At 35.9% G+C, this 72,089-nt stretch overlaps 1 long non-coding RNA gene across 1 annotated transcript; it reads left to right on the top strand.

The window, feature by feature from the left end:
- Nucleotides 1–19,424: 19,424 nt before the first annotated feature.
- LOC131414094 (uncharacterized) lies at nt 19,425–47,585 on the top strand. The gene is made up of 3 exons (XR_009222105.1): nt 19,425–19,563; nt 44,662–44,761; nt 47,068–47,585. It is a non-coding gene; the product is annotated as an uncharacterized LOC131414094 (long non-coding RNA).
- Nucleotides 47,586–72,089: the final 24,504 nt, after the last annotated feature.

Genomic DNA, 72,089 nt, shown 5'->3' with positions numbered 1-72,089 from the left:
CTGTAAAAAAAAAAAAAACTATGTTATTTTATACCTCTCTGCTGCTATCCATTCTGTCCCCGTTGTTTGAAATGTCCCCTGCTCCCATCCATCAGGTTGGCAAGTTCTTTTATTTAAATGTCCTGCAAAACTGACTCAGGCGTTCATTTCTTCTGAGAAATTTCCTTAACCCACTCTTTTCCTCTGTACTATTTCATTGCTTTGTGGCTGTCATTGCAATTCTCCTAATGTATGGTAAACAGGCTTACTGCTTTCCATCCCTAAGGTCCAGAAAAAAGGAATAGGCTATTAACTACCTCACACACATTAGGATGGCTACCATTTAAAAAAAGCAAAAACAAAAACAAAAAAACAGAAAATAACAAGTGTTGGCAAGGTTGTAGAGGCATTGGAATCCTTGTGCACTGCTAGTAGAAATGTAAAATTGTGCAGCTGCTATGGAAAAAAGTATGGTGGTTCCGTGAAAATTAAAAATAGAACTACCATATGATACAACAATTCCACTTCTGGGTATATTTCCAAAAGAATTGAAAGCAATGAATCGAAGAGATATTTGTATCCCCAAGTTCACAGCAACATTATTTACAATTGCCAAAAAGTAGAGGAAACCCAAGTGTCCTTGGATAGATGAATGGATAAAGAAAATGTGGTATATAAATACAATGGAATATTATTCAGCCTGAAAAAGGAAGGGAATTCTGGCACATGCTAAAACATGGATGAACCTTAAGGACATTATGCTAAGTGAAATAAACCAGTCACAAAAGAAGAAATACTGTACGAATCCACTTATATGAAGTTCATAGAGGAGTCAGAATCATATGCAAACAGAAAATAGAATGGTGGTTGCCAGGGGCTGGAGGGAGGAAGGAATTGGGAGTTATCACTTAATATATACAGAGTTTCATTTTTGTAAAACGAAAAGCGTTCTGTGGACAGATTGTAGTAATGGTAGCACAACAGTGTAAATATTCTTAATGCCACTAAACTGTACACTTTAAAAATAGTTAATATGGAAAATTTAATGTAATGTATATTTTATCACAATTTAAAAAAAAGAAATAGGCTATTAAAACAGACAAAGAACATGAGTAGCTATGGTAACAAAAACCAAGTGTAATAAGTATCTAGTTATATTTCTTAAAATATATCTGTTTTCCCTGACACAATAAAGCACCACTTAACAAAACAGTGAAAGTTCATTATAAATAAGACAAAGTACAGTCTAGAAACCAGTGCCTTATTTCAAAAATACAGTAAGTAATGACTGAAGGAAATAAATGTGTATCTAAGGATAGCATGCTTCAAAATAATATTTAGAAATTTCATGAATGAGAGGTAAAATTCAGATGTTTGCCTTTCATATCTCTTGTATGATGTTATTCAAGAGTTCAGAAGCTACTGAATAGTTTTTTATGTTCAAAGGAAGTATAAAAACCCTAATATTAAAGAATAATGTTGACAGACTTCAATTTCTTTATTAAAGTGTTTTATGTGAATGCAATCTTTTTGCTAGCATAATGCCTCTCAATATATTGGAAAGGATATGCGTGAACTCTTGAGAAAAACAGAGTTGCTTTTAAATTTCACTCACCTCCTTATCAACAAAAGGAACTTAGGTATGTGGCTTATCTTCTCTGAGTCTCAAATTTTCTGCTTAAAATAGGGGTAATAAAACTGGCCTACTAGTGTTATTAGGAGTATTCAAGGCACATTTAAGTTGCACAGTGCTTGACAATAAAGATAGATACTTTTGTAAATATTCCTTAATATTAAGGAATTCCTTTATTCCTTAATATTCCTTAAAATATTCCTTAATTCCTTAAGCTAAAAACTAAAAATTGAACATCTCAGAATCATTTAAAGATTGGTAATGACCATTTAGTGGAATATTCTAAGAATCTAGCTATAGAAGACGCATGATCCAAAGGAGATTCCAACCTGCATGGCTACTGAATGAATTTTCCTATTAGCAATATAACAAGTTATTCTATTAGTACAGTAAGAAGATAATGCATATTTTTGAAAGGAGAAAAAATAGTCAAAAAAGTAACTTCCAGGGTTAAAAAAACTAATGTTCATATTTTTGATGCCTGTCTTAGCCATGTTTCCTTCAAGTGAATAGAGAGGATTGCAAGACATTTTGAGTCAAGCAAGATGGTGACAAAGGAGTCTCCTGAGTTCCTCTCCTCCTTTGGACACATTGAACGTGTAGCCACACATGGGGCAATTCCCACAGAAATAGATAAAGAAACTAGCTGAGTGACTCTTACGCATCAGATGAAGGAGAATATAGCCACATCAAAACATTTAGAAAAGGCCAAGAGGGGCAAGCCCTGTGGCATAGCAGTTAAGTTCACATGTTCCACTTCAGGGGCCCAGGGTTCACAGGTTCAGATCCTGGGCACAGACCAATGTACCACTTATCAAGCCATGCTGTGGCAGGTGTCCCACATACAAAGTAGAGGAATACGGGCACTGGTGTTAGCCCAGGGCCAACCTTCCTCAGCAAAAAGAGGAGGATTGGCAAGAGATGTTAGCTCAGGGCCAGTCTTTTTCACCAAAAAAAAAAGAAAAAAAAAAAAGGCTGAGACACACTCTTACCATGAACCTCACCTCTGACAGAGTGCTATATAACTGGGAGGAAACCTCCCAACTCTGAGCTTCTCCCTGACGAGCGAGGAGTTTGAATCCCACATGTAGCACAAAAACTTTTAAGGTTCCCACCAAAGGGATAGTATCCTAAAACACCCAGCTCTGAAAGTCAACAGAGTTTGCGTCCATGAGACCCACAGACTATAGCAAACAAAGAAGCAATTCTTAACAGTTGCCTGAGCACTCACAGCGGCTATCCCCAGGGCTCAGCATAGTGGAAGAAGGCAAAATTGCCCATCTCCCAGTCTTTCCCTGAAAGAGGTTTATCTGCATACTTTAAAAGCTTCTGCCTGAGGGCCAGGCTTCTAATTAAGCAAGCATCTAGGGGCTACCTACAATCTTCCCTAGAGACCAGGGAAGCTGGTGGGCCTCTTTCATGCCTTCTCCCTCCAGCCCACTCCAATAATAAAACCAAGTCATCAGTATCTCCATAGAAGGAGCTAGTATACACATTGGGCACCCCAGCTTTTGTGGCAGCCACCTGAGGGACGATTCCCTGGTTTGCCAGTCTCTAATAGCCAATGGGGATTGTATTCACAAGTCCCTCAGAACTATAGCAAACAAAAAAACAGTTCTTAATGGGTGCAGGAGCATCCCCTGTGGCTACAAACCTAGGACCGGCACAGAGGGAACAACCAAAAATGTCCATCTCCCAGTTCCTCACAAAGAAGAGACTACATGTGTTCCCAGCTGCTGCCTGAGGGTCCAGCTTTTAATCAGCATGCACTTAGGTTCTGACTGCAATCCTATTCTTCGGTACACTGACAAGTTTTGCACACCCTCAACTACTGGGAGCCACTAAGAACAAAGAAGTCAGCTTGGACAATCATAAAAGTTTGAGAGACAACTAGGAGCACGGACTGGGCTGAGTGATGAAGTTTATCTCCTACACAAGACCACTCTATCAAAACTGGGAGAGATGGCTGTTTTATCTAGCATGCAGAAACCAATACAGAGAGTTAAAGAAAGTAAAGAAACAGAGAAATGTATTCCAAACAAAAGAACAAGATGAAACTCCAGAAACAGATCTTAATGAAACAGAGATAAGTGATTTATCTTATAGAGAGTTCAAAATGAGGATCACAAAGATGCTCACCAAGGTCAGGAGAGCAATGCAAGAACAAAGTGAGAATAGAAAATATAAAAAAGTACCAAACAAAAATGACAGGGATGAAGAATACAATAACTGAACTAAAAATTTCAATAGAGGACTCAACAGGAGACTAGATCAAATGAAGAAAGTATCAGAGAACTCAAAGACAGACCAGTGGAATTCATTCAATCAGAGAAGCAAAAAGAAAAAAGAATAAAAAAGAGTGAAGATAGCTTAAAGGACCTATGCGACACCATCAAACAGATCAATACACGCATTATAGAGGTCCCAGAATGAGAAGAAAGAGAGAAAAGGGCAGAAAGCTTATTCAAAAAATAATGGCTGAAAAATTCCTAACCTGGGGAAAGAAACAGACACCCAGATCCAGGAAGCACAAAGGACTAAATAAGAGGAATCCAAAAAGACCCACACTGAGACACATTATAATTAAATTGTCAGAAATGAAAGACAAGAAGAGAATCTTGAAAGCAGTGTGAGAAAAGCAACTTCTTATTTGAAAGGGAATCACTATAAGACTATCAGCATATTTTTCATCAGAAACCTGGCAGGCCAGAAAGGAGTGGGATGATATATTCAAAGTGCCAAAAGGAAAAAAAAAAACTGTTGAATAAGAATAATTTACCCAGCAAAGTTGTCCTTCAGAATTGAAGGAGAGTAAAGAGTTTTCCAGACAAACAAAGCTGAGGGAGTTCATCACCAGTAGAGCAGCCTTACAAGAAATGTTAAAGAAAGTTCTTTAAGCTGAAATGAAAGGATGTTAATTAGCAACAGGGAAATATATATACAAGAATAAAACTCATTGGTAAAGGTAACTACATAATTAAGTTCAGAATACTTTACTGTTGTAATGTTGGTGGGTAAATCATTCATACCTCTAGTATAAAGGTGAAAAGACAAAAGTATTACAAATAATTGTAACTATGGTAATTTGTTAATGGATACACAATGTAAAAAGATGCAAATTGTGACATCAAAGACACAAAATTTGGGAGTGGGTAAGTTTTTGTATGCATTCAAAGTTAAGTTATTATCAGCTTGAAATAGACTTTTATAAATACAAAATGTTTTATGTAAGCCTTATGGTAACCTCAAAACAAATGCCTAAAGTGGATACACAAAAGACAAAGAGAAAGGAATTAAAGCATAACACTACAAAAAATCATCAAATCTCAAAGAAAGAGAGCAGAGAGGAAGAAAGGAACAACAGAATTACAAAACAACCAAAAAACATTATGAAAATGGCGATAGTAAGTTGAAACCTACCAATAATAACTTTAAATGTAAATGGGCTAAATTCTCCAATCAAAATATATAGAGTGGCTGAATGGATTAAAAAAAAAAAAAAAGAGCCAACTGTATGTTGCTTACAAGAGAATCAGCTCAGCTTTAAGGACACACATAGACTGAAAGTGAATGGATGTAAAAAGATATTCCATGCAAAAGGAAAGCAAAAGTAGCTATCAGAAAAAATAGACTTTAAGACAAAGATTGTAACAAAAGACAAAGAAGGTCATTCAATAACAATAAAGTGGTCAATTCAAGAAGATAAAAAATTGTAAATATTTATGCACCCTACATAGGAGCATCTAAATATATAAAGCAAATATTAATAAATCTGAAGGAAAAAATAGTCAACCATACAATAATAGCAGGGAACCTCAATGTTCTACTCTCAACAATGGATAGACCATCCGGACAGAAAATCAATAAGGAAACAGTGGATTCAAACAACACCATAGACCAAATGGACCTAATAGACATATGCAGAACATTCCATCTAACAGCAACAGAATACATATTAGTCTCAAGTGCATATGGAACATTTTCTAGGACAGATCACATGTGAAGCCAGAAAAAAATGTTTTAATAAATGTAAGAAGATTGAAATCTTATCAAGCATATTTTCCAACCACAATGGGATAAAACTAGAAATAAATTATAAGAACATAACCACATACATGATAAGGGATTAATATCTAAAACATACACAACTCAATAGCAAAAAAACAAATAACCTAATTGAAAAATGGGCAGTGGATCTACAATGACATTTTTTCCAAAGAAGATAGACAAATTGTCAAAAGGTACATGAAAAGGTGCTCAACATTTCTTATCATCAGGGAAATGCAAATAAAAACCACAATGAGATATCACCTCACACCTGTTAGAATGGGTATTCTCAAAAAATATATTTATATAACATAATATTTATATTGTGTGTTTATACGTATTTATTATATGTGTGTATATATACGCACACACACAATGGAATATTATTCATCCTTAAAAAAGAAGGAAGTCCTGTCATTTGCATCAACACAGATAAACTTGGACGTCATTATTCTAAGTGAAATAAACCAGACAGAGAAAGACAAATACTACATTATATCCCTTACATGTGGAATCTAAAAAAAAAAAAAAAGTTGAGCTGGTTCCCAGGGGCTAGGGATGGAGGAAATAGAGTGATGTTGGTAAAAGGGTGCAAAGTTTCAGTTATAAGATGAATAAGATCTGAGGATCTAATGTATAACATGGTGACTATAGTTGACAACACTGTACTGTGTAATTGAAATTTGCTAAGAGGGTAGAACTTAAATGTTCTCATCCAAAAAAAAAAAGTAAATATGTGGGGTGATGGATGTGTTAATTAACTCAATCAGTGGAATCCTTTCACAATGTATATGTTTATCAAATCACCATGTTGTACACTTCAAATGTCTTCCAATTTTATTTGTCAATTATACCTCAATAAAGCTGGAAAAATAGAGATAATTGCATTGATTTCTTATTAGATATTATATACCTTACTTGGAAAAGAAGTACATGGAAGGGAACTCAAATTCTATTTATAAAATATACTGCATCTAAGTCCATAGAAAATGCTCCCTAAAATGGCTATCTTTGTATAAAATATAGAAGGCAGCACAGTAAAGTGGAAACATTTGTGAAACGGGAACAAGGATATTCGAGTTTGATCTGACAGAAGTGAAATCTCAAGAGATTAATTTAATCTCTCTGGACCTCAGTCTCTTTAGGGATAAAATAACAGCTTGAGCAAAATAATGTCTAAGCTTCTTTCCTGAGCAGGATTGAAAGTTTACCCTACCCATTTATACTGAGGTCACCTCTAATCTCTGTTTTTTCTCAGATTGACTCTCTGGATCTCTATTTCTGAAAGATTTTGCACATGAATACCAATATGATTAAAATAAAACAGTGCAAAGAAACTGGATTATAGAATACCTCTCCCCCATTAAACAATTGAACAATTCAAAACACTTAAAAAAAAAAAACTTCCAGGAATTTACTAGCTAACCTAATGAGAAAATAGTTTATAATCTCAAGCCATAAACTACAGTGGTGATGTCCATGGCTAGAAAGAGAAGATGTGTTTATAGCTAAACTCTTGTTCTCTCAATCTTGCCCCCATCCCATCTCCAATCCCAGAAGAAGTGCAGAGAAAGAATCTAAGTGGACAACACCCTTGAGTTCATAAAAATCCTACCAATGAAAGAAAGGTTGTCTGAGGCAGTGTGATTGCAACAGCTTTTGGTAAGGTTGTAGTAAAACTGCTTATAGTAGAAGTCCATTAAACCACTCCAGGACTTTAGCACAGTCAAGGGCCTCAGAGATTTTATAGAGTATGGTGCTGGCTAGAGGACCAAGTCAAAGCGCAAAGGACTTTATAGGTATATTGGGCAGTAGTGCAGTTGACTTAAAAAGTATCTAAGAATAGAGAAAATCTTTCACGTCTCCCATCAAGGGATCCTCAGAGAGATTAAAGGCAACTCAAGCAAAAATATTACCCATCTCTTAAACTGTATTTCAAAGAGGAAGATAGAATGTTCTGGCTAAGGATAAATTGACATTTATAAGTGTCACCCACACAATATCAGAGCAATTAACTCTGCTCACATCAAACATGCGTATACCAAAAAGGAAATTATATTAATTGTAAAAGGATACTATTTTGAAGTAGTAATAGTGAATATAATCATGATTAAAGTAGCATAGCATCCTACAAAGATGAAAGAATTGATATTCTTCACTAGCAAATTAATGCAAGAAACAGAAGACAAAGTCCTAGCAGTGTTTTATGCTATTGAAGAACTTAATTACAATGAAAATTCAACAAAAGTAGATTTCAATAATAAGATAAATTTTAAAAGTTATAAAATGGGAATTTTTAAGGTTATAGCTAGGAAGGTAGAACAACATTATAGAGGTAGAATATTACAGTGGTTCTCAGCACATGCTGTAGAATAACACTTTTTGGATTTAAATCCTAATTCTTTCCCTTACTAACTGTTTGACCCTGGGAAAATTACATAACCTCTAGGTAACTTCGTTTCTCATCTGTGAAATGTGAGTAAAAATACTGTCTTCTGCATTAGGTCTTATGTGCTAAGATGGCTATTGTTAAATAAATTGCAAAGAATGTGGAATAAAACAGATGCAGTTGAAAATCAACTTGGTAGAATTAAGAGAAGACTTTAGGTAATTTCAGCAGGTTTAGAGAAAAAAGAACAATTAGTAAGATTAAAATAAAACAACAGACTTTAACGGTAAGACATCAGATTGAATAAGTTCACTCCATTCTAAAAACCCACTACAACAATAATAGAGATATTCTTTTGACATAAAAGGCTAAGGAAGGTGAGAACAGAAGTGGAAATAGCAGTGACTATTAGAAACTAGAAAGCATACTGATGTGTACTAAACATCCAAGCATATTAAAAAGTCTAATTCATGCCCTAAAATCCTCAAAAGGCTCAGAAATTTAGAGAGCTCCACCGGTGTCCCACTATCCTAGTGCCAGACACTTCCCTTCTAGACAAGAGACTGGAAGAGTCCTCTTTAAGGAAGCCCATTAGCTCTATAGAAAAGATTTAAAGATTCTGACCTTAGGTTCATCAAAGAATAACCTAACAGATTACCATATAGTAAAGCTCAAGTTTGACAAGCCCCACTATACCCATAAAACTTCGAATTAGCCTTTTAACAACCCCACACACAAACACACACATACACATCTTAATCGTGAGCCTCAAAACTGAGAATTTCCAGCCTCTTAAGAAAGCTTCTCATATGTGACACAGACTCAAACAAGAAAATAGAAGAAAGAATAATTTTTAGAAAGAGGACAAAACACAAAGAGAAAAAAATTTTTTTTAATCCATTATTTATATATTGGAGAGATAAGAAGAACAATTTCATTCATGAAACAAGAACAAAATAAAATAAAACAGGAATATTAAGCAGTAAATTAAAAGCCTTAGAAATTTAAACATGTCAGTAGATATTTTAAAAATACCCTTCAACTGGGGCTGGTGCCGTGGCCTAGCGGTTAAGTTCAGTGTGCCCTACTTCGGCGGCCCGGGTTCAGCTCTCGGGCATGGACCTACACCTCTCGTCAGCAGCCATGCTGTGGCAGTGACCCACATACAAAATACAGGAAGATTGGCATAGTTGTTAGCTCAGAGTGAAATCTTCCTAAGCAGGAAAAAAATATATATATCCTTCAATTACAGAAGGGTTGGAGAGTAGGATTGAGAAACTCTTCCCAAAATAGAGCAAAAAGAAAAGAGAAGAAAAAAGTTAAGAAAACTGGATAACCAGTCCAGAAGGTCTAATATCTGAACGGTAAAATTTCCTAAGAGAGAACAACAGGAAAAAAAATGAAGAGGAATAATCATTCAAGAACTTTTCTCACCAATAGCACACCATTGTGAAATTTCAGAATTCCAGGAATAAAGGGAATTGATTTCATAAAGTTTAAAAACAAAGTCAGGATCAAATGATCAACAATCAGAATGACTGGATTTTGTTTGCACTACTGAAAGCAAGAAAATTCTACCAAAATGAGGGAGTAAACCACAAACAAGTATAAAATGGAACAACAGCAATAAAAAGAGAGAGATCCACACAAGAAAAAAGAGAATATCCAGGACAGCAAGAATGGGAGAGCCTAAGAAGACCACTGTACACTACATGAGGAGGACAACCAGTTGAAATAGAAGCAATATGACCCAAAAGTTAGGCTTCATGATGCCCTTTGCTTGTTGTATAGACGTTTTAGCCTGACAAGACTATTGCAGAATGAGCTTGGTCAATATATAGTAATAAACCAATAAAGAGGGTGATACGAGAGTCATTAATTAGGGACACCAACACAGAGTATGCTGAATGATGACAGCAAAAGAGGTCTCAAGATCTTACTAGACAGCAGTCCTGGAGAGCAACCAGCCCAAATAAAGCGATAATTGATGTTTCCAGGAAAATTATTTTCAATACAAATATAAAATTATGGTTGAGCTGATATAATTAATATTGTGGTAAATTATAGTGAGAGGCTAAGCTGTGAGAAAATATACAGCAACACTTAATATTGGAAGACAATGGTTTAATGTCTACCAAGCATTTGATACAAGAATACTCATCACTCTAAGTGTAGAAAGGCGATAGACAAATTTACTCAAATAAGAAAAATCTCAGGGAATGTAGTATATGTAAGCCCTTTGCAGACAGTTGGGAAAGGAGAGATGATGAAATCCATCCAAGCAATAGCCAAATAAAAAATAAAGAACACAGGAATTGAGAAGCTGGTGGAGAACATTAATCCTTTTAACTATATAATCAGCACCAAACAAGTATAGAAATTATGATTATAGAACAGAATGTAAATTTTACAAATACAAATAGAAAAGTGATTTTAAAATATGAAGTGTAAGAGTGCTGATGTCTCATCCTTTAATTTCCTTTCATTTCTACCAATTAAAACTGAATAATGTAGTTTAAAAAATAACATGACTTCAATTGCTTAACGTTTTTCATGATCTTTTACCTTTAGACTTTATAGAAATAATATCTCTTGCAACAAAAAGAAAAGGAAAAAAATGTCTTTTTGGAATTTGGAAATTCCAGCTCTTTTATTATAATTTATTTTTCTTCTGTTAAATGCAGGTAAACTGATACCACCTTTCATTTTTTAAAAGTATCTGTAGTATCATTTGTTTTTATAAACTTATTTCTATTTATCCATCCACCTACTTACTTAGGTAGCAAAATTCTCTTTGGTATCATGTGTTAACAGTAGTTACTTCTAGAAATTTGAGATAATTTATTGCTTTCTTTGTGTTTTTATTTATTGTTTAATACAGTGATCATGGGTCATTGTCATTAAAAGTTAAGGCATTATTTAAAAAAAATTTTTTAAGGTTCTGCATGCAGAATATAGGGTAAAAAGTAAACTGTTAAAACTGAAAGAAAACTCTCGTATACTCCATTCTTTGGAACAGTAGTAAAGTTGTGTGATGCATGACAAGAAGCAGACAGTACAGAGTTTTAATGAAACTGATCGCTTTGGAAAGGAAGTGCCTGTGATCAGGGAGGATTTGACAACAAGTATACAGCATTGGTTAGGATACTAGCATTTCTCCAAGCATGCTTCTCTGGAGTGTAGCTAGAGTGTACACCTTGAGTTATGTTTTGAAATACGCAGAGTTTGATGGAAACTAATTTAATAGGTCCCCACTGACATCAGGAGCTGTCAACACAAACCCTATTCACTTGTGAGGGAGAATATTTTTGACCTTCTCTCCAGAGAATGAAATGTTTCTGGAATGGCAAAAGGGCACCTATTCTTAGAGAAGCCCTGTCAATTAGAGTCCTCTTCTGACAGTACTGAGAATATGTGAAATTCAACAAAGTTCCTCAAGACTTCTTTCTGAGTATGTCCATATGGTGAGGTCATACCAGCCACACAGACAAGAGACACAGCTCCTCATTTCCATATGTTCTCTCAGGGAAAGAGAGAAAGTTGACCAACAGCCACTGAAATCCCTGCATGTACTTAATTTGAAACAAATTCCACTCCAGTTGATAAGTAATGGGAGTAGTTTCACAGAATCACACATCCTTAAGCAGAAATGCGTTAAGTGTGCCTCATAGGGCATTATTTCCAGTTATCGATGCGTTGTTTATATAGTTGAGATATTGCAGCTTAGCTTATTTGCCTTGCTCAGAGTCTATTATATAGAATCAGCCTCTACATTCTCTTTTCCCCCTGTAATATCATGTTGCACAGATAGTATCATTCCATTCTCCCAACACAGAATGTACTCCGCCTCCCTGCTGCCTATCTAAATCCTTTCTACCTTGAAGGCTATGCTTAAGTTCTATGCACTTATGCCATTCCTCCAATTCCAGCTTAAATCGATACCTTCCCCTCTCTGATCCCGCATTACATCAGCTGTCAGAAGACGGTATGGGTTAAATGATAGGGCTCTGCTGTCAAATGGCCTAGATTTGAATCCCAGTACCATATTTACAAACTTTGTGACCTTCATCAAGTTATTTAATGCATTCGTGTTTGTTTCCTCATCCGTAAAATGTAGCCCAGAATTATCATGATTAAATGAGATTATATATGTAAAGCATTGCTGTTGTTACCACTGTTTTTTTAATTGAGATATAAGTGACATTAACATTCTGTAAGTTTAAGGTGTACAACATGTTGATTTGATACATTTATATAATGCAATATGGTTATTACCATAGAGTTAGGTGAATAGGGTTTGTGTTGACGGCTCCTGATGTCAGTGGGGGCCTATTAAATTAGTTTCCATCAAACTCTGTGTATTTCAAAACATAACTCAAGGTGTACATCATGTCACATAATTATTGTTTCTTTTTTGTGGTGGGAACAATTAAGATCTTAGCAACTTTGAAGTTTATACTAGAGTATTGTTGACTATAACCACTATGCTGTGCATTAGATCTCCAGAATTTATTTATCTACTATTTGCAAATTTGTATAATTAAACAGCTCCCCACTTCCCCCACTCCTCCATCCCTGATAACCACCATTCTACTCTCTGTGTCTATGCGTTCAGCTTTTTCAATTCCACATATAAGTAATCATACAGCATTTGTCTTTCTCTGCCTGACTTACCTCACTCAGCATAATGTCCTCAAGGTCAATCCATGTTGTTGCAAATGGCAGGATTTCCTTCTTTCTCACGGCTGAATAATATTTCATTGTAGTATATACCACATCTTCTTTATTTATTCATCCATTGATGGACACTTAGGTTGTTTCCATATCCTGGCTATTGTTAATAATACCACAATAAACATGGAAGTGCAAATATCTTTTTGATATGCTGGGTTTTTTGGTTGGTTTTTTTGGGGGGGTGAAGAAGATCAGCCCTGAGCTAACATCTGTTGCCAATCCTCGTCTTTTTGCTGAGGAAGATTGGCCCTGGGCTAACATCCGTGCCCATCTTCCTCTACTTTATGTGGGACACCGCCACAGCATGGCTTGATAAACAGTGAGTAGGTCAACTCCCCAGGGATCTGAACCTGTGAACCCCAAGCCACCAAAGTGGAGTGCACAAAGTAAACCACTACGCTACTGGATTGGCCCTTCGATATCCTGTTTTTATTTCCTTTGGATATATATCCAGGAGTGGGATAGCTGGATCATATGGTAATTTATTTTTAATTTTTTGAAGAACCTTCATACTGTTTTCCATAGTGGCTGACCCGATTTGCGTTCCCACCAACAGTGCATGAGAGTTTCCTTTTCTCCGTGTCCTTGCCAACTCTTGTCTTCTTGACGCTAGCCATTCTAACAAATGTGCGGGGATATCGCATGGGTTTAATTTGCATTTCCCTGATGATTAGTGATGTTGAGCATAATTTCCTATGTGCTAGCTTAGTTTTCTAAAAAGGTTTGCAAACTTCCTGGTGTCAAAGCCATTTCTGATGTCTAGCACAATGATAGGCACTGAGTAGATATTAAGTAAGTATTGATTTATTTATTTCAACATGATGCTGCAAAAAACGTATTGGATGGGAAAAGAGCAAAACACGACTTATCTTTCTCCTAGATTGCCACTAAGAATCAGTGATCTTGAAAGAGTCACTATCTTTCTCAGCTTTAATGCCCTCATTGGTAAAAATAAAGCAAGTCTAAATTTTTAAGATTGTATATGTAGCAAGTCATCTATAAAAACTATATGGATGATGGCTTTTATACAGAGGGAAAATGCTGAAGAGAAGTTCTTTTGTTATCTATTTCGTCTAAATTTAAAACCAAACCTTTCTTTTTTACAGCTAAAAAAAAAAAGTAAACAGTCTTTACCTACTTAATAACAAAGGAAAACCTATCCCACAAAGTCAACTCTTTCTCATCAAGCAGAGCCGAGTGTAAAAAATTTAACATATGTCAAAACACGTCTTGGAGACTGTCCAGTGCAGTCTGTAAAATTCTGTGAGCTTTCAGACTCCAGGCAGCAGCTTCTAACGTGGTGTGTTCTGGCTCTGTGAAACTCATGCATTTTTTAAAGCTCTGCTTTAAATGCAGGTTTATCAATAAAAATGCCACCAGAAAACAGCTTTGAAATTTTAATCTCTTCCTGAAATAAAAGGTTTCCTCAAGGCAGGCCTGAAATTGGTTGTGTCTGAACGCCATCCACTTTCATTATACAAGAAATTTCTTACAGCTGCTAAATCCTAATTTTGCAAAAGTTAAAAAAAAAAAATGCAGCTCTGCATCTTTCATCATCAAAAGCAGCATAATTTAAGCCTTTATTGTGTCAGTCATGAATTGTCTCTCCTGTAAGCTCACAGTGTCATAATATTCTTTTAGATTAATGAGGATCCCTACAATTACAGAGTAGAAACCGTCTTGGTGCACGGTAGAGCCTGTGTCATGGCAGAAATTACTGTGAATGCTAATGCGTTAGCCAAGAATTACAAGAGGAATTACTGCTGTCACCAAATCCAAAGGGCCTACAACTGAAAGGTGGATGGCTTTGCCATCTCTCAAAGTTATTCTGGGTAGAAGGTGAGCTATCCCAGAGGGTCTTTTTATTCCTTTTTTACACATTGTATGTAATACCTCAGACTGCCTAGAGAATTAGCAGAGAGGCTTTTTTAAAAGGTTTAATGCTCTACAAACTGCAATGTCTTTACTAACTAGCTTGCACATACGGAATCAAAACAGGTAGCTGATTCTCTTATGTAAACTCAGCACAGTTTCTTCATCTCTCAAATTTGGATGATTTTAGTTTTTGGCACATACCGTATAGATTCTTAATGGAGAACTACAACAGGAAACTGTTCTGGGATCTCCCTGCTCCAACTCATCTTCTATTCTGCTTCCAGGCGAGGCTAGCTTTTAAAAATAAGTATGAGCTCGCTTATATGTGGAATTTAAAACGTCATACTTGGGGGCGAGCCCAGTGGCATAATGGTTAAGTTCACGTGGTCTGCTTCTCGCAGCCCTGGGTTCGAAGGTTCGGATCCCGGGAGTGGACCTATGCACCGCTCATCAAGCCATGCTGTGGCAGGCATCCCACATAAAGTAGAGGAAGATGGGCATGGATGTTAGCCCAGAGCCAATCTTCCTCAGCAAAAAAGAGGAGGATTGGCAACAGGTGATAGTTCAGGGCTAATCTTCCTTAAAAAAAAAAAAGAAAAAACGTCATAGGCATAAAAGTGGAAAGTAGAATGGTGGTTGCCAGGGCTGGGAGTACGAGAAATGAAGAGATGTTGGTCAAAGCATACACAGTTTCAGTTATACAGGTGACTAAGTTCTGGAGATCTACTGTACAGCGTGGTAGCTATAGTTAAAAATACTGTATTGAATGTTTGAAATTTGCTAAGAGAGTAGATTTTAAGCGTTCTTACCACACACACAAAAATGGTAACTATGTGAAGTGATGGGTGTGTTTATTAGGTTGATTGTGGTAGTCATTTCACATGTATATGTATATTAAATCATCATGCTATACACCTGAAACATACACCATTTTTATTAGTCAATTATACCTCAATAAAGCTGGAAAAATTCAAAATAAATATGAACATTTTACTGCCTTGTTTTACACCCACAAAGTTCAAATTCTCCAGCATGATAAATGAATTATCTATAAGCTGCCTCTGCAGCCTCACTTCTTCTGAGACCCTCCCTCTAGATATTGTATGACACTTCCTTCTTTCCTCTGTGCTTTCAAAAATGTTATTTTTTTTTTTTGAGGAAGATTGGCCTTGCGCTAACATCTGTTGCCAATCTTCCTCTTTTTTTTTTTTTTCTCTGCAAAGCCCTGGTACACAGTTGTGTATCATAGTTTTAGAGCTGTAGCTCTTCTATATGGGACGCCACCTCAGCATGGCTTGATGAATGGTGAGTGGGTCTGCAACCAGGATCCAAACCAGCGAACCCTGGGCCGCTGAAGCGGAATGTGCGAACTTAACCCCTGTGCCACCAGGCCAGGCCCTTCACAAATGTTATTTTGATAGCTGAAAACCCCTTTCCAACTGGCAAAGCCCCACTCCTATGTCATTGCTTTCGTGACTCTATCACTGACTCCACTTTCCCCCAAGTGCCCACCCTCAGAGAGCTCACCATCTGTCAACTTTTCCCTATAGAACTGCTCTGTCCAATGAAATAGCTTCCAGACACATCTAACTATTTAAATTTCAATGAAGACGAAATAAATTTAAAAATTCAGTCCCTCAGCTGCACTAGCCATATTTCAAGTACTCAATAGCCACACATGGCTGATGGCTACTGAATTGGACAGTGTAGACAGAAAATATTTCCATCATCATAGAAAGTTCTATTGGACAACGCCACTTTAGAATGTGAGAGTGGGAATCATTCTACGTCTCTTACCGTCTAAGCAGAAAAACAGAGGAAAACCTGTAGTGGGTTGAATAGTGGCTCCAAAAAGGTATGTCCAAGTCCTAACTCCCAACACCTGTGAATGTGACCTCATTGGGAAATAGGGTGCTTGCAGATGTAATTAAGTTACGAGTCTCGAGATAAGATCATCCTGGATTTACGGTAGAACCTTAATCCAATGACTACCATTCTTATAAGAGAAAGGAGAGAGAGAATTGAGATTGAGCCTCCCTCAGAGCCTCCAGAAGGACCTACCCCTACTGACACCTTAGTTTCAGACTTGTGACAGCCTGGACTGTCAGAGAATAAATGTTTGTTGTTTTAAACCACCCAGTTTGTGGCAATTTATTACAGCAGCCCTAGAAAATGAGTCCATCCACCCTACCTCCCTCATAACAAAGGAGCATTTTAAGGACACTGCGGTTGCAACACAGGGAATCAAATGTAGAAAATCAATTACACAGATGATAAAAGTCACTAAGACTCGTACAGGGAGCTGCGAGATAACTGTAGATTAGCCATAGCAGGAAGCCACCACTACATAAGGATGGAAAGGTGAAGGGGAGAGAAAATTACGGAGAGGTTTCTGGAGCCCAGGGGCTATGGGCATCTGCCTTGAGTAGGCACACAGCAAGCCTGAAGCCATGGAGGAGACACGATGACTTTATTAAATAAGACAAACGCTAGAGAAACTTACGTAGTTACATATTATTTCAGTTGACTTGATATAGAATAGATTATCGTAATAAAAATTTACAAATACATTTGTTTTTTCTTTGTCTTTCCTTCTTAACTCCAGCAATTGAGGATAAAATATCTTCTTCTTTCCTCTGATTTCTCCAGGTACTTCCCTAAGTTCAAATCTGAGTACATCCCCCACCACCTTAGAAAATTCAGAGTGTGGCGTTCACAGCGTGATATACTTCTGATATTCTTTTCAAAAAATTACTCTAAAAGCAAATAAACAAACATATTTTATTTTCCTGTACACCCAGTCCCTGGCCTGATCTCATGGTTTTGGAACTTGATGTCCATTGACCATCATTGCCTGTCTACAGTCCCTCCAGCCTGTGTCAAATCACCTTACTTTTTCCACTAATGTGATCCCCTTTAGTTTCCTTTGTTTTACCATTTTCACACATGAAAAATGCTTTTTATGCTTTTCTGGCAGGAATCTTTGCCTCTTCTCTGAGGTAATTTTCTAATTATTCACCTCTCCTTGCAACTTTAAATTCCCCAAAGCTCTTATTTCCATTGAAAATGGCTTTTGTGGCTTTGGACCAGGGCTTATTATGTAAGCACGTGTTTAGGGGAGAGAATGTTTTTCTTCCATCCCAATCTATTTCCGTTGTCTAACTTTGAGGATCATTTGTATGTGTAAATAAGCTTTAAACTCATGGGATGTTGTGAGATCCTTGAATTATCTCAGTCTAATGACCACAGAAGTAAGGGATGAACACAGTTATGGAGAATATGGGGTCTGCAGATAGATTACTCTAGATTCCAATCCAGCTCTCACATTTACCTGCCATAGAGTTGTGGGCAACTCATTAAGCTCTCTATGTCCTAGTGTTCTCACCACTAAATATGGATAATTAAAGTACCTATTCAATAGATTGCTTAGATTAAACCAGATAATATTTGCACAATATATAGAACATAATAAGTAAGTTTAATTAATGGCATCTATGGTACTATTCTTCCTATTCTTGTTAGGAATTAGGACAAGAACCATGGGTGGTGATGGGAAGAGGTACACTGTAGAAACATGATCAGGGCTGCAATTTGAAAGATGGAAAAGTCACAAAAAAGGTGTGAAGGGAAATAATCACAGAATACTTTGGTTCTGAGATGTAGATAGCAAAGAGGTTTAGGAGATCTAGCCTAGCCCTGTGTAAGGCCCTGTACCAGGCTTTTTTTTTTTTTTTTTATACATTATCACATGCATTCCACATGCAAGCCCATGAGATAGGTCTTCACACCCTCATGTTACACATGAAGAAACTGAGGTTCAGAAAAAATAAATATGGCACAACAGAAAACATGAGGGCTTTTGATCCAGGCCAACACACAATTCTAATCCCAGCTCCATTGCTTACTCTGCTTACCAGTCACATAGTGTTGTGGAAGTCACGTTACCTTACAGAGCCACAGATTTTTCATTGTAAGATGGTGATAATATTGCGTATACCACAGAGTTTTTTAGGGATTCAAGGTGGTTGCATAGGCCCTTGAATAGTGCTTCATGTATTATAGCATCTCAATAAATGGTAGTTATTTTTATTATTGTATTATTATAACCATTAATACACAAGCTAGTTTACCTGGTGTCCTGACTAATGGTAGATCACCTAATTACATGCTGCCATAGAATTTTTAACTTCTCTTTCACGGGATCATACTTATAATCACATTTCTTCCTTGCTAGAAGAAAGGCTCCATGAGAGCAGGAAACATATTTATCTTACTCACTATCATATCTTTGATGCCCATCTTGCACATTCAGGTGTTGAAAAATTATTGCATAGCCGATTTTCAGAGCAGTGTTCTGGGTAGAGGAGAAGGTCAGCTGCAGTAGGGCCATAGAATGAGCTACCACAGAGCAGTGCTCACTGTAAGCATCAGTGTCGTTGGGAATTGCTGTACATCTTCCATGAGCAAAATACAGAGATTTCAGAGGAAGGAACTGTGCACATAAATGTCAAGGAAATTGGAGCTAAGAGATCCATCTGGAAGTCTCAGTGTATATTCTAAGATGATTTTTAGAATTGTTTACAGTCCTTGATTTCTTCCATCTTTCTTTTCCATGTGTAGGTCTAGCTCAATAGCTTATCGCTGTCACCACATCATGTTCCCACTCTCAGGGAGGTCTTCTGTTCCCTTAGGTATAATTAGCAATCCCACACAGGAAATATCTGCTACATAACAAATGCCATATCATATGTTTGTGTCTGTAGGAAGCTGACTGAGAACTGAAATTTAGAGCAGACCATATCCAAGCAGCCTCCACTTTCACTACCTAAACAAAAGCTTTGCAGTTGCAACCTATGATTCATTAGTTTCTAAATATACAAGGAAAAGAAGCACTCCATATAAGCAGGTGAGCATATGCCTCAGTTTATTGGGATAGTCTCAGCTACACCTATTGTTCTAGAGTAATTATTAATGGTACCTCTTTTTACCCTTAAGAGTATCCCAAATGGGATGATAAAATTTATGGTCCCCCTGTTTATGAAGAAATTCGTAACAGATTCTTCCAAATTCATTCTAATTTATCTCCTCCACACCCTGATATAAGACCCTGTAATTATCCCGTTTCTGACCTCTGACCTAGCTTGTGCTCATCCTTGGGTCTGTGCCTCATCTGCACACATTGGAAAACCCGTTTGCCTCTGCCTTCTGTTCGTCCTTCACAGTCTTTCTTTTTCCTCCATCCTTTTCTGTGTCTTCTCTATTTTGATTCCATCAGAGCAATGTTGCTACTACATTGATTCTCTTTGACAATGTGTTATTATAGCAGTTTATGCTGGTACCATACAATTTGCTTTTGATTACACATGGTTTTTCATTGTTCTCTAATTGTGTCTCCCCAGTCAGTCTGCAAATTTCTCAACAGCTTGGAATGATTCATACATTTTGATCCCATTTCTTCCCTTTTTTTTGCCCTTTGAAAGTTCTGGTTTCTGAACTAGCATAAGTTAAAAAAACCAGAAGAATTAGAAAGGCATTTTAGATTATTTAGTCTAGCTCCTTCAATAGAAGAATGAGGAAATCCACTCAAAGATGCTAAGAGACTAGCTCAAAGTCTTAGAGTTTACCACAGAAAGAGTTTGGCCTGGAACCTTATTCTCCCACTTTTTCAGTCCAATACTTTTTCTATTTTACAATTTTTTCCTATTTAGCATTGTTAACTATGTAATTATCTCATAAATGTTTTTAAAGATGAAAATACATTTGTCTTTTAGGTTCCCAGAAAGAGAATCAATGCATCAAACCCAAGGCAAAGGGGGTAATTGGGCCAGCCTCACAAATAAATAAAAAAATACATTATGTGAGGCCAATAGCTTCAGTGCTTTCCACACAGTCCAGCACATTCTTAATGGCTTCCTGACACTTAGAATTCTACAATTTACAAAAACATTCTTTTGATACAAGACGTAATGTTCAACTAAAATGCCCATGGGAAAGATAGCTAATTAAACCTTACTCTGCATTTATACATAGCAATTTTGATGTATTAAATTATTTACTGAAATTTTGAAAGATTGGAGCAAGGAGAAATCAAAATAATATTAGGGTTCTGTGAGAGCAGGAAAATGGCTTCTCTAAGGAATGAAAGGGCACCCAAAGGAGGAATCTGAGCACAGGGATACCAACTCAAGAAATTTATAATGGGGTCCAACTCTGAAGATGTTGATCCATGTTATTTGAAGAGAAACTCTATCCCTTGTCTGCATTGATTTCTAGGTTGAGCATGTTTCTCTCTTGTTAGAATGAGTTTTCTTATTTTTATAACTCTCTTCCTAAACAGGAAGAATGCATTAAACTTGAAGTATCTTTTAGACCAATTTAGAGCTAGCAAATGGATGACCTAATAACAAAATGCCTGAAGTTAAGTAAATAAACAAACATTTTACACTTCCATATTTAGAAAGTCCTGCAAACCAAATGACTTGGGAAATGACTTGGGAAAGATTAATAACTTTGGGAACAGCAGATTTCTGAGAGGCTTAATAACCATGAAAGACTATACAAAGCCACAGAATCAGGATGTGGGAAAAAAAAATAAGGAGAGACAGGCTTAAGTAATAGGCAACTTTTGTTTGTAGCTTTCTCCTTTTATGGACGGTATTGGGGCTGTATAACATTTTTCTCTTTTCTTTGTCTGTTCAGTAGATACTTATCTCTCTTCAAATAAATAAGTCGATACTGCTGGTTGCTTACTCAAAACCTTTTCCTTATGAATAGAATCCAAATTTTGTTCAAATATTGAGGGGGGAGAGGCATTGTGTTCAAGAAAGATAGGCTCAGCTTCAAGAGATGAATATATTTAATCTAAGTCAGTCATGTGAATCCTGTTCCCCTTCACCAGTTACAGTTTGAAGTGGGAATACAGCTGGGTTTTGACCAATGTGACTTGAGGTTGTATGTAATGAAGGTGCTCTGGGAAAGATTTTCTTCCCCAATCAGAAGAGAAAAGTACTAGAAGAAGTCCTCCCTTTCTGCCTGCTTTTGGAGCTTGCCACATGACGATGACCACCATCACTTGGTGCTATGGTGACCATCTTGTAGTTGTGAGGAGAAAGCCAAGAGAATGACAATCAAAATTCTTCCTCAAGAATTTTGACTTTGGATAAAGTAATTCTAGCTCAACCTGGCTAGTCTTTGCTTAAAAACATGTAAACCCTGGAACTGCTGGAAACATTAGGCAAGTGCCACTGTTCTGCATAAAATCTTCAGTGGTTTCCTAGCTCATCTAGAGTAAAAACCAAAGTTTCACTGTAGCATGAAAGACCCTACATGATCAGGCCCCAGTTATCAGTCTAATCTCAGCTCTCATGTGCTTTTCCCTTGCTCACGCTGGTTCAACCAAACAGAATTCCTTATAATCCCAGAGAGCAAGCCTCACTGGTTCTATATTTGTGTTACAGATACCTGGATGTCTTGCTTCCTCAGTTACCGCAGTAGAGGCCTTTCCCTTAATGACCACGAATAAATAAATAAATAAATGCTTTATTTTCTACTCTCTTATTCTGACACATTTTTCGTTCTAAAACTCATCATCAATTGACATCATATATATTTATATATTTATTTCTTTATTGTCTTTCTCTCCACACTAACATATAAAATCCATAAGATTAAGGCCTTTGTACATGGTTATATTTTTCCCAGTGCCTAGAAGAATGCAGGGCTAGGAGTAGCTACCAGCATATTTGTTGAATGAATGAATACAGGAATGAATCAATGAGAATTCCTCAGCCACTCACTTGTTGACCTGAGCCCAGAGTTGCCAGAGTCCTTCTCCAACCACTGAGGACTCCTCTAGAAGACTGCAAGCAGATCAATAAAAATTCTCTTCCATTCCTCACTTCCCTCCTTTCTGTTCTCCAGATCTAAAGAGTAGGAGGGAGAGAGAGGAACAATAAAGCCACTTAGATTAATGAGCCTCAAGTCTCTGCATAATTTTACTTTTGATTCTATTTGTGACTAGCCTCTGGGTCAAAGAACCAACAACAAAGAAAATCCGAGGAAATTTAAATGGTGTTTTGAAATTTTATCCTGAAGCCATACGCTTACTACTTCTCCAGGCTTGTGTAAGCCCTTTTGAATCACTACTTGGGCTGCTGTGTTGCTCCATGGTCCAATATGTGGACACAAAATCGCGTGGCTAAAACTCATCAATCATGCTTGTTACCAGGCCACAAATTTAAGTCTTTGGTGTTATAGAGAAAGTTCAACAGGACACTTACTTCAGATTTTACTCATATTGTAGTGCTTTCCTTTAGAACTTGCTATCATCAGAATGTTTGTCCCTTCAAAATTCGCGTGTTGAAAACCTAACGCCCAAGGTGATGGTATCAGGAGGTGAGGCCTTTGGGGTTGAAGTAGGTTATTAGTAAGGAGCTCTTGTGAATGGGATTAATGCCTTATAAAAAAGGTGCCAGAGAGATCCAGAGGCTCCCTAGTCCCTTCTGCCATGTGAGGATACAAGAAGTCTGCGACCGGAAATGGGCCCCCATCCAACCATGCTGGCATCCGCACCTCAGACTTCTTGCCTCCAGAACTGTGAGAAATAGATTTCTGTTGTTTAAAAGCGATCTAGTCTGTGGTATTTGTACAGCAATCTGAACGGACTAAGATGGTATTTCTTAAAACTCAGGCACGAGTTTTCATGGGCTGGGTTGGAAGAAATGAGTGAAAGATTCTGGGCTCAACCACCTCAAAATCACCACTACCCTCTGATTCTGACTCTCTTATCATTGAACCAATTCTGATTAACTTGACTTTATCTTCTCTAAGGCTTCTTAGACTCATATATAAGATCTCTGTGTCTAGCTAATCAATCTTATTTCCAAGCCATATCTACATAGTTCTGAATGTTAAAACGAGAACAACAGTGACTCTTAAGCAAGGACCCTTGCTGTAAGGAGATGTCAAAGTCTTCCAAATCCCCAGTCATTTCCTAGCAAAAGATTAGAAACATTTATAAGTCATTTTGGCTAGTTAGAGACAACAGGGTTCCACTAAAGGGGAAATCTAACTCAGAAATCTTAATCAGCATATTCAAGAAATGTGTGGTTTTGGTTAGAAGTTTCTAATTAACCAAGGAATTCAAGCTCTGAGAATTTCTCAAGATAATGTCTATCTTGTTTTTATCCATGTCTCCCAAACATACTTGACCACAAAACACTTTTTTACTGTCACACATGGGAAATACTGATTTAGTCTACTTTCTTGCTTCTGTAAGGACACTAAAAATAATTTAATCTTTCTTTGACAACTAACAAAAGTATGATTAAAGACTCATGATTTGTGGATATTGATAATTACACTATTAAAGAGCTTACACTTTGAAGTTTAGGAGAATGAGCAGAATCCATACTCATCTCAGGGCATGTTATGAATGTTACTTTTTAAAATAAACACTCAAAATTGATTTGCATTTTGAGATCTTGCTCATTCTATTAAAATTAAATTATTAAAATAATTATTAGGATAATAATTAGATTCCAGTTAACCAAGATTGTTCTTTAAATGATATATTAGCATCCTGCCACATTATATGTAAAGAGAAATGTTAATGCATGTACAAAATAACACTATTAGGATGAAAGAATGCATAAGGAAAATAAAGTATATTTATAGATCTCCAAGGAGAGATTACCATAACGGAAGGAAAAGTCTGAGACAAGTATTCATAAAGGAAACGACATATCCTATAGACAATGTATCAGTACTTATTTCAAAAATAGTCAATGAGACCAGTAACGAGTGGACATTGCTGATTTTTCTCTCGTATATACTGGCAGAAAGGTAAGTTGTCTCCTTCTACATCTGCCTATCTTCACACAAGGTTAGCCCCTTGATTCCTCTCCATAAGGGTTTAGAAATTTCAGACAACTTGTTGTGTATCCCTGGAGCCCCTTTCACTGAAGCTTTGCATGCTTGAATGCTACTGACTGATCTAATCTTATAAAGTAGAGCAGAGAGATAAAATCCAGAGGGATGTGATAGATGTTGTTCATTACACATAGGTAGGCCTGGGCAAAAATCATTGATTTTGAAATGCCAAGACTTTTTTCCTGGTACCCTAATGAAGTCTTACAGAACCAATAGAAATCTTGTGGTGGAAATATAAGTGAATGAGTCTACCCATTTCTATCAGCTTAGAGTCAAATTTTCAATTCACCTTTGATAACTAAATAGGATTTCCTGGTGTTCATTTTGATTATTAAGTCTATTATTTTATTATCCTTTTTGCCTTTACATAAATTTATTTACTTATGCTGTTCTATCACATTACACGAGTATTGTTATGAAGCTCTCACATCCTTTTTAATATGATTAGGGAAATAAGTATTCATTCACACAAGGCTTTGCTCTATTTTGGTTGTTCTGTATTTAAACAACAGACTTTGTCTAAGTGACAAGTAGTTTAATACAATTGCTTACTTAGTGCTCATGATGTATTCAAAAGTTATATTTAGTAACGAAACATTAAAGAGAATCATCCCTGTTTTAAATAACATATTCTCTTCTGGGGGGATAAGACATTTCTATATATTCAGCTCAACAAACATTTCTTATAGATTGCTGTACTTAGCAATAGGGAGAAATAAACATTTACTAAGCTTATAATGTGTATCAGGTACTTGACATGTTTATTTCACTTCGTATTCAGAACAACTCCTGGAGATTTATAATACGGTTTCCATTTTAAAAATTAGGAAAAGGAATCAGAGAAGTTAAATAATTTCCAAAACCACTTAGCTCATTTCCTGGTTCCTTGGGTGGAAACTAGGTGTGTGAACTCCACAGCTCAAGCTCTTTTCCTTACATTCAACACACAGTGTTCTTTCATTAGGTGCGGCATTATTTTGTAGAGCAATTCACAGAAAACAATTAGTGTGGGCTGACATAGTAGGGACAGACGTCATGTGAAGAGGTGGGATTTGAGCTGAGCTTTAAAGAAGGGGTGGCATTTGGGTAGGCAGAAAAAAGTTAAGAGAACTCAGCGTGAGTGGACCTGAAGAGGCAGACACAGGGCAAAGGGAATGCACACAGCATGTTCGGTGGTCAGTGAGGGGCCCGTCTTTGTGGAGCGAAGGATTCCATTTTGGAGTAATATAATGGGGTCCTATGATTCTAGGATTATTTTAATACTACGTTAATGCATCATCAATTGTAGATGAGAGAGATGAGTGAAAACAAAAATGATGGTAATAGTAACAGTTGCACTATACTCTGTGCCAATTAGTCCACTAAGCATCATTTCACGTAATTTTCACAACAATGGCAAAAGACAGTACTATTACGTATATTTTACAGTCGAAGAAACTCAAGTTCACAAATTAAGATCTTCATCAGGATCACATGGAGAGCAAGCCCCCATGCTTACCCGCCATACAGTACTGCCTCACAATGTGAGCTGACTTTTGAGAAGTACTTCAAAGAGATGGAGCCAGACACAGGTGAAATTCTAGTTGTCAAAACACAGTGGAGTTTACAAATTTATTAAATAATATTAATGAAGAGAATTTTAGAGAACTTTAGTAATGACATAGCAAAACGTAACCTCTTGTATAAATAAGAAAACTGAGTCCCAAAGAGGTTAATTGTCCATATCATAGGCCAAGCTAAGAGCATTATACTAATCTCTGGGCTTCCAATCTGATATTCTTTCCATTGTTTCTATGCTGAGTCAAAATGCCATTTTAGAAATATTTCTCCTCTCCCCTCTTTTTTTTTTGTTTTTTTTTTTTTTTGCTGTTTTTCCAGTCTAAAATTACACAGTACAATAGTGTTGTGGGGATCCCTTTATCAAAATCATCTTTACATTCTAGCAAAGAAATGTTGCTTCTCCCCATACAATTAATAATACTTTTTGTGATTATCTGTATTTATTAATAAATCACACTAAGATCTGGATTCCTTTCCCCAGAAGAGATCAAGTACACAGACTATAAGATTTAGATATATTTTGCAAGATTGATGCTTAATATTTTTAATTAAAAGTAGTGAGAACTGACTAGCCAATTTGCTTCAAGTGAGAAAACTAAATTATGGTTGGATGATGTGATTAATAATAATATCCAGACCAAGGCAGGAAATTATAAGGGTTAGAATGCCTTTTCCCTTTGAAACAAAAGCCCAGTTGCAGAAAATCTTCTTAATTTATTTCCCCCAAAAGTAGGAATCCAGACAACTATTTGGAAGAAAATACAATATAAATAATAAAAAAAGATATCCCACAAGTAAAACATTTTAGGTAAAACTATTATGGGTTAATATCTGAATTTTTAACTATCGTTTAGGGAAAAACAAAGCAAGGGGAAGGAGAAATAGTGAGAAGGAAGGATAAAAGAAAAAGAAGATGTTGACTAATCTACATGTCATTTTACTCCCTGAACTCTTGACGTGTTATTTATTTATTTTTGTTTGTTTGTTTATTGCAGTAACACTGGTTTATAACATTGTATAAATTTCAGATTTACATCATTATACTTCTATTTCTGCATGTATTACATCATGTTCACCACCCAAATACTAATTACAACCCATCACCACACACATGTGCCTAATTATCCCTTTTGCCCTCCTCCCTCCCCCTGTCCCCTCTGGTAACCACAAATCCAATCTCTGTCTCTATGTGTTTATTTGTTGTTGTTATTATCTACTACTTAATGAGTGAGATCATACTGTATTTGACCTTATCCCTCTGACTTATTTCACTTTGCATAGTACCCTCAATGTCCATCCATGTTGTCACAAATGGCTGGATTTCACTGTTTCTTATGGCTGAGTAGTATTCCATTGTGTATATATACCACATCTTCCTTATCCATTCATCCCTTGGTGGGTACTTAGGTTGCTTCCAAGTCTTGGCGATTGTGAATAACACTGCAATGAACACAGGGGTGCATGTGTCTTCACGCATTGGTGTTTTCAAGTTCTTTGGATAAATACCCAGCAGTGGAATAGCTGGATCATATGGTAGTTCTATCCTTGATTTTTTGAGGAATCTCCATACTGTTTTCCATAGTGGCTGCACCAGTTTGCACTCCCACCAGCAGTGTATGAGAGTTCCCTTCTCTTGACATCCTCTCCAACACTTGTTATTTCCTGTCTTGTTAATTATAGCCATTCTGAAGAGTGTGAGGTGATTTCTCATTGTAGTTTTGATTTGCATTTCCCTGATAGTTAATGATGTTGAACATCTTTTCATGTGCCTGTTGGCCATCTGTATATCTTCTTTGGAGAAATGTCTGTTCGTGTCTTTTGCCGATTTTTTAATTGAGTTGTTAGTTTTATTGTTGTTGAGATGCATGAGTTCTTTATATATTTTGGAGATTAACCCCTTATCAGATGTATGGTTTGCAAATATCTTCTCCCAATTGTTAGGTTGTCTTTTCGTTTTGTTGATGGTTTCCTTTGCTGTGCAGAAGGTTTTTAGTTTGATGTAGTCACATTTGTTTATTTTTTCTATTGTTTCTCTTGCCCGGTCAGACATGGTGCTTGAAAATATGTTGCTAAGACCGATGTCGAAGAGCCTACTGCCTATGTTTTCTTCTAGAAGTTTCATAGTTTCAGGTCTTACATTCAAGTCTTTAATCCATTTTGAGTTAATTTTTGTGTATGGTGTAAGGTAATGGTCTACTTTCATTTTTTTGCATGTGGCTGTCCAGTTTTCCCAACACAGTTTGTTGAAGAGACTTTCTGTTCTCCATTGTATGTTCTTGGCTCCTTTATCGAAGATTAGCTGTCCATAGATGTGTGGGTTTATTTCTGGGCTTTCAATTCTATTCCATTGATCTGTGTGTCTGTTTTTGTGCCAGTACCATGCTGTTTTGGTTACTAAAACTTTGTAGTATATTTTGAAATCAGAGAGTGTGATACCTCCAGCTTTGTTCTCTTTTTCTCAGGATTCCTTTAGCTATTCGGGGTCTTTTGTTATTCCATATGAATTTTAGGATTCTTTGTTCTATTTCTGTGAAAAATGTTGTTGGAATTTTGATAGGGATTGCATTGAATCTATAGATGGCTTTAGGAAGCATGGACATCTTAACCATGTTAATTCTTCCAATCCAAGAGCACGGAATATCTTTCCATTTCTTTGTGTCTTCTTCAAGTTCTTTCAGCAATGTTTTATAGTTTTTGGTGTGATCTTTCACCTCTTTGGTTAAGTTTATTCCTAAGTATTTTATTCTTTTTGTTGTAATTGTAAACGGGATAGTATTCTTAATTTCTCTTTCTGCTACTTCATTGTTACTGTATAGAAATGCAACTGATTTTTGTATGTTGATTTTGTATCCTGTAACTTTACTGTATTCGTTTATTACTTCTAAAAGATTTAGGTGGATTCTTTAGTGTTTTCTATACATAAAATCATATGATGTGTTATTTATGTTTAGGTGGACTATGTTACCCTTGTTCTAGGAAAGTACCTTTTACATATATTATCTTAGAGTAGTTATGAATAACATCCCACTTAACTCCTTAGCGTTTATTGTTGTGACTGATGACTGATGAATTGTATGGTTACTCCTCTTATTTTGAGTGAACTCCAGTTAAGCATATATTAAATAAAGCAAGCACCTAGAATTTCAAAAGTCACCATCCTTGGGACACAGGGAGATAGGATGCAATTAGGAAAGATGAAGAAGATGGTAAATCTCTAACCCTCGTAGTTCATTTCGGATAATGTTACCATTGAGGAAGACTAAAGCTACACCTCAGTTACGTGGCCAACATTTGTCTGTTGCCATCATTATTTGAGATGAAGAATTTTGTTGTGGGTTCATAAGGTTGGCAATGAGTCATTTTCAAACTTCTATTTTAGGAACAAGAAAAATTTCCTCAGGCTTTTGTTATTGTAACAGTTCAGGGTAATGGTTACATTAAAGAAGTAGCAATTGGGCCCTCTTTATGTTTTCTGAGGGTGAGGAGAGTAAAGTCAATTCAGGAAAGTGGACATGGATTTAGGAAGGGATGAGATTAGGGGAAGAGAAAGAGCTAACGCAAAAGAGCAGAGTAAGCAAATTAAAATTTAGAGCAAGGAGTTGAGTTAATGCTATAGGACTCAAGCCAGAGGGGTCAATATTTTAAACATTTACTAAATCAATAGAGTAACTTGAGTCCATATGATATATTGTGAATGATCTCTAATGAGATCTCTACCCTATATAAAAATACTTGTGCCCTTGGACAAACAGAGTAATCACGAATAATGTGAAGGAAGTGTACTAAAAAAGAAGGAAAAAGTCACATGGAACAATTTTTAGATTTTCATACCTTTTTTTTTTTTTTTTTAATTCTAGGGAGGAGAGATGGTGGCTGTGAAAAATGGCCCAAAGCAAGCCAACAAGCTGAGAACCAGCTGGGGCAGTCTCATTTCAGGATAGCCCTAGAGGTGCCATTTGATTATAGATCATTACACAAATAAATGCTAACTGGAGGGAGCTTACCATTTCATTTATTCTCACTTAACCAAACCAAATGGTAGGCACAGCTGGGAGGTGACTGTCATCCAGGAGGGATTCTTTTACGTGGTCTTTAAATGCTACCACAGAAAATTGCTCAAGTAACAGTTACTAGCCACTGTTCTAGAAAATTCCTAGACAGAAGTAGATAGTGCCTGATTCTTCCGCCTCCTGAGGTATATACTAGTGACCTAATTGAATACATTAGAAACTATGGAACGTTTAAGAGCATGAGCTTCAGAGATAGAGACCTAAGTTCTAATTTCAGCTGTGCTGATTTCTGGCAACCTGATTTTAGCTGAAATTGCATAAGTTCTCAGATTCACTTTCCCCATTTAGGAAATGATTCGAGGGTTGTTGTGAATGTGAACTAAGCATAGATAAGACTCTTAGCCTAAAACCTAATATATAATAAGCATTCAATAAATGATAGCTATTAGTATAAAAACTAACTTTAGTTATAATTCTTCATTACATGAGACATTTCAGTAATTTCATATTATACCTGGGAAATTCCCAAAATCCTTAATAAATCCCTTTCTACCTGGCACCTCATGTACCTACCACCTCAGCCTCATATCTTGCCACTCTTTCCCTCAGTGAACCACATTAGTTTTCTTTCTGTTTCTTTGGCACAACATCTTTCCCCACTTCAGAGCTTAGCACAGTTCTGTTCTTCCTAGATCAATTCTTTGCCATTCTTTTCTGGAGAGCTGATCCTCATCCTTTAACTTTCACCTAAATGTACTACTCCATAGAGATCTTGATCCCCCCTGCCACACTCTGTCACCACACATGATAGTTCTCCTTCATAGCATTTATCGGTTTGTAAAAATACATGTAATATTTATAGTAGGATTTTTAAAAAATATGCACCTATCCTGCCAGCCTTTAAGTTCTAAGAAATCCAAGACTTTGGTTTTCTGAGCACCACTGCATACCCAGTGCCAAGCACAGTGCCTGGAATATGGTAGACCCTCCCCAAATATTTGCTAAATCAACAAGCCCACTGACCTAAGTCACTGGAGTGTAATTCAGGGATACATTTATTCTAACCATTATGGTCTGAAAGGATTACCACAGTTTCTCAGTGTTTGAGTACATTACGCAGGCCCCACTCCCCCAAAAATGCATCTATTGAGTTGTGGACAAAGCACATTCCAGAATTATTAAAACTTTGACCTCTCTCACGTTTATGTGTTTAATAAATATACCAATTTTATTATGTTACCATTCAAAAAACACTACAAATATTTTTATTTTTATATGCCTCACTTAGTAGTTTTCCTGTTCAAATATATATATGTACCTGTGTGTGTATGGGTGTGTAGAGAAAGAGAGAGAAACAAAGAGAAAATGTGTGTGTATACAAAACTTTTAAAAAGCCACAAAATTAAGCAAGAAAGATGGTGGTTTCTATCACAGTTATTTTTATTCTAAAGGGCATGGAATATCTCCTTTCTCTCCTATTCTCAAAGCCCACTGTGACTCTCTGCAAGCACTCTTTATTTAATCAGCATTAGAATCATATGACACATACCAAGCTATAGTGCACTTTCATATAGCTTCATTTTCTTTGCTTTACATAAATACCCCATGTGGGAGGGCGGTGTTCTTATTTTCCATGACTAAATGTCACATACAGTGTAATGAAGAACACAATTTTGAACCCATTTCCAGAGAGAACCTCTCATTTCATATTTTTTCTCCTACTTAGTCAAACTTAATTGCAGACCTAGTTGAACAGTGTCAGTGCTTCTCACTCTAATTCATTAACAATGGTAAATCAAAGAGGGAGCAAGACACTCTTCCTTTAAAATAGAGCAGAGCCACTTCCAAAGGGTAGAAGAGGAAGGCAGAGAAGGGGCTCTGATAATGCCCATCCAAGGCATATTCACTATGGAGCAGAAATCATACAGGCAGGGACCACGAATAATAATGAGCATAGAGCAGTGATTAATTCAGAGAAGGGAGTTAAACTAAAGGGATTGCACCATTTCAAAGTATTGTCATGGAATTGATCATTGAAGATCGTCAAAGATGCTGGCTTAGAACCCAGAGCTCCCACCCATGGGGTCACTTCTAATCCTTGTCCAAACTGAGAAGCAGAAAAAGATAGTATTTGCTGCTTCCCCACCCCCCTTCAGTATAATAAATTAATCCCTCCAGTGAAACCAGTTCTTAAAAATACTTTATTTATCCTAAGGAGCAAATGACTTAGCAGCTAAAATGATACTAGATGTTACTATTTCTATCACAACCATGTTACTAGACTCCTACCACCGTTGCTACTATTACTTCAACTACTGGTACTACAGCCACCATGGACACAAAGGGTGCTCACTGCATGAAGGTGATACACATGCATTCATACACACACACACACACACACACACACACACACAGATAAATCTGTGTGTATATAACTAACAGTATTGTTCACTTCCACTTTCTAAAAAGACATTTGTAAGATAATCATAATAACTGGTATCAGCATAATGATTTATGGACTAGTATGATTATCACCCTATTTGATGTAATACTTCATGAAGTAGGCAGTGCTGATTTTATACACCTTTTATAACAAAGGAAACAGAAAGATATGTCCAAAAAGAGGACCAACATATTCTGCCTCAAAGTCTGCTTCTCTTTTTCTCTTCTAACTGATACCCTCTTTGAAGAAATCCCCCCACCTTATGAAGTAGGGAGGAATTGCAGATACAACACAAAACCTTCCCGCTACCAAATACCTGTGAAAGCGCAAACTCAAATGTTTTCAATTCTGCCCTTTATCTCCCACTCTAAAATGGCAAAAATAAATGTCAGCCTGAGAATTGTGTTTCCTAACATATTTTTGGCCCTAGTCAGATAACAAGATTAATAGAATAAATAGGAAATTATACTTTCTTATTACTAAGTTCAAGGAGAGAAAAAAATCAAAAGTGAAACAAAATATGAAGCAAAGAAACATACCCACACATGTGAAAACTTGATAGAGGTGAAACTAGAGAGCAGTAGGAAAAAGACTCATGTTGCTAGGAAAATTGATCATACAGATGGAACAATTACAACTTGGTTCCTACCTCACACCATACAAAAGGTGAAATATAAGTGGAACTAAAACTTTAATGTGAAGACCAAAGTCATTCACCTTTTATCACAAAATAGAAAAAACATATATATAGTATGTATATGGCCAGTAAATGATTTTCTGTTAAAACAAGACACAAAAATTAAAAACTAGAAAAACAGATAAATACAGTTGCCTACACTAAAAGTAAAAACATTGATGAATTTGAAAAAGTTAAAAAAGACAAACTCCCATTTAGAAGAATATTTCCACAACTGCCTCTTCTACAAAGGATTAGCATTCAGATTATATCATTATCTTCTCCAAATCTGTAATAGATATACAATCATTCCAATAAGAAGTAGGAAATCATTAAGAATAAGCACCAGCCAAGTGAGGAAACTCAATTGGCTAAAAGAAACAAAAACATGCTCAATTTCATTAGTAATCAGAGAAATGCTAACTAAAATACTGAAACATAATTTAACATCTATCAGAATGGCAAAAGTTAAACTTGTTTGAGAAGACATAGAGAAAGGGGAGGCTCATACCCTGATAGTGGGAGTTTATATTATTAGTTTAACTTCCTTGGAGAGCAATTCTGATTAGTTTAACTTCCTTGGAGAGTTAATGATGTGAATAATCTTTGATCTTATAATTCTAGATCATATATATCTTAGAGAAACATGTATGTATGCACAAAGAGAATATCTACAGCAGTATTGGTTATAATAGGAAAAGTAACAGAAGTAATTTAAAATATTCAATGATAATTTAAAAATTTCTGTTACGTATACACAATGTATACGTATACGTATATGTATACACAATGAAATGCTAAATAAAATCAAAATGATTTAAACAGAACTACATGTATTAATATGAATAATGTCAAAAATATAAAGTCAAGTAAAGAAAGCAAACCAAACAAGAATATGTACAGTGCATATGCATTTTTATAAATTTTCAAAATTTGCAAACCACTATATTGTATATGGATACCTATTTATATAGTAGTAGTTTGTAGAAATGTATGACAATAACGAGCACCAAATTCAGTGTGGTCATTATCTCTGAGTAGGGAAGAAGTAAATTTATACTGGGTATATAGCGACCTTCAAATGCTTCTGAAATATTTTGATTCTTAAAAATGTGTGAGGCAACCACAGCAAAACATTAGGATTTGAGAGATCTGGGTAATGGGTACATAGATGTCATTTTGTTATTTCTATGCTTTTCATATATATGAAATATCTCCTGATATAAAATGAGACAAAAGTTAAAAATATTGTAAAATAAATTGGATTAATATCACAACAAAATAGAATGTGCTTTTATTTTATTAAATATTAAAGTATCTCAATTGCACTATGCCTGTCCAATCCCGAAATATTTCATAAGGAAATGCATTGTGTAAATTTGAATTACATAAATATAGGATTATTTTGCTCCTAGGGGAAAAAATTCAATTAACTTGATGTAGGAATGTCAACATGCAAATTAATGATGTATCCATGTCTTACATTACTACAGACAAAACCTAATTGCTGCAATGGGCTGGGCCAACCAACCTGCCATCTACACCCCAAAACTTGAGTTGATCAATTGGAAATATATAACTACCAAAACAATCACAGTAATCCTTACTAGACTAAAAGATAAGCCTATGCATTGTATTGTGCTGCTAATCTCTTCTCAACCCTGAATTTGGATTGCACCCAGGAGCTTCAAATTCTTCATCTTCTATGATGTGGATCTCTTTCCTTTGTCCTTGGCCTTGGAGTTGGTGGTCAACCTGGCAGGGCGCATCCCAGATGGGCTATCTCAGTGTATCTAAACATTTTTAATTTCTTAAAAATTTTCAAAGATAGATCTTGAATAAGTATAGTGACAGTTCTTCAGAAAGTGGCTTTTATCTATCGTGGGAACAATATTGGTGTTTAGTTTCCAATTTGGTCTTTAAATCATCTTATCTAATCCTCTGAGCAGCATTCTATGTATTTTTATTACTCTCATTTTATAAATGAGAAATCTCTGGCTCAGCTATATTATGTGACTTGCTGAAGAAATGACAGAGTTTTGATTCAAATGCAGATCTTCTGACATTCAATTACCCAGACATTCTCTCATGCCAGACTGTTCGCCTTAAGGGTCAGGATTAAACAAACTGTTCTATCAATCTGCTTGAGCTTTTAGGAAAGTCGTACGCCAAACTCATACAATATTATATGAGGAGAGAATCTTGGAAATAATCTATCTTAATTGTCTATTATTTTTATCATCTTACTTTTACATCTGTACTTTCAGATTGCAAATATTACACAAAGCTTAATTAAATACAGATGTTACATAAACAGAACTTGAAAACAAAAGCCTCTGTAAATTCCACTGATCAAAAATAATCACTCTAAGTAATCTGATGCGTATAACTACATTGCTTTTCCTGAGTATTAACATATTTATCATTAATATTACTATGATCTTTACATATGAATCAAAAATATATTCGTTATTTTTCAAGTTGCTTTTTTTCACTTGATATATCTAGAGCATATTTCACTTGTTCATACATTATCTACTTCATTATTTTAAGGGTTGTGTAGTTTTCATTATTTAAGCTGGTTTCATATCGATGTTTATTTAGATTCTTCTCGTTAGGTGTTTTACTAAGGAAACTACTAGAAACTTTCTTGTAGATGTCTCCTCAAGCGTTTGTGGGAATGTTTATGTAGAATAAAATGCAAGAAATAGAAATGCTAAATATAAGAATATAAACATTTGTAATTTTTATAAATAGTGCTAAATTGCCCTAAGAAAAGACTATCCAGTTCCATTAATAATATACTTTTAAGTACATTTTATCATGCTTCAAATCTTGTGAACTCAAACACCAACAAATTTGCAGCTCCTCAATTATAAAGTGGGAATAACAATGTTTGCTAAATGTATTTCACAGCATTGTTATGAAGACCAAACAGAATACTCTGCATGAAAGCATTTTGTAAAAGCTTTTATTCAAAGCTCAATCTTTTAATTAGAATAAAGTACCTGAATATGGTAAAAAGTACCTGCATATGGGTAAACAATACAAGCGAGTTTTATAACAAAAAGTAAATGTCCCTTCCACACCAGGTGCCCCATCCATTTCTGTAAAGGAATAGAAATGTTCTGTTTAAACACAGCATAATCATGTATATGTCTAAGTGTGTGTATATATGTATCTCTCTGTGTATGTATGTGTATACACATATGTATATATAAAACAAATTAGATGATGTTTTTGATGGTGTGGCAGATTGTATTCAACATCCATTTTAAAATTCTGATGTGCAGATGTGCAGAAGCTAGAAAGCAAAAGCCTATATTCCGTAGAACTTAACATTTAACATTCCAGATGTGTTTTATTCTCCAAGAGAATGATGCAGTGGGCTGAGATTTCCAAGGAGAAAATGGGGCAGAGTGGGTCTTTGTGCTTTTGTGCTTGCTGCAGAGGAACAGAGTCATGGAGGCCTTTGGTTTTTCTTAGCAGCCTTAGCAGATATCCCTATACCAAGTAACTACTTCCTAAACCTCAAGACTTAGGGCATGGGCGATCCATCATGTTGATGCGGCCTGGTCCTAGAACTGGTAATAAAAATGGGAATGCCATTCTCCTGGCCTTATCCTGGTCATGGTGAGGATAAAGAAATATGGGTGAACCACTGAGTTCCAGGTTAACAAACCAATGGAACTTTTCAAGCCTCTATCTTTTCTTTCTGCCATGTGCATCACACACAACCTCGCTCAGTGTTTAACATTGTTCACTGTTCTATATGACATTTCAGGTTTTTGCACAATTTTAATAGCCTAATATGACTTAATTTAATCTGCACTGATATAAATTTTTCCATCCTTTCATTTTTATGGTTATTGAGTCATTTGGTTGTCAAGAACATATTTTTATAAATATGATATATCTCTCAATGACTTATTTGAATTATACCTAACATTCATATTCTTTTACCTCTGCCATTCTCCTATTCTATCCATATACTGGTTTTACAAATCAACAATTATTTTTTTATTCTAAGATATCTAAGAACTGCCAGTTCTTTTTTCATAATCATATTTTTTACCAAATTCTATTCACTTATTTACATGCTTTGTTGTATTTGCAATTTTTCCCTTATCTCCCTAAAGTTTGTTTGTTTTTTTGTTGTAATTTTTATTAAAATATAATTTACATACAGTAAAATTCTCCCTTTTTAGTGTGCAGTTCTGCAAGTTTTGGCAAACACATAGTTGTGTAAGATACTCATCATCTCAATTAGGATTCTCATCACCTCAAAAAATTCCTCCTATTCTCTTTGAAACCAACTCCTATCTTCACTCCTGTTCTCTGGTGACCACTGATAGTTTTTTCTTTGCAAGAATGTCATATAAAAGAAATCACACAATATTTAGCCCTTGGAGTCTGGCTTCTTTCACTTAGCATAATGCATTTAAGATCCATCCATGCTTTTGAGTGTATCAGAGGTTTGTTGCTTTTTATTGCTGAGTAGTCATTCATTGCATGAATGTGCTACAGTTTGTTTACTCAGTCCCCAGTCCAGGGATATTGAATTGTTTCCAGTTTGGCCAGTATGATTAAAGCTGCTATTAACATTTGGGTGCGGGTGTCAGTGTGAATATAAATCTTAATTTCTCTTGGGTAAATGCATAAGATTGAGATTGTTGGGTCATATGGCAAGTGTATGTTTATAAGAAACATCAAATGTTTTCCAAAGTGTTTGTGCCATTTTGCATCCCATCAGCTGTATATGAGAGTTCTAGTTGCTCCACGTCCTTGTCAGCTCTTGGCAATGTCAGTTTTGTTTTCATTTGTTTTGTTTGCCATTTTAAAGTACTGGTGTCTCATTGTGTTTTTAATTTGTATTTTCCTAATGACTAACAACATTGAGCATCTTTTTTATATGCTTATTTATAATCCACAGATCTGTTTTAGTAGGTGACTGCTCATATCTTGTGTTCATTGTATTATTGGGTTGTTTTTCATCTTCTTATTAAGTTTTGAGAGTCCTGTATATATTCTAAATACTAGTCTTTTAATTGATATGTGATTTATATATCTGTGATTTGTCTTTTCTATGACTTGTCTTTTCATTATCTTAGCAGAGTCTTTCAAAGAGCAGACTTTCATATATTTGACAAAGTTCATATTAGCATTTTATTTTCCTTGTGTTTTCTGCTTTTGGTGTCACACCTAAGAAATCTTTGCATAGCCCCAAATCACATGATTTTCTCCTCTGTATCTTTCCAGAATTTTTATGGATTTAGATTTTACATTTAGGTCTATGATCCACTTTGAGTTAATCATTCATATGTGATGCAACGCATGACTTGAGTATTGTTCTTATACGGTTATCTAACTTGTCTACCACCGGTTGTTATTCCTTCTTCATTGAATGTGTATTTGTTGAAAATCAGACCCTTCCCTATGTTTTACAGTCCTGTCCTTATTTTCCTAATAACTGTTTCCTCAGGTGTAAGTCATTATTTTTAGTGAGTTTGGCATTCTCTTTCTTTGTTCTGGTTTTTCATTAATATTTGGTGAATTTTGACTGTATTTTCATCTTTGCAGTTGAGAGTGTTCATTAGATTTTCGGCTGTCCAGTTTTAACAGTCTAATTTTGTGGAGTATCTCAACAGGAGGTCTTCTGGCTATCAATGATTCATCTCAGACATTGCCATCCTCTTTGGGCATATATTTTTTCTTTTTTCCACCACCAGCTTTCTCATTCAGCACTCTCACTGAAGATAGACCTTCTCATATTGCTGATCAGTCCCACTTCATGCCCCGACTGCCACTGGCTTTCCCCGGGCCCCCTCCAAATGCCACCTTCCACCACCTCTAGACATAGGCACCTCTGATGCTGTTCCCACTTCCATGATTGTGTTCTCCTGTGCCTTTACCACCACATTTTCTCTCTGTGGGAAGAAAGGCTATTTAGTCTATACTCTTAAAACAAAGTAATACAAATGAATTAATCTTGGAGAATTTCATAAGGTCCAATAGGCTGGTGCAAATCGATGTGTCTCTAAAAGAGGATAAGGGGTAACTACACAGGGAACTGGACTAATATCTAACAACAGAAACTCATTACCACATACCATTAACTGATAATCTAGAAGCCACAAAATCCCTTTTGCTTCATAATTCTCCTCTAGTTTTACTTCTCAAATTTGATGATAAAATATAAAAAGCATATAACTCTAATCACTTTCAACTGTATGTCAATTTTTGTAGTAATTATCAGTGTTTACCCAAATAATTAATAACTATTTATCCTGAGTTATGTTAAATTACTACATAGATGACATACTTTATAAACTAAACTCTGGTAAGAAGATTACAATGAAATGCTTATTGATTATGTAATTTTAAGCTCATTGCTAAAAAACAACATTATTGTACATACTTATTTTTTCCAATTCCTTGTTGTCTTTAAATAACTTAATCAAATACTTATTTAGTCAGAAGGCAACTCATTTAAAAGTGTTTGTTAGAAAGACAATCAATATTTTAAGATAGAAAATTAAGTGAAACTATGAGTATTTCTTATAATTATAATATAACCAAAGTAAAATGCTTATTTCTGAAACCCTACTAAAATGTTTGAGAAGGAACTCTCTTCCTCATTGTTTACGAGAAAATCAACAGATTTTCTGCAGTGACTTACTATTCAAGAGTTATTTAGGGAATGTTAAATGCATGAGTAAGATTAATCATGCAAGAAAATGTGATCACTTTCCATACCAGGATGATGTCTGTACATATTAAAATAATTAAACATTAAAGAAATTTTAAAATCTAGAGATTTTTATTTCTACATGGAACTAAACATTTAGCTAAAAGAAAAATATTTGGATACCTGATTTTTGTGGCTATCATTTAAATGATGGAGAAAAAAATTTTGTTTGGGTTATCGTTTAGTAGTTTTTTTTTTTTTAAGGAAGATTGGCCCTGAGCTAACATCTGTTGCCAATCTTCTTCTTTTTCCTTTTTCTCCCCAAATCCCCAGTACATAGTTGTATATCATAGTTGTAGGTCCTTCTAGTTCTTCTATGTGGGATGCCTCCTCAGCATGGATTGGTGAGCAGTGAGCAGGTCCGCGCCCAGGATCCAAACCAGTGAACCCAGGCTGCCAAAGTGGAACCCACGAACTTAACCACTACGCCACCAGCCGGCCCTCCATTTAGTGGTTCTGCATAGAAAATGGAATTTCCTCTACATTACAGCACCCAAAGGAAGAAAGTTTTGAGATTTCGGTACAGACCTAACCGGATTTGCCGACATCACCAAACCCGTGCATTATATCCTGAGGAGAGATATACATGAAATGCTTCACATTTGCGAAGATGGTTAAGAAAGCTTGCAGAACATATATCAGAGTTTCTGACTTTATTTTCAGAATTTTACTTTTTCAGGCCAATTCCAATCACTTAAGTCAAGAAACCAAAATGGAGATCAATTAAGATTTCTTCCTGAAACAGCTCAAAAATCATCAAGTGCAAATAAAGAGGGAGTCAGAGAGACTGTGACAGTGAGGCATTGAGATAATGATCTCTCTCTTCTATTCTGAGGGCCTGGCCCAGAAAGCAATGTGTCAAGGACCTCATATTCTAAGTAAGAGATGAGAGAATTCCTCTAACAGACTGCAAAGAGTAAACCTGAGTTAGTTTCCCAAGAGCAAAGAGGGCAAATGAAGGACTTGGAAAAATATACTCCTAGTCCTGAACTGGAAGTAGCAATTATAGATGCTCTTGTTGGTGATGGAAATATCCCAGACCTTCCATACAACACTTTGGATGAAATTGCAAAAGAGAGAACCCAACATTTGGGGATGGATCTGTAGCATCTTTGAGCTCGCAGAGAATGGGGAGAGCCCCTGTGCTTCTTCGCTGAAGAAGAGTCCTGCTCCTTTCCGGGTCCCCAGCTGGGTACCCACCAGTCTGCACAAAGTGTTTGGGTTTGGTGGGTGGCTGCAGTGCAAAGACCTGTGATTCTCTAATGTTGTCAGAACTGTTAAGCAAGAACATCAGTTGTGTGACCCTGGCAGCCACCTGGAGATGAGGAGATGGCTACTATGAATGCTCCAGGGTTCTGCCCTCCTATTAAACCAGAAAGAAAAATGGTTAGAAATTGCCATTGAAGCCATTCCACTTATTAACTCAACATGTAATGACTTTTGTTACTCTCATACTTCAAAATTAACCCCAGTCTAGAGACATAGCTGCTAAAATATTTAAGAGTACAACATTTTATCTTCCTTTTCAATGTCCTTACTTTGCGTCTCCACTATTTTATGTTAGGCACAAGTTGGCCCTATATTATTATGACTTTCAAAACAGCAGCCTGATTCTTTATTCAAGGTCATCAGCCGATGGATCCTAAAGGTATATTAGTTTCATAGAATTAGAAAGGAGCATGTGTTTTCTTTGCATTTCTACAAAATGAGAATGAATGTATTAATTCTTCAAATAAAAGCAACAAATGGCTTAGAATTAACAGAAAGATGGATATTCATTTTATAAGATTTAGCCTCCAATTACTGTGATGAACCTCCAATTACTGTGATGCATATGCACCGGTAAATGGGCAAAGAGATAAGATTCACAGTGACAGAGAGGGAAAGGGAAATAATCTTACTCATTCAGAAAACATCTGAGTTCTTCAGACAACAGCAGTCAACATTTAGAAAATATGTATTAAATTCTTACGGATTTGTCCAGCTCTATAACAGTGCTCATTTTACTGAAGGCATTTTGGACTTGAATTTTAAACACTACAATAAGCTTCTCGTGGGTCAAATTCTCTTTGTAATTGACAAAATCTATTCACCTAGATTGCATTTTTTAAAGTAAATAAGCAATTATAGAACAGAGATCAATTGGTATTTGAACAGAAGCAGGTTCCTCCAAATATTGTTGAATGTGTAAAATTAAAAACATGTTATGTACTATTTCTCTTTAAAATTATATTTAAAGTTAATTTTTTTCTCAACAATAAACTTGGATGTTTTGTTATTGTTTGGAATTCCCAAACACTTGAAAATTAATGTATACCATAGATCAAATGACTTAACATTTTGATAAATTCTAGGAGAACATTTAATCTTATGTCTCATGTTATAGTCATAAAAAACTGCTCACTAGCCATCCGCTATCTTAACCATACTCTCCACACCAGTGTCAAGATGGGAAGGGCTCTGAGAAGAAAGGGGCAGTTCTAATGTTCTGTTTAGGACCTACTTTTGATTAAAGTATTTCATTCAATGCCAGGAAGTCACAAAGCTTTCTGCTTTCTTTCCTCTGTCTTTTCTTTTTTTTAGGTCCAGTTTATTCTTAACATCCACTAGCTAGGTTAATTTAGCTGTCCTGAGTGATTAATTGCTGTGCTCAGAAGTAAATATCCTGTGCCACATCAAATTTCTTTATATGTACTGTGTGTGGTCCCCCTGCATTCATCTACAGATATGTATATGTGGTGACTGAGTAAAAACATACTCTCTCCCACCCCCACTTCTCTTTATCACACAAAAACAATTCCAAGTGAGGACGTATTCCATAATCGGTATAGCGGCAGAGGAGAGATTCAATGTGCAAAAAGCAAAAGCATCACAATTAATGGCCTTTCATTCTCTCCAAAAGTATTTTTATCTAAAAACTTTCCTTTTATGTGTCAAAATACCTTAATTAGAAGTTGAAAATCAGAGAATAACCCGGCAACCTTGCTTCTCTTTTCATATTTTTAGCAAGCCTATTGAACATTCAGTGACTACCCAAAAGTATTTTAAACTAACGAACAGAATTAGACCATTGCTAAATATTGCCACCAAGACAAATATTGCTAATTATAGCAATATCTGTACTACTCTTGGGAATATGGTAAACTCAAGAGGACAGGATTATTTTAATGATTCTAGATTGACTCAATGGGGAAGGAAATTAGAGTTGGTGTCTTGACTGTAAATTATTGTTTATCACAAAATAGAGTAAGTTAAAGGCATACAGAAGTAATTCTCAGTGTATCTAGTTATAGGAGTGAATCTTACTGCCATGGAAAGATTGAAATGCGTGTTCCTTTGCATAGAAAGACTTCTTGTTGTACAATAAGTGATGTGACAGCAGCAGGAACACTGAAGATCTAACCACTGTCGGACAAAGAAACATCATCAAAAAAAAAGAGCAAGTCCAAATTCTCTCCCAAGTCACCAAAAAAAAAAAAAAAATCTAATCTTCATTAAAAAAAGAGAAGAGATTTACCACTGGGAAGTGTTAGCCTATATTTGAAATAAGAGATTAGTAAAATATGAATTTAAACATTTTACAGACTGTATAACCCAAACAAAATGGAGAGATGGAGAAATTATGCTGGGCCTGGAAAATTTTAAGGGTGCAGGATAATCTTTATTAGCTGTCCACAAAGATTACATTCAGCATTTAAAAACTTGAGGCTCCACTTTATTGGTCTGTAGAGATGATTTTTCGTCCAACATCCTAGAGACCACATACGGCAAAAGAACTACAGTAGTAAATTATGATACCAGACGAAGTTTCACAGCAAAGAGAGAGTTTTTTGGCAATAGCTGCCTTTGAAGAAAGGCTATTATATAAGCCTAAACCTTGTATCAAATGAGTATCCTAAAATACTGAGAGATTAATACAACTGCAGGATCTTAAACTGTTAATCATTCAGATCAGTTAATCTGAAAGAGCTGAAACAGAGCCATAAAGTACCAGGGCTCTTGGGGGTGGGTGAACGTATTTGGGGAAGAAGTGAGGAAGAAAGGAAGGGGACTTATTCAAGAAAATGATCAGATGTAACAGGTCAAATCAGATTATTTTACAGGGATGAATGTCTATTGGGAGAGATTTGGAAACCAAGAGCCAGCAGAAACAGATCTTTTGTGAGACTGGGAATATGAGATTGCAGCGGCAATATCAGGGTTATCAGTTTAAGACACATTTTTTTCTTTTACTTTTTTCATTTGTTTTTCTCTTTGGTGATATAGAGTAAACTAGCCAAGTAACACCAACCTATTCCTATAGGAGTAACTAGCCATGGAAACCAAGCCACTTGATATAGGGATACCAATCTCTCTTGTTAAATACCGTCTACATATTGAGAGTAAAAAAGAAGGTGTAACAAAATGTCTACTAGTGGAAAGATGAGCTATTCTCCTTTTTAATAATAAATTAACATTTGTGTAAACTTTATACTTCACAAGGAGCTATAGTAAAAGCTTATTGGATTTGAGCTTCATAATAACTCTTTAAAATAAGACAGATTTTATTATGCCTGTTTCACAGATGAGAAAATTAAGGGTCAACCAAAGTGAGGGTAGCTGAGACAGTGCTAATCAAATATCTATTTATTTTCCAGACTCTCCTGCAGTGAAGTTGGAGCCTTGTGACCCCTTGCGGCCGACAGACTGTGAGCAGCAGTGATGGGTGCTGTTCTGAGCTGGGGCAGTTCCCAGGTGGTGAGCCTTGTCCCTCTCTTTCTTTCCCTGCTGCAGAGTCCTCGATGCCCATGTCGTTCAGATGGCATACCCTCACATCGGCGGAGTCTGTCCAACACACATTGGACAGCATGGGTGTGAGAAATAAATTTTTATTATATTAATCACTGGATTTCAGGGTTTGTGCTTGTGGCCCCTAGTGATAAATATCCTGACTAATGTAGAAACTAGTACTTGAAGTTGGATGCAGCTGCAGCAAAAATGCAAAATATGTACTATTGGGTGAGTACAGATGTGGGTGGTAAAGGCACCAGTATTAGAGAACGAAAAGGTGGTGGCTTGGGTTAGGGGAACATAAGATATTAAGTGACAATGCCACGTATGATCATATGGGAGGTGAGCCACATGCCTATTGCTTTTGCAACTTAAGAGAAAAGCTTGGAAAGTAGTAATGTGTTTGGTGAGTTGGCTATTATTGGTAATATTTGGCAAGATGCTATCGAGTTAAGTAAAGGAAAAAAGCTACCAGCTAGCAAGCAGAAATTAAAAGGAATAGATGAGGGCCGGCCCAGTGGTGCAGCGGTCAAGTGCGCATGCTCCGCTTCAGGTGCCCAGGGTTCACTGGTTCGGATCCCAGGCATGCGCTGATGCACCCCTTGTCAAACCATGCTGTGGTGGCGTCCCGTATAAAGTAGAGAAAGATGGGCGTGGATGTTAGCTCAGGGCCAATCTTCCTCTGCAAAAAAAAGAGGAGGATTGGCATCAGATGTTAGCTTAGGGTTGATCTTCCTCACACACAAAAAAAAAAACGGGAATAGATGATGTTCAGAAATTCAGCCAAGTAATAGATAGATCAGATCTGGATAGATCAGAAAACCAAGTGCTTATAAACCCCAAGCATGCAAACAAACAAACAAATAAATGGAAATCTAAGTTGGAGAGGTGAGCAAACCAGGGGATTAAAAAAGTTTTGAGTAGAAAAAGATCTATGAAACTTTTACTACCTGGGACGTGCCTTATGTTAATTGGATACAATGACTCAGGGAAAAGATCACAATTAGGGAATCTCCTTTCCACCAGAGAGGCTCCAGGAAGCCACTATCTTATCCTAGGTATGCCTCAAAAGCAGAGCCTAAGCGGAAGGCCTACATGCAAGTAGTTTATTTGGAAAGTGATTTGAGATAGAAGGAGGGATAAGAAATAAGTCATGGAAGGGAAAACCAATAGAGAAATGCATTTTGGAGCCAGCCACTGCTACAGACAAATGACATTCAATTTCGCATGGTCTTCTGAGATTCACAGAATTCGTGACAACTGTGCGCCCAGGCAGTAGAAGGTGGGAGACTTTATCCATCAGCTCTCATCCCCCAGTGCTCTATGGTGGATCCATTTACACTCAGTTCTCAGCAGTTCTACTCCTGAGTTGTATGTACGTGAGTGCTGAGCAGTCCCTGAGGGTGGTACACGCTGTGACGTCAGAGAACCTGGAACTAGAGCAAAAGATACTTGATCTCAGTCTATAGACAGATCCTGCCTGGTTATACTTGCAAGAAAGTGGTCAAAGCCTGGGTGGAACTGGATGAGCAGCAGTAGTGGGAATAAAAATGAGGCCAAGGTTTGAAAACCGTGCCTCAAAAGTAGAAACTCAGTTGAGTTGAGAGAAGTTGGAATCTAAGCAAAAAAGACAGGGGAGAAAAGAGCAGATTAAGAGCCGTGTTTCAAAAAGAACTTTGTGTACACTTACTGGCCCATTAAACAGACTGAATGCAAATAGATCAGAAACCTACCAAGTTTCTGGGGGGAAGATATACTGTTTTCCCAAAGAAATCACAAGCCTGAACCTAAATAAATAAATAAATAAATACATAAAATCTCTTTGATACTTTGAGAATTGAAACAATCCTCAGGCTCATAATAATATTCCATGTGGAAGACGCAGGCTGAGAAATTTGTGCAACTAGCAAAGCTGTCATATTGCCCGACATCCATTTCAGATGTTGCCAAAGAGGTTAATGGAAAAGGAAAAATGTCCCAGAGGATATGGCCAGGGTTCTCAGAAAGAAATGGACCAGCAAGGGAGCTGTTCTCAGAATGAGGAACAGGATATAATCAAGGTATCACCCACGCCACGAAGAAGGGGTCTTTATACTTCCTGCCTGATGTGACTTCATAATTGCCATGGAGCACTGACAGCTGCATCTCCTTTCTCCTCCTTCCCAATGGGATTTATTTTATTGCATATATCTCATTCCTACATCAGCATTATATATATATTGAATGTGTGTGAGGGAGAGGAGCACAGATAATCTGCCATGTTTCGCCCACAGGTCTTAAGACTAAAAGGAGCGACATCTGGACATATTGAAGCAGATGTGGGACCACCCAAGGATCTTGGACTTGAGCTAATTGCAGTAACTGGATGGAACTTTGGGTCTTCTCCCTCGGGAGGGGTGTGTGTGTGTTCTGTGTGTGGGAAGAGAGAATGAATGAGTATTGAGTGACCAAAGGATAGACTGGCAGAGGCTGTTAAGGTTTGTGAGTATCTCTATGCTTCTCTGTATTCCCCAGCCTTTCTGAAAGTTAGGTTGGAAATATGGAAGTAATTCTGGCCAAGGTAGTATGAAGGAAGCAAGTCTGATTTCCGATCTCAGGCAGTTAAGACACACTCTATCCCTCCCTCTCTACCTTCTCCTGCCACAGGGAGTGACTTTGGAGGCCATATGTTCTGTATGATGTGGCCTGAGTCCTCTCTTGAATGAGAACTACCCTTGGGAATGGCTCCACCAGAATCAAACTCTGACATGAATGAGAATTAAACTTTTATCATTAAACCATGGGGATTTGAGGGCCTGTCTCTTGCATTAATTACCCTGACTAATATAATAAGGGGACCCAAACTCCAAATTTTTTATTTTAAATTCCTTAATTTTTTCAATTGTAGCAAAGCATCACACTTCATAATTGAAATTAGAGATTTTGACATCTATCTATCCATTCTTCTAGGTATCTGTGTTTCAGTCAGACCTTATTCAAAAATCAAATTTGTACTATGTCTGTGCAATCCTGGTCAAACTGTGGAGGGATGGATGGGCTGCTCATCTTTCAAATTTCAGCTCCAGGGTGGCCTCATATGTAATTCCATTCCCGACCCCTTTCTTCCCTCAATAGAACTAACTGCTCTGTCTTGAGTTCCCCACTGAACCATTTAATCTCAAATAAGGGAAACTAACTCTAGATAGTTTATTCAAAATTATTTATGTATTAAAGTATATTAGATAGCTTATGAATCCTTTGGGTTGCAAATACAATTGTAGAGTCAGCACGGCCAAAACCAATGCCCCAAATCACACGGTAGAACTAGTTCAATAGAAATATCACTGCTGCTACTCTAAGCACAGACCCTTCAGCTTCTACTGCCAACACTGGCAATGTTGGGCACTTCAAGGTACTACTCCACACTCTGCTACTCAGGAACTTAGAGCTCCCACTGCCCATAGAATGCCTGATTCTTTGCTTCACTAGCTTCCTCTTCAAAATCTAGCCTGTATCATAATTGAAAAGTGAGGCTGGAGAAGTGAGTAAATGGCTTCTCCAGAGATGAGCAGGAATTTCCCAAACACATTAAAAACGTTCAGGGGCTAGGTGGCCAAAAGAAATGACCAATTTCCACTACAGCCATGTACATACCACTACTGCGGATGGCAACAGGGATGTAATGGACACTTAATAAATATCTGTAAAATGGATGAAATAATAAAGAATGACCAGGACTGAAGCATTCTGTTATTGCTATTCACACAGCATCATTTTAAATGACACAAGAGTGATTGGACTGAATAGCATGGCTGTACAGCTCCCACGAGTTCAACAGAATTATTATTTCAGTCCCATCCAGTTCGATAGCAATCAAAGCCAGAAGTACAGAGAATGAGCTCCAACTGACACACTCAGCCCGATCCTCTGGACTAAGAGGAGCTCAGAGCTTAATAGGACACTGAAGGAAACTGACTAGGCTTCCACTATCAAAGTGAAGTAGGGAATTAGAGCAATTTTCCTGACACTCCAGGCAAAAATGGGCCGTTTGCCTGGATTATCTAGGTCACTGCTTCAAACTCGCAGATTCATTTTGCCCACGGAGAACTGTCCTAGTAGCTGCAGGTACCAGAGAGTAACTAACTCGGAAATATGCTCGGGGTAAAAACAGCCTCATTACTAACCATCCCCTTTTAACTACACTTAAATGTCTATGATTTTTGGTCATATTGATCCAGGCTGGATTTAAAAGAGCAACTCTTTGGAGATGGATTACAAATGCCACACGCTCTTAACTTGCTATTAGGTTGAAAGCAGAATGTGTCAAGTCAAATGATAAAAAATGAGGATCCGATTCTCTTTCAGGCTGACTTGCAGGATTCCCCCCTGATTATATGGGAATGAATCATCTGCAATGATATTTAGGTTAGTAATGCCATTATAATAAAGTGTGTAATTTAGGTTATTCTCCATTATGTCAAGAGAATTGCCACATACTCACCTCCTTCCCTAACTTCTCAGCTTTGCTCCTGTGGCTTACTCAGGCCGCTGTTAATTGACACAATTAAGAGGGAAGAAGGATTTGCAGGGCCCAGAGGAGCCACTGGGAGAGTGAGGTTTATGCACTCAGGAGAAGGTTTTATATGCTCTCCAATGACTTCCTTCCTGATACCCCAGTTCTTCTCTATCAGTGAAAAAGCTAGCGCAGGCGAGTAACCAACAATATTAGTGTTACTGAAACCGGTTTCACTCATTTTATTTTTATTTGTTTAAATCGGGCACCATTTTAGGCTCTGGTTTCCTTCTAAGGGTAGAGATATGGCTTTAGACTTGGCCAATTCTCATCCACTTTCCCATCAGTTTGTTTTTTCCTCATTATTTTCCTATACTATAATAAATTAGAATAAAGTATCACGAAAATCCAAAGTATTTTTGAGAATAGTTTTCCCATGCTGAGAAAGGAAAAAGATACAATGGAATAAATAAATTTCCTTGATTATGTAAGGAAAATTCACATCTATTCCCAGTAAGTGAATTTAGCTTTTGAGACACATATAGCACTTTGCCTTAAGGCTGGCTGTTGAAATTCTTATTTACCAAGAAACCACTTGATCCATCCAGCTTAACATCTTAACTAGGGAAATCAAAAAAACTTGGAATTAAGTGGTTGTTTTTCACATGCAGAGTCAGAGAACAAAAAGAGGGAGCCACGTCTGCACTTATTTTAGTTCTGTAAGTCTTGTGTCTCTTCTTAGGAGATCAGCACTAGCAAACTGCTGTCAACTGGGATAATTATACAGTACTCTGAGCAGTGAGCATGATAACACTGTGAGTGTCCAAGGGTTTGAACAATTTGGACTGATTTTGTATAGTGTATAATTTACAGTAAAGATTCAGAATGTCTTCCTTTTTTCTTTTAAGAACAGCTTTCATCGTTTTCCTCTAGATCATTATACATGGAGACACGTATTCACAGTCAAATTTGATACAGATAAATCTAAACATCTGCAAAACTAGAATAATTTTATTGGCACTTACACAGTGTTGTCTCAGGCCATTTCTGTCTGTGATCGGCAGAGCCCTAGAAGTCAGCTGAAGCTCACCCACATCTAAAACTATGTCTAAGATGGGTAAACTGACATCAAGACTTTAATTGTTAAGAAATTAGTTAGATAATATGAATGAGAAATTTCGTCTAAAAATAGTATGTAGAAACCAAAGAAATGCTTAAATGTATAAAATAAATGAATAATATATTTAGCTATACATAGGATATGATTATATTGCAGTAACAACAAGGCAAACGAATTTTTTAAAAGCACACTTCAATAAGCTTCACTCACTTGTGCATTCATTCAGTCATTCAACAAACAACTGTTTGCTTTGGGGAAAGAGGAGGCACTCTAAAGAGTGCTGGAGACTACATGGCTGAACTGTCCTGTAAATATATATAAAAAGCAAATATAGTAGCAATCAATATTTTTAGGACAATATAGAATTTTACCTCTTTCATAGCTAATCAATTTATATTTGTTTTTCTATTAAGTAATGATGTTTGAAGAAGTCCAAGTCACATAGAAAGTATGGTATACAAATAAAGAAAACAACAAGAATATTATACTGCCTGAAGTTAATTCACTATACCATTGTTTTGAGTTAATTATAGCAACTGTTTTAACGGCCTACCCCACTTCCTAATAAAAAACTAGCTAGCCAGGAATTTAGACATACTTATAATAAACTTGATGAATATTCAATTACTGAAAAATTATTTTTCACACTGGATTTATCATTTGAAATTCTCAAGATTAACTTCAGAAGTTGATTTCTTAGAATCGTTGTTTGGTGCTTTCTAAATCTAAAAATAAGTTTCTGGAAATAAAGAATATAAACAACCTTGAAAATTGTAATCAATATCTAATGTTTCCTTTCTTTTAAACCAATTAAGATTTAGATACTTAAGTGGAGTATAAGAACAGAAGTGCTGAAATGGATTGCATCATATAATTGACATGATAAAGCTGATAGCACAAGAAAAGGATGAGATGAATATATTTTTACATATTTTACTAAATATTTCAGATAAGCAAAAAAGGCATAAAGAATTAGGTAACAAATATTTGTGTATCCACAACTTAGCTTAAGAAATATTACAATTGTAGAACCCCCAGGTATAACACTCTATGATTGCATTTTCGTATCTTCCTACCAATCACTGACATTTATTTACTTTTTAAAATAAATGTACTATTTTTCAGCAGTTATAGGTTCACAGCAAAACTGAGTGGCAAGTACAGAGAGTTCCCATATATCCCGACCCCACACATGCACAACCTCTTATACAATCAACATCCTGCACCAGAGGGGTACATTTGTTTCCATCGAAGAACCTGCACTAACCCATCATTGTCACCCCAAGTCTATAGTTTGCATTAGAGTTCATTCTTGGTGGTACATTCTAAGTGTTTTGACAATCATATAATGACACATATCCGCCAGTGTAGTATCACACAGAGTAGTTTTACTGTTCTGACAATCTTCTGTGTTCTGCCTATTCACCATCCCTCCCTCTAACCCCTGGCAACTACTGATTTTTTAACTGTTTACATAATTTCGCCTTTTCCAGAATGTTATATAGTTGAAATCATACAACATACAGCCTTCTCAGATTGGCTTTTTTCCAATTAGAAATGTGCATTTAAATTTCCCCCATGTCTTTTGGATTTTCTACATAGACTATCGTGTCATCTGCAAACAAAGACAGTTTTATTTCTTCCTTCCCAATCAGCATACCTTTTACTTCCTTTCTGTCTTATTGCATTAACTAGGACTTCCAGTATGATGTTGAAAAAAACTGGTGATAGAGCACAACTTTATCTTTTTCTTATCTTAGCAGGAAACCTCGGCATTTCTCGCCATTAAGTAAGATAGTTGTAGGTTTTCGTAGATATCCTTTTTCAGGTTGAGGAAGTTGCCCTGTATTCCTAGTTTGCGAAAGGTATTATCATGAATGGGTGTTGTATTATATCAAATACTTTTTCTGTATCTATTGATACAATCACTGATTTTTCTTCTTTAGTTCATTAATATGATGAATTAAATTAAATGATTTTTGAATGTTGAACCAGCCTTGCATGTCTGGAGTGAATCCCACATGGTCATATTGCATAATTCTTGTTATACATTGTTAGATTTGATTTGCTAATATTTTGCTGAGGATTTTTACATCAATGGTCATGGGAGATGTTAGTCTGTAGTTTTCTTCTCATCTAATGTCTTTGTCTGGTTTTGGGATCAGAGTAATGCTGCCCTCATAGAATGAAGTAGGAGTATTCCCTGTGCTACTGTGTTCTGAAAGAGATTGTAGAGAATTGGAATAATTTCTTCCTTAAATGTTTGTAGAATTCAGCAATGAACCCGTCTAGGCCTGAATCTTTCTATTTTGGAAGGCTATTTATTATTAATTCAATTTCTTTAATAGACATACCCCTATTCAGATTGTCTATTTCTTCTTGGTGAATTTTGACAGATTGTATCTTTCAAGGAATTGGTCCATTCCATCTAGGTTATCAAATGTGTGGGCATAGAGTTGTTTATAAAATTCCCTTATTATCCTTTTAATATCAATGGGATCTGTAGTGATGCCTCCTCTTCATTTCTCATATTAGTAATTTGTGTCTTCTCTCTTTCTTTGTTAGTTGTCCTAGCTAGGGGTTTATTGATTTTATTTATCTTTTCCAAGAAGCAGGTTTTGGTTTTGTTGATTTTTTCATATTGATTTCCTGTTTTCAGTTTCACTGATTTTTGTTCGAATTTTTATTATTTCTTTTCTTCTGCTTATTTTGGATTTAATTTGTTCTTCTTTTTCTAATTTCCTAAGGTGGAAACTTAGATTATTGGTTTTAGATCTTTCTTCTCCAATATATGCATTCCATGCTTTAAATTTCCCCCTAAGCACTGCTTCAGTTGCATTCCACAAATTTATGTTGTATTTCCCTTTCATTTGGTTCAAAATATGTTTTAACTTCTCTTGAGATTTCTTCTTTGATCTTGTTTGAAGTGTATCTTTTAATCTCCAAGTAAAATGGGGCATTCAAGCTATCTTTCTTTTATAAATTTCTAGTATAACTCTACTGTGTTCTGAGAGCTGGTTTTATATGATTTCTATTTCTTTAAACATGTTAAGGTGTGTTTTATGGCCAAGAATGTGATCTACCTTGGTGAATGTTTGATATGAGCTTGAGAAGAATGTGTATTCTGCTGCTATTGGATGAAGTAGTCTATAGATGCCAATTATATCCAGTTGATTGATGGTGCTGTTGAGTTCAACTATGTCCTTACAGATTTTCTGCCTTCTGGATTTGTCCATTTCTGAGACAGGGTCATTAAAGTCTCCAACTATAGTAGTGGATTCATCTATTTCTCCTTGCAGTTCTCTCAGACTTTTCCTCACATATTTTGACACTCTGTTGTTAGGTGTATACATGTCAAGGGTTGTTATGCCTTCTTGGAGTATTGACTCCTCTATCAATACGTAATAGCCCTCTTTATCCCTGATAACACTCCTTGCTCTGAAGTTTGCTCTATCTGAAATTGATATAGCTACTCCAGCTTACTTTCAATTAGTGTTAGCATGGTATAATTTTTTCCATCTCTTTACTTTTCATCTATATATGTTTTTATATTTAAAGTGGATTTTTTATAGACAACATATGATTTGTTCTTATTTTTTGATCCACTCTTACAATCTCTTCTAATTAGTATATTTAGACCATTGATATTTAAAGTAATTATTAATATAATTAGAGTAATATTTACCACATTTGCTACTATTTTCTATATGTTCCCCTTGTTCTTCATTCCTATTTTTGTCTTACATACTTTTTCTGCTTTTGTGGTTTTAATTGAGCATTTTATATGATTTTATTTTCCTCCTTTCTTAGCATATCGATTATAATATTTTTTTCTTTTTTTCAGTGATTGCTCTAGAGTTCACAATATACATTTATAGTATATTGTTCCATTTTCAAATAACACTATATTGCTTAATGGGGTAAACCAAGCACCTGATTAGATATAGATATAGATATAGATATAGATATAGATATAGATATAGATATATACACACATTTACAGACGCACGGGCATACATAGTCTAAGACGTTGTTATTATTTTGAACAAAATGTTAGCTGTTAGATCAATTAAGAATAAGAAAAACAGAAGTTTCTATTTTACCATCACTTATTGTATATTCTTGGCTCCTCTGTCATAAATTAATTGACCATTTGTGTGTGGGTTTATTTCTGGGCTCTCTATTCTTTCCGATTGATCTATATGTCTGTTCTTATGCCAATACCATACTGTTTTGATTACTATAGCTTTGTAATATAGATTAAAATCAGGGAGCATGATTTGTTCTTCTTTCTCAAGATTGCTTTGGCTATTTGGGATCTTTTCTGGTTCCATACAAATTTTAGGATTGTTTGTTCTATTTCTGTAAATAGTGCCATTAGAATTTTGACAGGGATTGCATCGAATCCGTAGATTGCTTTGGGTACTGTGGATATGTTAACAGTATTAATTTTTCTGATCCATGAGCACAGAATATCTTTCCATTTATTTGTGTCTTCTTCAATTTCTTTTTCAGTGTCTTATAGTTTTCAGTGTATTGGTCTTTAACCTCCTCCATTAAATTTATTCCTAGGTATTTTTTTTTTTTTTTTGGTGAGGAGATCAGCCCTGTGCTAACATCTGCCAATCTTCCTCTTTTTTTTGCTGAGGAAGACTGGCCCTGGACTAACATCCATGCCCATCTTCCTCAACTTTATACGAGATGCTGCCACAGCATGGCCTGCCAAGCAGTGCGTCGGTGCGCGCCCTGGATCCGAACAGGCGAACCCAGGGCCACTGTAGCGGAGTGCGTGCACTTAACCACTTGTGCCACTGGGCCGGCCCCTATTCCTAAGTATTTTATCTTTTTGATGCAGTTGTAAATGGGATTTTTTCCTTAATTTCTCTTTCTGATAGTTGTTAGTGTATAGAAGCACAACAAATTTTTGCATATTGATTTAGTATCCTGCAACTTTACTGAATTCATTTATTAGTTACAAAAGTTTTTGGTGGAATCTTGAGAGTTTTCTGTATATGATGTCATGTCATCCACAAATAATGACAGTTTTACTTCGTCCTTCCCTATTTGGATGCCTTTTATTTCCTTTTCTTGCCTAATTGCTCTGGCTAGGACTTCCAATACTATGTTGAATAAAAGTGGCAAGAATGGGCCTTCTTGTCTTGTTTCTCATCTTACAGGAAAAGCTTTCAGCTTTCACCATTGAGTATGATGCTAGCTGTGGGCTTGTCATATATGACCTCTATTATGTTGAGGTTCTTTCCCTCTATACTCACTTTGTGAGAGTTTTTATCATAAATGGATGCTGAATTTTGTCAAATGTTTTTTCTGCATCTATTGAGATGATCATATGATTTTATCCTTTATTCTGTTATTGTGGCATATCACATTAATTGATTGATATTGAATTATGCTTGCATTCCTGGAATAAATCTCATTCAATCATGGTGTATGATCCTTTTAACGTAGTAGTGAATTTGGTTTGCTAATATTTTGTTGAGAATTTTTGCATCTATGTTCATCAGGGATATTGGCCTGTAATTTTCTTGTGGCATCCTTGTCTGGTTTTTGTATCAGGGTGACGTTGGCCTTGTCAAATGAGTTTGGAAGTGTTCTTCTTCTTCTACTTTTTGGAAAAGTTTGAGAAGGACTTGTATTAATTCTTATTTGAATGTTTGGTAGAATCCACCAGTGAACCCATCTGGTCCTGGACTTTTGTTTGTTGGGCAGGTTTTGACTACCAATTCAATCTCCTTACTAGTAACTGGTCTGTTTAGACTTTCTATTTCTTCATGATTCATTCTTGGTAGGTTGTATGTCTCCAGGAATTTATTAATTTCTTTTACATTGTCCCCTCTGGAGTTTTTAGCTCATCAATTTCAGTTTACATTTCCCTACCGCAGCACTTATTCTCAAGGAGGTTTCTGCTCATGGTTTTGTGCTCTGGTAAGTTGTGGTTCTCTGTATCTGTTTGTCTGTTTTTTCAGTTTTGGGGTCAACAATTTTCCCTGTGACCTCACTGCTCAGCTGCATCTAAAAAGAGTTGTTGATTTTTCAGTTTGCTCAGCTTTTTGCTTATTGTTAGGACAGAGTGGATACTTCTAATCTCCTTAACTGCTGGACCAGAAACTGGAATTCATTCATTTATTTTTTTAAATCACACACTTGTACTTATATTTTACTTTATATATACAGGAATTCCTAAATAATTCATAATATTATCTTTCATGTTTTTAAATATTTTATCCTCCATATGATACTCGACACATTTTTGCATTTTTATTTAATGTTGTGAAATTCATCCAGATTAATAAATGTAGCTCTAGATCATTCATTTTCACAATAACAGTATTTTCCATTATATGAATAGACTATAATTTATTTATTTATTTTCTAATTGATGGACATTCAGGTTATTTTCCATTTATTTTTTCTATTGTAATACTGCAATGACCATTCTTGTCTAAGTATTGTCAAAGTATGAAAGTTCTTCTATGAGCAGATCTTTAGACTTTTGCAAAGTCATAATGTCTCCATGAGGCATGTGAGCATAAGTACTTTAAATGAAAGCAATTCATTTCAACTTCCACATTATTTTTTTCTTAAAGGGATCTATCTGAGAAGGTGCTTATGGCTTAGTGTCATGCTGTTTCTCCCTTCCCACCTCTCCTTTCAAAATTTCAAAAATCTCTTCTTTTCTCATTTTACATAAAACTATTGGAATGACTAAGATAACAATACTGAAAACATCAAGTGTTAGTGAGATGTGGGACACTGGGAACTCTCATAAATTACCGATAAGTGCAAAATTGTATAGCCACTCTGGAAAATGGTTTGGCAGATTCTTAAAACATTAAACATATGCTTAACATATGTCCTAGCAATCCTACCCCCATGTGTTTAACTTAGAGAAATGAAAACCTAGCTTCACATAAAAATCTACACACAAAAGTTTATAGCAGCTCTGTTCATGATTGCTCCAAATTGGAAACAACCTAACGTCCTTCAACAGATGAATAGGTAACAACTGTGGTAAATCCATGCAACTGAATATTACTGGGCAACAAAAAGAACGAACTTATAAAAATCTCAAAGGCATTATGCTAAGTGAAAAAAATATCTCAAAAGGTTACATACTGTATGCATCCATTTATATAACATTCTTCAAAAGACAATACATAGTGACGGAGACCAGATCAGTGTTTACCAAGGATGAGGTGAGGTGTGGGAGAGAGAGTGTGACTACAAAGGTGTCATGGTAGCCCAAAGAAACTTTTTGGGGAGAAGGAGCTGATGCCAACTATTCTACTTTCTCCCTGGCAAGATATTTACATGAATTAATGCCTGTGTTAAAATTCACAGAGCTGTACACACAGAATAATAAATGTTTCTGTGTATTAATTTAAAGAAAAATGAAAACTAAAATAAAATGAAGACCTGCTTATCCATTCAGAATTTTTACTATGGAACATTGCTTCACAATATAATAGTCCCTTGAATACCAAAGGGACAGTTTGAAACACTTCAGTTTATTTACAGGAAGTCAATAACTCTAATGACTATGTAACATAACTTTATGCAGGGCATGTGGTTCATAATGCTTAACTTTCAACAAAATTTTAGTAGGATCCCATCCTTTTGTTAGTTAATTTATGTTTAAAAAATTTTAATGACAGACCTGTATGTGATTTTTGATATGTAACAGAGTGAGTTCAAGTAATTAAGAGCTACAAGGAAACTTCTTCCATTCTCATCTACTTATTTATGTGAACAAAGTTTCTCAGCTCTGAGATCTATAAAAATGAAAGAGAAAAAAAGCCACATAGGAACAGAATTGATGCTAAGCCCTGGCTCAAGTAGAACATCTGCTCTTGTTTGTTGATATCTTCTCATATCTGTCTGAAAATTTGTTTTTTTTTTAATTTCCTTCATTCTGTATATCTGTTTTCTCAAAGTTATTTTCTCAGTCTTTTTGTCTACTTATATCTAAAAGTGAGGCATTAATAAGAAGATCAGAAGCTTTGTGTATGTTCATGGAGCTTGGTAGTTTTGTTGGTGTAATGAGTCAAATTGTGTCTATCTCAGAACAGATATATTGGAGTTCTAACTCCCAGTACCTCACAATATGACTTTATTTGGAGGTAGTGTCTTTATAGAAGTAACCATGTTATAATGAGGTCATTAGGGAATGCCCTAACCCAGTACAACTGACTTTCTTATAGAAAGGGGAAATATGGACGCAGGCACATTTGTAGAAGAAAGAAGATGTGCAAAGACACGGGGAAAAGATGACCGTCTACAAGCCAAGGAGAGATACCTAGAATAGATCTTGCTCTTACAGCTCTCAGAAGGAACCAACCCTACCAACATCTTGAATTCAGACTTATAGACTCCAGAAGTGTGAGACAATAAATTCTAGATTTTTAAGCCACCTAGCCGGTGGTACTTGGTTACAGCAGCATGAGAAAACAATGCAAGTGGGAAGCCCTACATGTTGGCATCTTTACACTGTTCCTCTTTGGCTGGTTAGATTCTGCAAAGTAGCTACAATACGCTGCTGGGAATTCGTGGGCCTGGCTGCCAGCATTCTGAGAGCTGACAAAGGGAAGAGTGTTGGGTTCTCAGTATTTAGTGTTTTTCAACAAATCCTAACAACCACTGAGCCTAGTGTTGCCCAAACCAGAGACGCTATTATAACTTCTCCACAGTGTAAATCTATTGTCTGCTGCCAAAGTGTGGGAAGAAGTTTAGGGCTTCTAACTGCTTCTCATACAGATTTTAACAAATCTCTATATGTTTCTCCCCAAATTTACCCCAATTACTAGGTACATGATGCTGCTAAGTCCTGAGCCTTTGGGGAGGCAGGATTCTGTGGTATAAAGTCATTTCTTGGCTTTCCCCACTGCTAGATTAAAACTTAGCTTTTTTTAGGAGCTGCTAATTCCGTTATCACAAGTGTAATGCTTCCTGCTTCCAAATGTTAATGCTGCTGTTCCCTCTTCCATTTTCCTTATCCTAGTGGGTTTATGCCTTCTTTTAAAATCCATTTTTAATTAGGAGTCTCATGTTCCATTATTTCATATGACCTCAGCTGTACATTATATAAGATGTTTGATATATTTTGGTATATGTTCTGAGTCAGGAGATATTTTTAGGATGACTACTCAGGCATGTGGCTGGAAAAGGCATATTGTAACTATAATACTTCCTTATGTTGATTAGAAGATATTAAATCATCTCTGTTCTAGAATCTGTTCTTTTTTAGGGGGCTAGAGTTTACCTAATGATAATTACATTAACTAGGGCTTGCAATCAGATGGGCTTATTTTAATCCAACGCAGGCTGAATTATTGGATAGTAACATATAGACAGCCATATGGAGTTGCTCTGACCTTCTGTAGAATAATTTATATTTATATTGTTACTGATAGATAGAAACTGAGTCTTGAAATGGGACTTCTACTGCAGGCTCTGCCACTGACTAGCTGTGTGCTATTGGACACACAGAGTTTCTCTATAGTCTCAGTTTCCTCTTCCATAAGCTATGTAAATTAGTTACCAGAAAAAAACATTCTGTAATTCTGCACTTTTAATTCAAACAATAGCCACTTTTATTTATGCCTAAATTATTCTCTAGTATCTAACATAGTAATAGGTATATCTACATCAATTAGAAAGTAGCTTCCTATGTAATTCTCGTTAAATAGTTTTCTTAGTTAATTTTGATTTAGAAAAAATAAAACACTAACTTAAGATCCCTTCTCTAACAAAGAGATATCCTAAAGTTTATTTTTATCTTTCAAGGAACTCTTTTATCGTGGTAGCATACAGATAACAAAATTTATGATTTTAACAATTTTAAAGTATGTAATTCAGTGACATTAAGCACATTCACAATGTTGTGTAACAATAACCACTATCTAGTGCTAAAGCTTTTTCATCATCCAAACAGACACTCTATACCTATGAAGTGCCTACTTTCTATTTTCTCCTACCACTAGCCTCTGGCAACCACTGATCTGCTTTCTATCTCTATGAGTTTACCTATTCTGATTATTTCCTATGAACAGAATCATACAATAGATAGCTTTTTGTGTTTGCCTCCTTCCATTTAGCATATTTTTTTGAAGGTCCATTCATGTTGTAGCATATATCGGTACTTCATTTCTTTTTATAGCTGAGTAATATTCCCTCACATGGACATAACACATTTTGTTTATCCATTCCTCAATTGATAGACATTTGAGTTATTTCTTTCTTTTGGCTATTATGAACAGTGCTTTCATGAGCATTCATGTACAATTTTTTGTTTGAACTTCTGGTTTCAAATGTTTGGAGTATGTATTAGGAGTGAAATTGGTAGGTCATGTTGTAATTCTATATTTAACTTATTGAGTATCTGCAAAACTGTTTTCTGCATTTGCTGCACCATTTTACATTCTTACCAGCAAAATGAGAGGGCTACAATTCTCCACATCTTCACCAACTCTTGTTATTTTCTGATTTTTTTATTATGGTTATCCTAGTGGAGGATAAGTGCTATCTAATTGTGGTTTTGATCTGCATTTCCCTGATGACTACAACGATGTTGAGTATCATTACGCAAGCTTCTTGGCCATTTGTATATCTTCTTTAGAGAAACTTCTATTCAAATGTTTTGTCATTTTTTATTTGGGTTGTCTTTTTGCTGTTGAGTTGTAACTGTTCTTTATGTATGCTAGATTCTAGACCTTTATCAGATATATGATTTGCAAATATTTTCTCCCATTCTTTAGATTGTCTTTTCACTGTCTTGCTCAAGGTTTCTTCTTAATGATCAGAATAAGTTATAACTTGTGACATATTAGATGAATCTGCATCATTTATTTAACAAGCATTTTTTTTTTAGCATTTGCTATGTTTCAGGCATTGTACTAGGTGCTAGAGAGTAAATTACAATAGAAATGTAAAGATAATCAATCAGACAGACAGATAGCCATTGAACTTCAGAAGCTCACAGTCTAGTCGAAAACACAAAAATGTAAAAATATTATTAAAATACATTTTGATAAAAGCAAGCACATAGAAAGTGCACCTTAATCTAAATGGGGAAAGTCAAGGCGGACAATCCTGTGGAAGGGACATATGATTGTAGATGAGGAGCAGAGAGTCACGTTGATAACAAGACATCAGGAAGTAGAAACAGCATGTGCAAAGAGACACGTGAGGCTGTGGTGCATTTGAGGAACTGGTGGTTGTTTACAGGGAAACTGTGAGAGAAGCCTTTGGTAAGGCAAGCAAGAACTAGGTCATGAAAGATCTTGTCTGCTAATCTATGAAGATTGGACCTGACCGCTAATGGATCCTTGAGAGGATTTTAAGCAACAAGGTCAACAGAATAAGGTTTGCATTTTAGGTAGATTACAATGTGATTCCAGAGAATGAATGGAGGGGCACTAAGACTGCAGACAAAGATAGCAGTTATGGATTAAAAATGATGAGAAATGATGACAACCAGGGTAAGGTAGTGACAGTCAGTACTGTCCTTAGATCCAGCCAACAGCTCTAGCTCTCTTTTCTCTCCTCTGGTGTATTCCTTCCCACAAAGTAGAGTCCCCAGAGACAAGAAGACGTACCCTGGGAGCCCACACCCTTCCTTCTACACCCACATTACTGGTATTTCCAGTCCAAATAGCCACAAGCATGCTTTCAGGGTATAACTATGAAACGAATTAGTATAGCTGCATTCTAGATAACTTAATACTTATCCTCTCTCCTCAAACCTCCAACTTTTCCTCCCCAGTCAGAAGATAATGCTGCTTTTCGCTCATTCTCCTGTTGAACTCCATTCACCTTTTATTTCTCACCATTCTACTGAAATTGACCTTTTCAAGGTTACAAATATATCCCATAATGTTAAATCCAATGGTAACATCTCAGTCCTCACCTTACTCCTACTGTCAAAGGACTTTCACATAGCTGATAATTTCTTTCTTGAAACACTCTCTTCACTTTGTATGCAGAACACTCTCACACTTGTGTTTTTCACTTAGCCTTACTATCTTCTTTTTCTTTTGCTGCTTCTTCCTCATATTTCTGATCTTAAAAAATTGGAGTTCTCTAACAGATCAGTGGTTACCAGAGGGGAAGGGAGTTGGGGGCTGGGCATAATGGGTAAAGGGGCACATATACATGATGACTGACAAATAATAATGTACAACTGAAATTTCACAATGTTATCAACTATTATGACACCAATAAAAAATTGGAGTTCTCTAATCTCTTCTTTTTTGGGGGAGTCTACAATAACTTCTTAGGTGATCTCTTTCAATCTTATATGTTTAAATGTCATTTATATGTTGTTAACTCCAAAATATTTTTTCAGCTCTGACTCTACTCTGAACTACAGTTTTATATCCGACTATCCAGTAGGCACGTCTCCTTGGATATATAGTAAGAACCACAGACTTGGTAAATCAAAAGTGGAAGCACTGTTAACTATCCTCCTTCTACCACCATCTCCCACACAGATACAAGACTGGTTTCTTACTCGGTTTACCCCATCTCATTAAATGGCAAGTTCATTCCTCTAGTGACAAAGGCCAAAAACTTCAGAGTCAGCCTTAACTCCTCTTACTCTTTCATAATCAGATCAAATTCATCAATCAATCCTATTAGCTGGAATTAAAATATATCTGAAAATCTCCATTATATGAATTTCAAAAATAGGCAGAAGAGCAATTAGCAGTGGGAGTGGCTATTGACTAGAAAGAAGCATGAGGGAACTATCTGGGGTGATGTAAATGTTCTTTTCTTAATTCTTGATTTGGGTAAGAATTACCTTAGTGATACATGTGTTAAAATTAATTGAACTGTATACTCCAGATTTGTGGAGTTTATGTAACTCACTATATGAACTTTATTAATAAATGAAAAACAAAAATGTACACTTACATGTCAATATGTATGTTTGTGCATATGTGAGTTTGTATTTGTATCTGGAATCTGATTATTTCTCACCTCTCTTGCCCCACCATAGTCAGTTCTCTTTTGTTTTTTCAGCTTTGCTGAGACATAGTTGACAAGTAACATTGTGTAGTTTAAGGTGTAAAATATGATGAATTGATACACATATATATTGTGAAATGATTACATCAATAGGGTTAGTTAACCCTCCATCACCTCACATACATACCATATTTTTTTTGTGGTGAGAATATTTAAGATCTACTCTTCTAGAAATATTCAAGTATATTACACAGTATTGTTAATTATAGTCATATTGTGTATTAGATCCCCAGAACTTATCTATCTTATAACTGGAAGTTTGTACCCTTTGACCAACTTCTCCCCATTTCTCCCAACCCCTCAGTCCCTGGCAATCTACATTCAACTCTTTGTGTCTAGGAGTTTGGCTGTTTTTAGATTCCACATATATGGAAGATCATACAGTATTTGGCTTTTCTGTCTGACTTATTTCACATAGCATAATTTCTTCAGGGTCCATTGTATTGTCGCAAAGGGCAGGATTTCCTTCTTTCTCATGAATGAATAATATTTCATTGTGTATATATATATATATATATATATGTACCACATTTTCTTTATCCATTCATCCATGAATGGACGCTTAGGTTGTTTCCCAACCTTTGTTATTGTGGATAACGCTGCTATAAACATGGGAATGCAGATATCCTTTTGAGTTAGTATTTTTATTTCCTTTGGATATATATCCGGGAGTGGGATTGATGGATTATATGGTAGATCTATTTTTAATTTTTTGAGGAACTTCCATACTGTTTTCAATAGTGGCTGTACCAGTTTACATTCCCACCAACAGTGCACAGGGGTTCAGTTTTCTCCACATCCTCATCTCTTATCTTTTTGATAATTGTCATTCTAACAGATATAAAGTGATATCTCATTTGGTTTTGATTTGCATTTCCAGATGATTAGTGATGTTGAGCATATACGTGTTGGCCATTTATATATCTTCCTTTGAAAAATGTCTATTCAGACCCTCTGCCCATTTTTTAATTGGATTGCTTGTTTGTTTGTTTTACTATTGACTTATATGGGTTTCTTATATTTTGGGTATTAACCCCTTATGAGATAGATGGTTTGCAAATATTTTCTCCCATTCTGTAGGCTGCTTTTTTATTTTGTCAATCTTTTCTTGGCTGTGCAAAAGATTTTTAGTTTGATGTAGTCCTACTTGTTTATTTTTAATTTGTTGCTTGCACTTTTGGTGTCATGTCTCAAAAATTGTTGCCAAGATCAATGTCAAGGAGCTTTTCTTTATGTATTCTTATAAAAGTCTTATGGTTTCAGGTTAATGTTTAAGTATTTAATTCAATTTGAATTAATTTTTATGAGCACTATATGATAGGGGTCCAATTTCATTCTTCTGTATGTGATTATCCAGTTTTCTCAACACCATTTATTGAAAAGACTATCCTTTCTCCATTGAGTATTCTTGGCTCCCTTGTCATAAATTAATTGACTGTATATGTAAGGTTTTATTTCTGTGCTCTTGACTCTATTCCATTGGTCTGTGTCTATTTTTATGCCAGTATCATACTGTTTTGATTACTATAGCTTCATAACATAGTTTGAAATCAGAAAGTGTGATACATCCAGCTTTGTTCTTTTTCAGGATTGCTTTGGCTATTTGGGGTCTTTTATGAATCCATATAAATTTTAGGATTGTTTTTCTATTTCTGTGAAAAAATGCCATTGGAATTTGAGAAGGATTGCATTAAATCTATAGATGACTTTGGTTAGTGCGGACATTTTAACAATTTCATTCTTCTGACCTATGAACACAGGCTATCTTTCAGTTTACATCTGTCTTCTTCAACTTCTTTCATCAAAGTTTTATAGTTTTCAATGTACAGATGTTTCACCTCCTTGGCTAAATATATTCCTAATTATGTTAGTCTTTAATGCGATTGTAGATGGAATTATTTTATTTATTTTTTTTTTCAGATAATTTGTCATTGGTGTACAAAAACAAACCTGATTTCTTAATGTTGATTTTTTTAATTCTCCAACTTTACTTCATTTGTTTATTAGGTCTAACAGTTTCTTGGCGGAGTGTTAGAGTTTTCTATGTATAAAATCATTTCATCTTCCAAAAGAGACAATTTTACTTCTTCCTTTTCAATTTAGATTTGTTTATTTCTTTTTCTTGACTGATTGCTCTGGCTAGTACTTCCAATAAATATGTTGAATAAGAGTGATAAGAGGGGGCATCCTTGTCTTGTCCTTGATCTTAGAGGAAAAGCTTTCAACTTTTCCCTGTTGAGTATGGTGTAACATGTGAGCTTGTCATATATGGCCTTTATTATATTGAGGTATGTTCCTTCTATATCCAGTTTGTTGAGAGCTTTTGTCATGAAAAGATGTTGAATTTTATCAAACGCTTTTCTGCATGTATTGAGATGATCATATGATTTTTTATCTTTCATTCTATTAATGTGATGATCACATTTATTGATTTGTGTATGTTGAACCATCCTTGCATCTCAGGGATAAATCCCACTTGATATACGTATGATCCTTTTAATGTGCCATTGAATTTAGTTTCCTGGTATTTTGTTGAGAATTTTTGTATCTACATTCATCAGGGATATTGTCCTATAATTTTGTTTTCTTGTAGTATCTTTATCTGGTTTTGGTATCAAGGTAATGCTGCCCTTTTAAAATGAGTTTAGAATTGTTTCTTCCTCTTCAAAATTTTAGAGAAGTTTGAGAAGGGTTAACATTAATTCTTCTTTAAATAGTTGGTGGAATTCACCAGTGAAACTATCTGGTTCTTGACTTTTCTCTGTTGGGAGGTTGTTGATTACTGATTCAATCTCCTGACTCACTATTGATCTGTATAGAGTTCTATTTATTCATCATTCAGTTTTGATAGGTTGTATGTAGCTAGAAATTTTTCCATTTCTTCTACATCATCCGATTGTTGGTGTATAGTTGCACATAGTAGTCTCTTAATGATCCTTTGTATTTCTGTAATATCGGTCATAATGTCTCTTCTTTCATTTGTAATTTTATTTCTTTGAGTCCTTTTTTTTTCTTGGTTAGTCTAGCTAAAGTTTTGTCAATTTTATCTTTTCAAGGAATCAACTTAGTTTTGTTAACTTTTTCTGTTGTTTTCTTATTGCTTATTTTATTTATTTCTGCTCTAATCTTTAATATTTCCTTCTTTCTGCTAATTTGGGGCTTAGTGTGTTCTTCTTTTTGTAGTTCCTTGATGTGTAATGTTAGGCTGTTTATTTGAGATCTTTCTTTTCTTAATGTATGTGTTTATAGCTATAAACTCCTCCTAGAACTTCTTTTGCTATATCTCATAAGTTTTGTTATGTCTCTATTTTCATTTGTCTCAAGGTATTTTGTGATTTCTTCTTTGATCCATTGGTTGTTAAGGAGTACGTTGTTTAATTTCCACATACTTGTGAATTTTCCAGTTCTCCTCCTGTTATCTTCTAGTTTTATACCATTGTGGTCAGAAAAGATACTTGATATAACTTCTATGTTCTTGAATTCGTTGATACTTGTTTTGTGACCTTTCATAGGATCTATTTTAGAAAATATTCTGTGTGGACTTGAATGTGTATTCTGTTGTCATTGGATGAAATGTTCATTATGTCTCTTAAGTCCATTTGGTCTAGACTGTTGTTCAAATGCATGTTTCCTTATTTATTCTCTCATATGATCTGTCCATTTTGAGAGTGGGGTATTAAAGTCCCTAACTATTATTGTATTGCTGTTTATTTCCCCTTTTAGTTCTGTTAGTATTTTCATTATATATTTAGATGGTCTGATGTTGGGTGCACAAATGCTTACAATTTTTATATGTTCTTGATGAATTAACCCATTTAGCATTATATAATGATCTTTTTGGTCTCTTGTGACCATTTTGAAGTTTTAAAAAATTTTAACCTTTATAGCTAAAAGTCTATTTTTTCAGATATAAGTATATCTACCCCTGCTTTCCCTTGATTATCATTTACTTGAAATATCTTTCTCCATCTCTTCACTTTCAGCCTACATATGTCCTTAAAGCCAAATTGAGTCTCTTGTAGGTAGCATACCACTGGAACTTGGTTTTTATTTTTTTAACCCATTCAGCCATTCTGTGTCTTTTGATTAGAGAATTTAGTATAGTTATGTTTAAAGTAATTATTGATAGGTAGGGATTTATTATTGCCATTTTGTTAATTGTTTTCTGATTGCTTTGTAGATTCTTTGCTCCTTGCTTTCTCTTTTGATATTTTCTTTCGTGCTTTGATGACTTTTTGTGCTGGTATGCTTTGATTTCTTTATAATAATCTTTGTGTATCTGCTGCAGGTTTTTCCTTTTGAGTACCATGAAGCTTGCATAAAATATCTTATGCTTACAACATCCTATTTTAAGCTGATAACAACTTAACTTCTAAAACATACAGAAACTTTGTACTTTAACTGCTCCTCCTTCACATTTTAGGTTATTAACATTACAATTTACCTCTTTCTTATATTGTATACATGATAACAAATTATTATAGTTGTAGTTATTTTTAATATGTTTGTTCTTTAACTTTTAAATCAGAGTTGTAGGTTATGTATGCACCACCATTACAATATTAGAGAATCTCTTTGACTATATATGTTACCAGTGGATTTTACACATTTATGTGTTTTTATTATGTTAATTAGCAACATTTTATTTGAGCTTGAAGAATATCCTTTAGCATATCTTGTAAGGCAGGTCAAGTGGTTATGAACTCCCTCAGCTTTTGTGTGTTGGGTAAAATCTTCATCTCTTCTTATTTCTGAAGGACAATTTTGCCAGGTATAGTATTCTTGGTTGACAATTTTTTTTCTATCAATATTTTGAATATATCATCCAACTCTTTCCTGGCCTACAAAGTTTCTGGTGAGAAATCAATCAACTGATAGTTTTATGGAGGTTCCCTTGAATATGATGAGTGCTCTTCTCTTGCTGCTTTCAAAATTATCTTTGTGTTTGACTTTTGACAATTAAATTATGTCTTGGTATAGCCCTTTACTGGTTCAACCCATTCGGGGTCCTTTGAGCCTCTTGAATCTGGATATCCATTTCTCTCCCCAAGTTTGGGAGGTTTTCAGCCATTATTTCTTTAAATACATTTTCTGTCACTTTCTCTTTCCCTTCTTATTCCAGGATTCCCATAATATGTTTATTTTTTCTGTTGATGGAATCCTGTAAGTCTCATAGGCTTTCTTTACTCTTTTACATTCTTTCTTTTTTTTTTCTTTTCTTTCTTTTTTTGCTTCTCTGGCTAGATAACATCACATGATCTGTCTTTCAGTTCACTGATTCTTTCTCCTACTCTGTCAAGTCTGCTTGAAGCTCTCTATTGAATTCTTCAGTTCAGTCGTATTCTTCAGCTGTAGGATTTCCGGGTTTTGTTTTTAAGGTTTCTATTTCTTTGTTTAACTTCTCATTTTGCTCCTACATTGTTTTCCTAATTTCATTTTAGTTGTGTGTCTGTGTGTTCTTGTAGTTTACTGAACTTCATGGAGAGAATTATCCTGAATTCTTTGTCAAACAGTTCATAGATCTCTATTTCTTTAGAATTGGAACTCTATTAGTTTTATTTTTTATTGTGTCATGCTTACCTGATGTCTTGACATGAGTACAGCCATGTTTGGCTGCTCCATTGACCTACAGCCACCAGCACAAAAAGAAATATAAAAGCTGCTTTCTGCGTGGTGGGAACTGGCCCTTCTCTCACGGAGGAAGTTGCAAGTTGTAACATTTCAAGGCTCTTGGAGCGTCGTAGCACGGGATGGACTGGCCATCTGTGCCGGGCTGGGACGATAACCAAAGAGAACAATGCACGTACACAACTACTGGGCCGGGATGTTAGCCAGGGGGCTCAGTGCACGTACACCACTGATAACCATTTTGTACATGGGAACACTAAATGCTTGCTCTGCAAACTCTGTAATTGCTTACTCTGAAAATTACTGATGGTATAAAAACTGCTGGAAACTGAGACCCAGTGAGAGTTCCACCTGTGGAAGGGACACCTTGCCCAGGACGTGTGATCCTTGCCCAGCCGCGTCGATTGACAGGGCTCTCCCGGCAGTGGGGCGTGGATGTTATGAGTAATTGATTTACTGTGAAGTAATTGATCTGATATGTTCTCTTTTCAGTCAACCTGGTGTTTCTCTTTCCGGTTGATTTATGTCATTTCCCTTCAGTCGATCTGGTGTTTCCCTTTCCGATCGATCTGATGTTTTTCCCTCTTATTATATGACCTATTTGGATCTGCTGCTATCTCAGCCGATGTGGATATTTTCCCTTTCCAGTCGAGCTGATGTTTTTTCCCTCTTATTATTTGACCTATTCGGATCTATTTGCGGACTATCGCCTTTACTATCCTCTATATAATAAAATATACCTTCAGTCCATTTGTTTGGAGTGGAAAGTTTCTTTTACGTCTCCGATCGAATCCCCAAACCTCTCATAACATAATTGGCGCTGTGAGCAGGATTCGATTAAGGAGATGGCTTTCCTGTTCAAACAAAGGGTAACTGAAGCCAAGTGAGAAGAGATCCCAGGATGGGAGGACCCTCCATTTTGCACTCTGGCTGGGGAGTGGGCTCATAGGTCAGGATTATGTGAATCTTGGGATGTTCATCTGCAAGATATGAATCATTGGATGTGACCAAAACTTTGCAGACAGTAGGAAAAAAGAGATAATGTTTCTTTTCTGGCACGGCGAAGTTAATGTTTATTGACTGCTTATCGTCGGGCTATGGAAGATAGGGATAAAATACAAGGGAGAATGTACTCTTGAAAAAAGAAGTTTCAAATTTACAGTCCCGGCTGATGTCACCCAAAATAGAAACTCTTTCCTTGCCGTGAGCCTGGCATTCTAGTTTTATTTGGCCCCTCTTAAGTGACAAATAGTGAGCCTAAATATGTATCCAATAATAATCTGGCGAGCCAGCCGGGAGGCTCTTTGTCCGTGGCTCGGTGGGCCTGGGCCGGGTGGGATGTCCTGGGAAACAGTCCAGCAGCTGCCTAGGTGATTTGCCCTAGGGACTGCTCCCAGTGCTTTCCATGTGACCTGGCACCACTGACCCTGGGCACATTTTCTTATGACAGGGAAACAGGCTCTAGAATTATTTGTTTGTTTGTCTATTTGTTTGTTTGTTTTTGCTTACACCAAGAACTCCCTTCCCCTCCATCTGGAGTCCTGTCTCTTTAAGAGGCAGGGCTATCCCTACTGGAGCGGGAATAATTATAGGACTTTTACCCGGAATCTGTTAGATGCATCTATCTGTTCTGTTTGGGATCCCATTTGACTGTCTGTTCTGTATGTTTGTAATTTTGAAGGGGGGAAGTTCCATCTGTCCCCAAGGAGAACCCTCTGGGCCACCTCTTGGCTAAATGGGCTATATTCAGCTAGGAGCCCATATCCAAGAAGAAGATAATTTTTTCTTGTAACACCACATGGCCACAATATTCCATAGACTCCAGAGAGGAAAAATAACCAAAATGGGGCAATTTCAATTTACCAAAACTGATGTATTTGCTTATGCAATTGGAAAAAGCCAGCTAAAAAGTTAAACAACTAGTGGGAAGCCTATTTTAATCCTTTGAGGTTTTTAAATAAAATCAGAAATACTGTATTGCCTCTTTAAGAGAAAATAATTAAGTAATTAAACATGCCAGCAGCCTAAGCTGAATCTACTGCTCCCCTCCCCTCTCTTGCTGAGCTTCCCCGCTTCAACTCCCCCAGAATTCCTGATCTGAAATTAAGCAAATGAAAATAAATAAACTTTTGAAGTAATTTGAAATTGGGATGGCTATTCTGGAGAATCTGTTTCTGATGAGTTCACCTTAAGGGTCACCCTTAAAAGAGAGGATTCAAAACCTCTCAGGATGAAATGCAATCTTTAATTAATACACAGAGACTTCTAAAAGACAAAGGTATTTCAAAAACAGCGTCCAAAGTCTTTTTCGTAACTTGAAGCTTTAGAGTTTTGCTAAATTAAATTGATAAAAATTTATTGAGTCTCTGGTCATTCCCACATAAGATAAAACATTAAAAATTGGTTACTAAGCATAGATTTGTCTGCCTTTGGTTTCTTATCTCAGAGAAACTGAAAGATGCTTGCGTTTATTGATAAACATGTTATGTGCATGTTGAGGAATTTTCTGTGAGAAAGTACACATTTCTGGAAAGTCTATATACAAAAAGCAAAATGTATGTTGTCCATAAAAAAGATATAGAGAATAGAGATATTTTTGTTTGTTTTATTAAGAAAGATAAATTTGTCCTAAAGTACTAAGAAAAGGAAAAAGGCATGGGACAAATTCTAAATGTAAAAAATAAGTGACAGAAGGTTTATGAAAGTAAAGCCCTGAGGAGTTTTATACATGATCAAGTTGGCTAAAGTAAGCTGATAAAAAATTAAAATTTGACTTTCTCTCTTATAAAGGTAATTTTCTTAAACTTTTAGTCTGCTCTTTATATAGAGATTAAAAGGTGCTCTTTTGAGTAAGTCTATGTAAAAGACAAAACACCTACGTTTTGTTAAAGTAATTTCCTATGTTCAAAAAGACTGAAGTCTCTCTATTAAGGTTTTTCTTTTTGTTTTTTGACTGTTTTAACTCTCTGTTTGCCTTTCACTATTTTTGTTATCCACTTGATTAAATAAAT

Source organism: Diceros bicornis, chromosome 14, assembly GCF_020826845.1.
Source record: "Diceros bicornis minor isolate mBicDic1 chromosome 14, mDicBic1.mat.cur, whole genome shotgun sequence".
NCBI lineage: Eukaryota > Metazoa > Chordata > Mammalia > Perissodactyla > Rhinocerotidae > Diceros > Diceros bicornis.
The sequence above is the reverse complement of the archived record's forward strand: the minus strand, read 5'-3'. Positions and strand labels throughout refer to the sequence as shown.